Consider the following 60,948-nt stretch of genomic DNA (forward strand, 5'->3'; position numbering starts at 1 on the left):
CGGTGTATGGCATTCAAATCATTCTAACATTTGAAGAGTCCACTGCAAGAATGATGGATGTCACTTTCTTGTTGAAAATGAACCAAGACTGTCAATACATAGCTTCAGACATATAGAATGTACATAGAGAGTTATGTGACATTAACACTGATAGTCATCGTCCAGTAATGATCGGAAAATCACAGTTAAGCTTTGAGCGCTAAGCATTTCAAACTTTCAATTGCTTCTCCTGCAAAATGCATTCCAAATGACATCCATCATTCTTGCAGTGGACTCTTCATTTCTGATGATACTATTATCCCTTGCTTAATGCAAATGAGCACAAACGCTACTTAAATGTAAATTTTTCTGACGTTTTGTTTATTCGATCCCCTAACCGTTTCAAATGTAAATCATTTTACCTTTTAGGTGTGTTTCCATATTACGCTTTGTCAAATCTGGCAACCTTTTCATAAGGGGAGCTTAATTTATTATTATAAATTTTAGGATCTATTGTATTACATCCTTCAGACGAGCTCCCACATTCACTGGTGCAGACGCCCACGGAACCTGTACCTCTGAATCAATGTTGCCAACTTGACACAGAATATAGTCCTTCATTTTGAATCTTGCGTACACTACTTTTAACACTTGAATATAAGTAATTGATTAACTAGCGGACTTACTCGTATTAATTATGTACGTTTGTGCGGCTTACATAATAGACAACATCATAAGAAAGACAAAACAAAAACTTAACAAACACAAAAACACGCAAAACACAACACAAACACAAGAACACAAGAAATACATCACACTAACATATGAAAACAAAAGCACACGTAAGATCGCATCTTCATTCAGAAAGCAGAAATACAACATAGCATACAGAACAGAAAACACACTACAAAGACATCTCAACACACAAAAAACACAAACAAATAAATATGACCAAACAGGTGTATACAAACTCACATGTAATAGTTGCGACAAGTTCTACATTGGACAGACAGGCAGATCATTCCAAACACGCTACAAAGAACACATTAAAGCAATAACCAGAGGACACAATACATCTACATACGCCGATCACATAACCAATGCTAACCATACATACAATAACATAAATACGGACATGGAAATCCTACACATACAACCCAAGAACCAAAAACTCAACACACTAGAACAATACGAAATATACAAACACACTAAAACACAACCTGATCAAATTCTCAACACACAGATCAATTTCAGCACACACACACTATTTGACTCCACCATTCAACAATCAAACGCACGCACATAACAGGCAGAGAAGTTCGAGATGACGCCGAGATCTAGTAGGCTCTGAGGATGGTGATGAAACACCGAAACAGCTGTAAGCCGCACAAACTTACATAATTAACACGAGTAAGTCCGCTAGTTAATCAATTATTTATAGTCCTTCAAATCTTTAATATTACTCACAAGGGAACGGTCAACACCGGAAGGTTGCGTAGGACCTTCAAATTTTGCACACTCACACTTCTTATGAGTATAAGATGTGCTAGGTACCCGTATTAAAACAATGTTCCTAATATTGCTGTGAATCTGGTAGTTGCAGAGCCTTTTGGGTGTAATGTCTGGCAGAGATGAAGGAGGAACAAGGCTGTAACTGAACGTTAAATAGGATCTATCATTATGAATAAGATATGAACTGATTTCATGAATTAAACAAACTCATACCAGATTAAATCGGTAAAGTATGTTTAATGGTCTGACAAATTAAAACTACAGAGCGTTCGCCTACGGGTGAGGCCAGGAAAGCGGCATGTACTGATACGCCGCTTTGTGCGCGCAGTTGTTGAGACACGCTCGACAATCAAGGACATCAAGGTCGACAGGTTATCAGTTGTGAGCCAGATGTTGCAGTATTTAACACGTACAGTGCAGTTTCTTGACACAGTTGCTTAAATATTCAGCGTTGTGTAAAATTTGTTAACAATGCAAAACGCAAAATTCACGCTTGAACAAAGAGTTTTTATGTACGATGCATATGTGAAAACAGAGTCATGTAGAGAGGTGCGTAGGCAATTTGAAGTGAAATATCCGGGTGCTCCAATTCAGGGTAGAGAAACTGTTAGACGTCTTGTTAACAAATTAAGGACAACAGGGTCGCTAAATGCTACAATTCCTAAGCGAAAACGAAGAGTATTGCCTGGAGAAAAAATTGATGAAATCAGTGCATCAGTGAAATCAACTGTGGCGAAAATGTGACTCGCGAGCACATTGTGGCTAGCAATGATAGCTATGCATGTCTCTTGCTCTCCTAATAAACCTCTAAGAAGTGTTTCACAGGAAGTTAATGTTTCAAAAACATCAGTCTTTACTGCTGCTAAACTTTTAAAATTAAAACCCTACAGAGTATAGTATAGAAAGCAGAAGCTTACGGATAGACGATTCCTTCAAGCAACACCGCAGGCAGGCCGCTTTCCTGGCCCCACCCGTAGGCGAACGCTCTGTATAACAACATATTTTACAATAAGTACACAAATACAAGGTGCGGCATAGGAATCGGACGATTTTCAAATGCAAACAACTCAGTAGTTATGTCTATTAGAACAAATCTATTACTGCCAAAAAGTCTAGAGAGAGAATAGAAAAATTGTTTACTAATTTCGACCATGAAAATCATAAAATTATTTCATTTATTTATACTTGAGCAGAATATCGTCCAAGGCCACCGACATAGCTCAGTCGGCAGAGGGGTTTGACTACAGATCCGAAGCTGCGTGTGGGTGTGGGTTCGATTCCCGCTTGGGCTGATTACTTGATTGGGTTTTTCCGAGGTTTTCTCCAGTCGTAAAGCGAATTTCATGTAAACTATGGCGAATCCTCGGCCTCATCTCGCCAAATACCATCTCGCCATCTCCAATTCCATCGACACTAGATAACGTAGTAGTTGATATAGCGTCATGAAATAACCTACTTGAAAAATATCGTTCATCATATCACAGGTACCTAGTGGTTATGTATTCTATCTACATTTTCAGATCTTGAATTCATTTATACAAGATCTATGCCAACCACGAGGAAAGGAAACGTAAGTTTAGGATTATGTATTTCATTAAACATTATATGGTTTGTGTGATGTTTAAATATGTAATTTAGTCTAAGATTGTAATTTTATTATAATTATTATTATTAGGCCCACTACTACTATTATTATTATTATTATTATTATTATTATTATTATTATTATTATTATTATTATTATTATTATTATTATATAGATGACATATGTAAAAGAATAAGTTCAAACTACCTGTTATTTGCTGATGATCTCAAAATCTTTCGCTCAATAAATAGTTCTGCCGATTGCCAAACTCTTCAAAATGATATTAACTCTATTGAACTTTGGTCTGACAATAATGGAATGAAAATTAATTAAACAAAAACTTTTGTCATTTCGTTTTCACGAAAAACTACTTCCATAAAATTTAATTATTCTCTTAATAACGTCTGTATTATTAGGAAAAATTCTATTAAAGATTTTGGTGTATTACTCGATTCTAAATTATACTTTCACGATCATGTTCAATATATTTATAATCATTCAATAAGAATGCTTGGTTTAATAAGGTCTATAACTTATTCTTTTTCTACTCCAGAGTCACTATTAATTCTATACTTTACTTTGGTTCGATCTAAACATGAATATGCATCTTTAGCCTGGAATTCCATTACTTCAACTGATTCGGTTAAATTGGAAAATATTCAAAGAAAATTTATTTCCTTATGTGCTTTTCGATTTATACCCAATTCCTCTGACTTTAACTATGAGATTACCTGTAAATATTTTAACTGTTGTCGCCTTTATTCTAGACGTCAAAATCTTGATTATCAATTTTTTTGCAGAGTTATCAAGGGTGATATTGATTGTGAGTCTATCATAAACAATATCATCCTTCGTATTCCTACAAAAGGTTTAAGATTTCAAAACTTTTTTATAACAGAAATTCAAAATCACTTTCTCCAGTCTGTAGATGCATAAAATATGCCAATTTGCATGGGCACAATTTAGATCCTTTTAAGGAATAGTTTCGTTTTGATTATTAGTATTTACTGCTCTTGTTCTCAATTTTATTTATGTATGTTTTTGTTTATTTAAGATATTATTTATTTTGTTTTTGCACTTTTTTATCTTCTGTTTGTGTATTGTGCTGAACTATAATTGGCCTCTGGCTGTTGTTCAGCACACAAATATTAATAATAAATAAATAAATAAATTATTATTATTATTATTATTATTATTTCCTTCTCACGAAAAACTACTTCCCTAAAATTTAATTATACTCTTAGTAATGTCATAAATACTAAGAAAGATTGTATTATAGATCTTGGTGTCTTACTTGATTCTAAATTATATTCCCATGATCATGTGCAATATATTTATACCCGTTCATTAAGAATGCTTGGTCTAATTAGATCTATAACTTATTCTTTTTCTACTATACATTGGTCAGATCCAAACTTGAATATGCATCTGTTGTATGGAATTCCATTACTTCTACTGACTCGGTTAAATTGGAGAATATTCAAAGAAAATTTATTTCCTTGTGTTCTTATAGATTTTTACCAAATTCCGATTATAAATATGAGATTAATTGCAAATATTTCAATTGCGGTAGTTTGTTTACCAGACGTCAGGATCTTGATTATTTATTTTTTTGTAAAGTCATTAAGGGTGATATTTATTGTGAATCATTCATAAGCAATATCAGTCTTAGTATTCGTGCTAAGGGTTTAAGATTTCATAAAATGTTTTGTAATAGGAATTCTAAATCTGTCTCTCCGATCTGCAGATGTATAAAATATGCTAATTTGCAAGGATTCAACTTGGATCCATTTAATGTGTAATATATACTTTTTGAGTTTTATGTCAGTTTTATTAATTTATACCATTTGTTTTAGATATGTATCATAATATTTTCGTCATTTGAATATCTTTCAAATACTACTTATATGATTCTAGTCTTCATTTATTATTTCATTAATTCATTTGTAATTCATTTTATTTAATTGCCATTATTTTAATTATCTTATTGTACTAATTTTAATAATTATTTGTATGCAATGTTTTTTGTTATCTACATTTTTTCATTATTGTTTATTGTATTTGTCTATCTTGTGCTAACTTTTATCTTGTGCTGAACTGTTATTGGCCCTAGGCTGTTGTACAGCACAATAAATATTAGTAAATAAAAATTATTATTATTATTATTATTATTATTATTATTATTATTATTATTATTATTATTATTGGGGATTATCAGTGTGGTTTTAGGCGTGATAAGACTTTACCGTTATTCATAGCTCATTTCATTCCGTTCAGACATACTTAAATCTTACAGCAAATTGTGCCTGATTATTTATTCTAATTCCTGTATAGACGTTTCCCGTAATCATGAGGATTTCTTCAAATCCGCTAACAGTATTAAGATTAATAATTTGTGACATAGAAAAAACATTTGCCAGAATTATTGTGGAATGATTAACGTATCCCTATCCGTTTCAGCAACAGAAAAAAACATACACTTAAAATTTCTCTAGCATGCTAATAATAAGTTATAAAATAATAAATAAAAATACATCATCATTATCATCATTATTATTACTTATTTGTTTCTAAGAGCCTGATCTCTTGCAGTATTTATATTTTCAATACTTTTTGCAGTGCACCATAGGATGCATGTTTCAAGAAATGGGCTATGTAAGTAAAGACTTTATTAGAATTCTTTAATATTGTTCTCCTAATTAATTTTACACCATATATTACATAGGAAATGTTATGAAGTGCACATCAGAAATAGAAATTGTGTACAAGAAAGGAACCAAAAATGCTATACATTTCATCTTGTGTATTTTAAAATTCGTTTAAATGTACTTAATAAGCTTACAACTTTGTGGACATGTAAGTGATAAAAACGAAATTTTAATTGAGAGAAAATTCAAATAAATCAAACATATAATAATAAAACTAATAAAACAACTTTATGTGAGTTTTAACGTATCATACTGTCAAAAACAACACCCAAGCATTAAGCTATATAGATTTCAAAGAATATCCAACAATATAACAACATTTAGACCAGGCCTGCACAAGGTTTGCGCTCTCCGAGCCGGCTCACAGCTCATGAGCGGAATGCAGATATTAGCTGCGCTCTGTATAAGGGTGGACTGGAAGAAGGGGTGATCTCGTACAAAATATACACAAAAGGAAGTACTATCACGAGTGTTTATGAAATGAATTCCCGTTCAATGTTTGCAAAACTATCTTGGACTATTATTAATTAATAAGGAAATATTTATCTTACAGAAGTAATAGAAATTCTATACTACTTAAATGTACAATATCATTTTGTTATATTTTTATTTATCAGTACATCAACACGAGGTTTTATGCTGTTGGCAGCTGAAAGGAACAGTAGCCTACTGATCGTAATGAAACATCAGTTACAGATGTTCGATGCCTGCCTTTATTAAAGTTGATTATAGAAAACAGTTGCTTACAAATATAAATGTTGAGCCAAACATAGCAATCATTTTCACAGCCAGCCTCTGCAGTCGTGGATATTATTGCTAATGTTTAGTCTTGTAAAACTCAACCAGGCTAGTAGTATTATTCAAACGGTCTTTAGCCCTTAGGTCACATTGAAGATCAATAAGTTCGAGCTGTAAACCGTTAAATGTTAAATGTTATGTTCCGTCGTTTAGATTCCTCCATACTGTACTGTAGCAGTAGGTAAGCAACGTGAAACAGTTACTGAGAATAGGCCTACACACTGCACTCCACTAGATAACTGAGTGGTCGTTTCCCCCTCCTCTACCTACCTCAAGTCTATGTCATTCTGACGTATCTTTCTCTCCGTTTCGGCGAGCGGTAAATATGGCTCTCCCGCTCTGAAGGAGCGCGCGCGCTCGTTGAGCGCTGTTTGTGCAGGTATGATTTAGACAAAAGGAAATAATAAGAACCGAATTTGAACCCCAAATGATGGCAGAACTTGTGTTGGGGTATGTATTTGAGGTTCTTAAGTCCCCTTGCGGTTTATATGCCAATGGATCGAAGGAGGAAGAATTTTATAGGAAAGGAAGGAAAGAAGAAGGGAACTGGACATACTTCATGTTAAAAAAATGTTTTCAAAATCATCAAATAAACTGGTGTGAACTTACGAAGGATGCCAGAATCGAGAATTTCCACAGTGGTTTATAGTTACGAGTAGAGTTTTGCGTTTGGTTACCAGTATTTAGAGCAGGCCTGCACAAGGTTTGCGCTCTCCGAACCGGCTCACAGCTCATGAGCGGAACGCAGATATTAGCTGCGCTCTGGATAAGGGTGGACTGGAAGAAGGGCTGCTAATGCTTAATGCTATCGACCAGAGGTCTCCAAAAAGCGTATCGTCTTTCGTGCTCTCGATGCTGCCCGCCGAACACAGTGTGCTGTAAGGCTAGAGAAGGGGAAGAGACTCGTACCTCAACAGATGGGAGCGATCAGTGGAGGATCGCGGCAACGGTCTGCTTATGTTTACAAATAATAACATCAAAAGAATAAGAAATATCATACGATTGTATATTATTTTTAAATACTATGAAGCTGGAGCCCCGTCTGTTGCTATTGACACAAGCCATTGCAAATTCAACCTCTTCTGTTCTATGGTGCCTTTCAGTGCCTGGAAAAGATCTTCTCCAGTTGTATTTTGTAATTGCATCTAGAAGACATTCAGACACAGTAAAATGTTCATTAACTCCTCGGATGAAAATGGCTAGGTGAGCTTTGTCATGTCTATCTGTGCTTTCGTCCAATGCAAGTGAGTAAGCTACAAGCTGATTAATTGTGGTTTCGACTTCAGACTCAATTACATTTACAATCTTGTAATTCCTTCTCTGAACTGTAATTGGAAACAATTTAATTTTATTAAACTTTGACTTTGTTCTGGACACAGTATTTTACTAGCGTTCTGTATGCACTATTTTACAAATGATGCTTCTGTAAAGGGCTTCATTGATTTTCCAATATTCCAAGCTAGAACATCGCTAGCAAGAAGCTTTTATTGTTTAAGACTGAGGACACGTGTGTGACTTGTGTTTGTATTTTCTTGTTTTATATTTACTCGTATGAAAATATTTGTAGGCCTTTGCACTTCAACTAAAATTAAAAGAAAAACTATATGTTAGTCATGCGGAACTGAGTGTAAACGCATTTTAATATACTGATTATTATGTATAACCAACAGTTATACAGATAACCCCAAAATAAATTATTTTCACATGCCCAACATGCCTGTAATTGTATTATATTCTTTGTGAAGAGTCGAGTATTGTCGTCGCATGTTGAATTTTAACACACCCTTAAAATTTTTCGAACAAATTAAGCATTTCACATTCTCCCTACTAACACAAAAATATTTCTCTTCCTATTCATCCTTGAATGTACTACGTCCATGATTAGAAGACATGGTGAAAAGGTGGAACACGCCGACCAACACAATGATAATGGCAGTCCACCACTGCTCTTCGTTTGCGCATAAACATTGTGTACAGTACAGGTGGGGATGGGTGAGGCGGATCGCGCTCATTACGTACTGGCTTCGATTCCGTTCAGGGGCTTACTCGCGAGTACGGAGACGTCTGCTATCGACTGTAACTACTGCTCTGGATCCATGGTTTAGTTTTAATGTTGAGTATTTTCCATAAAAACGCAAATATTCGCAAATTTTTTGGGTGGGCCTGGGCACACCTGGCCCACCCGCTGACTACGCCACTGGTGTTATCTGTCCACACTATTCAACACAAAACCTATCCACTATTTCCTCGGCAGTCGTGCTGAATCTACTCGTATTATTTTAAGACAATCTTCGGAGGACCTGGGAAACATCCTTTTGATATGAGTCTTTAAATTGGTATCTAAATTATTACTGTTGTAATTTATACAAGAATCCATTGGAACTTACGAGTACTTTCAATATCATTTAACTAAATGCTGTAACAACAAAATAGGAACTAGAGAATTTTTCCGAACATATGCTTAGAATTAGCATTTGTAGTAACGTAAAGCCTCGTCTCCACTATTAAACATTTAATAACAACATGTTAAATATAACATGTTGAATTTAACATGTATATGGACATTTGAAGTCTCAATTGACTTAACATGTTAACTGAGTATGTTGAAGTTAACACTTTTAATATGTTGGCGTGCTTTCTAGCAGAAATGGAAAACATGTCAAGTCAATTCATTTGCTCGTGCAATGTCGGTACAATTCGGCAAAGTTCGTACAGTTTCCATAGCAACTAACTTTAGATTTTGTGGCGCTTAACTAGGAGCATCTCTTGATAATATTTTTATACGATCCTTGGTGTTCGCTGTAAGTTGTTCGAAGTAATGGAGTGGACGAAAGAAAATACCGTTAGAACAGGGGCGGCCCGTCCTTATGTGCTACAGTACAATGATAATTTTGGCTCAAATAATGTATTTGTAATACCACCATAGTATCTGATCTGTCATTTGACAATTTCCCGTGGTTATATTCATGACGCGTTATAAAGTGTTTAGTCTTCGCGCCTTCTTTGGTGCCTCAGGGGGTTCGTTGTGCTACTCAAAGCTCCACATGAAAAATGTAGACAGTTATGCGCATGTGCGAAGCTGAAATCACTGCTCTGATTGGCTATTTTTACGCGGGAAAGTGCTGTAGTTAGCTTCAGTACAACACAGCTTGGAGATTGCAAAAGTAAAGCGTAACGAAAGAATGCTTGTTTGTGGAAGAATTCGGAACTATGTACAATGTATTTGGTAATTCAAGTGTCCGACTGCTGCTGCCATCTACCAGTTAAAGTTGCTGTCAACAGCTATACTATACTGAACAAAAGAGTGTTCCGGATACAAGTTGGATTTCTATACGGAAAACCTGACTTCCGAAATATAGATGGCTGTTCAATTGTCACAATACATAGCATCCAACAATTTACAGGATCCATTCTGTGAAGTATCGAAGTTAAATATTTTTGTTGCAACATCAATGACCACTGCTGAGCCAGAAATATGTTTTTCTTCCTTGAAACGCGTAGAAATGTTTTTAAGGAACACTAGGTCCCAGGATCGTCTCACTGCTCTTGCAATACTGTCAATAGAAAAGTGTATGATGTCCAAGATGGAGGGGTTTAACACCAAATGAAAAGTTCTGCAGTACGAAAGAACGTCGTATGGACTTCATATTTCATCACTAGACGAGACTCCAAATTAAGATAAATACATAAGTGTAGGCCTCTACAGTAGGCCGATATAGAGATTGTAGCACACTCATTATTTTGACCACCAGCCGCTACTGCGTTAGAATAAAATTGATTAATACACTGATGGAAAAGCCTTGTTTGTGGGATGTGCCTGCAAAATAATACAGAGACAAACCAAAGAAGGCAGACTGTTTTAGAGAACTGAAAATATTATTAAATATTCTCGAGAATACAATAGAGAGTTTTCGCATCCTCGTGGTACACTAAACGTTAATGCTATGTTGACGTCAGTAATGGTCGTATTTGGTGACGTATGTTAACATTCATAAAACTTCGGAAAGAATCATACGATATTAGCCGCTCCTTTAAAATGTATCATGTCATAGCTCCTATGACAGTCAATCAATCGTGCTGTAATTTTTTTAAATGAGGTGAAATGGCTGCTCTTAATTGTGTGTCTTCCTTTGATGTGACAGGAAATATTTTTGCAGCACTACATTAAAATCGTGTTCTGACATTCTCAGAAACTTTTGAATCCAAATCGATCTTGAACTTTAAGCTCGTTTAGAATGTCTTCTGCATTGTGTCTTTTACTAAGACATTGCCGCATCCACATTGTCATTTCTTCCTTTTCAAGGGCTTGTAACAAGCAATAGAGGCAATTACAAAAGCCAAATCATCATCTGAGTCCATTGTACAAGGTTTGAAAATAAGACACTACCTACATTAAAATCTCATAGGCTGTTAGTGGTGGACTACGTAAAGAAAGTCATGTTTAACAGTATGGACAAAGTGTTAAATGAAATTAGCATTAACCTGTTCATTTAACATGTTGGGATGTTAACAGTAAACAGTTTAACATTTAAAACATGTTGTTGTTAAATGTTTATTAGTGGAGACGAGCCTTAAGACAATTTTAAGAACACATTTTTCAACAGTAACGTTTTTCAGCTCAAGAACTGCGATTTCACACTAGAGGTTTGTTACGAATTAGCTGAACGAATGGGATATATAAGAGCAACCGCAGAAGAACTGTATGAAAATTGTCGTTCATGTGGTGAGTATAAGAGCCACAGTTACAAGTGCCGTAACTTCCCAATTACATGTGATACAGAATTAAACTTACTGGTAAGTAGACAGTGGATGCGGGATGACTTAGGGGAAAAGTACAGACGTGGACAAATTATTATCAAAATTGACGATTTTTATGATAATTCTGTTTACAAAATTTGACTTTTCAATTTAGACTACAGTTGACAATTTTGTATATTTCCATCATTATAGTAGACACAAATTTGCAAAAATGTCAACTGTAGTTTAAATTGAAGAGCCAAATTTTGTAAAAAAAAAAATACATAATAAAAATCTTTAATTTTGCTAAAAATTTATAAATATGCAAAAATGTCAACTGCAATCAAAATTGAAGAGTCAAATTTTGTAAAAATATAAAATAAAAATCTTCAGTTTTGCTAATAATTAGGAAATATCCAAAATGTGAACTGCAGTCTAAATTGAAGAGTTGAATTTTGTAAAAATATGTAATAAAAATCTTCAGTTTTGCTAATAATTTGTAAATATGCAAAAATATCAAATGTAGTCCAAATTGAAGAGTCAAATTTTCTAAAAATATACAATACAAATCTTCAATTTTGCTAATAATTTGGAACTACGCAAAAATGTCAACTGTAGTCTGAATTGAAGAATCATATTTTGTAAAAATATATAATAAAGATCTTCAATTTTGCTAATAATTTGTCCACGTCTGTAGAGTTGTTTCGTATCGGAGTATATGGCACGTGCCGCGCCGTCCGTCTTTTGTGTACCTGGCGAGTACAGCAGCGTACAAAACGAAGGAACCCCGATCTGTGCAGTTGTGTTATCCTATTCAAGTATTTATTACGCGTTGAGTATGTTGTGCTGATCCATTCACAATGGCAAAACGTTAAATTCGCTCAGAGATACGAAATGCAATTAAGAAGTATGAGAGTGACATTTTATGTATTAACGAAGACAATATCGTGTGTAATGTATGTAAAATTGAAATAAAAACAGAACAACTCAGGCTATAGAGAAACATTGCAACAGTATATCGCACAGGAAATGCGTTGAAATGAAAGTTGAGGAACCATCTACATCATCATCATCATCATCATCATCATCATCATCATCATCATCATTTAGTTGTGCGGGTCTAACGACACGTGCAACATGATGCTCAGTACAAATATTCCTCTAAAGAAATTGAGTGATCCCCATTTTAGAGGTTTTCTTCAGAAATTCTCTCGGTACAAAAACTGTTTAAGCGATAGGCGAAGACGATTCAGCTTCGACAACTTACGAGAATATATCGTCGTTTACTGCAACGCTGGTAATTGCATCAATGATGACGAGGACTGAACCTTGCAAGGTATGTACTACAGTGCGTTATTTTTCTTTTCTTTCTGACGGAAGGTAGCGGTACGGAGATACAGTAGCATGTTGACGTCATCTGTTTACGTTTAAAACCTGTTCAGCCAATGGTCTGAATGAAAAAAATGTAATATATAGCAAATGTGCACCTATATTCAACGATAAGTCATCCCGCATCCATTGTCTAATGATAAGTATATTAATATGGATATTTATTATTATATTATAGTTCACAGACAAAAGTACATACATATTAGTACATTATGCAACGAGCCTATAATGGTAGTAATTAAGACGCGAGTATGTTTATGAAACGAGCGCAAGCGAGCGGAAGTGACCTTGTGCAATATCTCGTAAATTGTGAGATGTGCACAGACGCGAAAGTATTGATTTTTCCGAGGAACAAATGCCATTTACCTTGATATAATCTAGAGTAAAATGAACATTAATCTTGATATAACCTGGAAATTGACTTAGACATTGAAAAACGAGATGACAAATTGAATTTATTTGAATATTATTTACAATTAACGCTAATTATTATAGTAACAGAACATAACCTTCTGCGACAGTATTGGATTTCCAGCCTCCGTGGCATTTCGCTAGTTGTCTTTCGATTGCATAACCGAGAATAATTTACACTTGCGCTTTCATAATGCTACAATGGTGATTTCTGATTGGTTGAACACCTGAACTTTAATGAATAGGTGTACTTTAATGAGGTCCAGTCAAGGGCTGCTACCAGGTGTATAATTACTACATTTCGGCATGGTCGAGCATAAAATTACTTAAAACCTTACATTACACACTTTATAATTTTACATATAGATATACTATTTTAAATACAATTTCTACAATTTAAATATTTAATATAGGCCTCAGATTTTTTTTCCTTGTTTTTATCTTGCACTTGCGGTTATTTTTGTGCAAGACTCAACTCATTTTAGTATGTTGTTACAATAAGTATATTAATAGAGTTGGGATGTAACAACATTTTGCTGTCACAGCTCCGAAAAAATCGCTGTGACAGATAATAGCGATTTTGTCACAGTGTGATTTCTATGTTCAGATGATTCTTGTCAACTCTGGGGCTTCATTTGGATTTTCAAGTCGTCTAGAACTCAATATCACTTCAATCTACTCATCTCTGAATAGAGTTGTCATACGTCCTGTAAAAAGTGGGATTTTCCTTCATTTTAACATATGCAGATGTTCCCATCCGATTTTCAACAAATCGGAAAATGTCATGAACAGGGAACGGATTTATATGGACTAAAAATATATGAAATATGTAAATATATATGTAGTTATTTTTACCAAAATATGGAATTAAATATGGATTTTTACCAAAATATGGAATTAAATATGGACTTAAAATTATAAAAAAATGACTATGTACGTTAAATATTGGTACATTTTAATCAAACTAAACAAAAAATATAATGGACGTACCTTATCTTCCAATGTAGTTTCAACAAAACACAATTTTTATTGTCTGTTACCATAACAATAGGTTACAAACATTTCTTTCAAGTGCTGAAAAGTGAATCTTCTTCTATTGTCTCTGAGGATAGATTTATACTGACTAAAAGAGCGTTCGACGTCACAAGAAGTAACTGGTACATAATTCAATTTCACAATGTCTGCTGGGGATAAGTCCAAGTTAATCTTCACTGTTGATTCACCACTCATCACAGCAACAACCTTTTGTAGGTCTTCATATCCAGGGTTTTTTGAAAGTACAGTGTCCACCTTAGCTCTTACTGCATCTGCAACTTTACCTCTACCACGATTCAGTTGTTCCACAGTACTATTTATAATTTCAAAACTTTCAGATAGTGAAAGGTGCCTATTTTGGAGACTTTTGAGCGTTTTTATGATGCATGAAAATGTATGCTGAATGTGAGCTAAGTCATTCTTCACACTTATGTCACAGGTAACTGTTTTCGCAGTATCAATTGAGACTGCATCTTCAGAGTCCAATGCAAGGAGAACATTGTTAATAGAGTCTATATGTTCGGCATAATATTCAACTGCTTCTAGCCATGTACCCCATCTAGTTAAAATTGGCTTTGGTGGCAATGGAATTTCAGGGTACATTTCTTTCAACACGTTAACTCTACTGGGAGCTTTGAGAAATACTTTTTTCACTGATGAAATCAACAAATCTACTTTAGGGAAATTGTCTCTGACCACTTCTGCCACACGATGAAATGCATGCGCCACACAAGTAAAATGAGTCAATTTAGGATATACAACAGATAATGCTTGTCCAGCTTTGACCATATAAGGGGCAGCATCGCTAATAAAGAATAACACATTATCGTACATAATACCCTTTGGCCACAGGATACCCATAGCTTCGTTGAACAGTTTAACTATAGTTTTGTTATTGCACTTTTCTAGAACATCACAATGTAAAAGAATTCGTTCAGAATATTGTTCACTTAACAAACCGATAACTACATTACCAACAAGTCTACCTTCTTTGTCGGGAGTCTCATCAATGGAAACCCAAATTGAACTATCTTTAATTTCATCTCTTATCTTCTGTATTGTCTCATCGTAGATGGATGGAGCATACGTCTTCCTAAGTGTTGACTCATCCGGGATTGTATGTTGAGTATATTTTTCAAGGAATTCCCTGAAGACCTTATTCTTTAGTTTGTAGAGAGGAATATCAGCAGAGATGAGAGAACGGCACAGGTCGATGTTAAACTCAGATCTTACATTCGATGTTGTTGGTTGTGTTAAAAACAATTGTCTCTGCTTGGAATTTAGTTGTTTGTTGGCCTGATGTTTACTAGTTGTAATGTGTTGTTGCACCAGGAACTTTTGTGTAGATGATACTGCACACTGACACAAATTACAAAATAATATTTTATTGTCAGTTGATAAACCATCTTCTTTAAATTCTGAAATGTAACTTGTTAGTTTTGATTTTAAATTGACTGAATGACGTACTTTTGGCATATTTACCGTCTTTATAGTATGATTTACAAAACTGAACCTATGTGTACTCTGACTGGCATTTAACTGTTGAGCTGCACAACTGAAGTCTGTTAAAAATTTTAAATTAAATTAATACAGTTTTGTAACTTACTTTCCCATTGTTGATAGGACTGCTAATTTTCAAATAACTCTGATGTTAAAGGGATTACTGAACATGTGTTTAAATCTCTATTGTTGAAATGTATTTTTAAAAGTTAATGGAATTTTGTTTTGTTTTATTGTTAAACCTAATATAATATGGACTGTTTATATGAAATATGGAAAATATATGGAAATTAACGAAAATATGTACTAAACTCTAAAATATGGGAAAATATGGAAAATAAAAGTAGGATTTTTCAACCCTACACATTGTGAAACATAAAGATAATGCAAAATATAAATTATATTAGCTTTATAAGTAAATATGTATTTACATATAAATCCTTTCCCTGGTCATGAATTTTAAGATTGATTTAAAACCTTCACTGTAGGGTCTTCAGGAAGCATGCACAAATGAAGTTTTTTACATTTCCTCTGTTAAAGACGCTACAAGCTGTCCTACGGTCATACTCGGTTTGGTTGTCTCCGCTGGTCTGTTATTATTACATTTTACCGCTAAATATTATAATCATTACTACGCCTTGTACAAACTCGTTGGCTAGCGCTCAACACTGTTACTTTGTTTTCTTGATTTAACGCCGTTTTTAACTGTAGATAACACTTAAATTCCTTCCTTTTCCTGTCCTCTTGTTGTTGTATAGGCCAGCCTTACTTTTTAAAGGTGCTATTCATAGACATTTCGCAGCACGCGCTACGAGCGTACTAAGCTAGCCCCGGCTATCCACTGGTTACTAGTACAGAATTCAAATCATATCCTATCGCTAACACTGGTTTAGGAATACGAAAAACGCTGATCATCCACCGGAAACCCGCGCTAAAAATGTCTATGAATACGGCCCATAAGAGTTTAAATTACGTTCACAGTCTTAATGTTCCTTCTACTCATCATCTTTCAGCATATCTATTCCACGCCTCTGGAACTCTCTCCCTGACCATGTCAGAGACTGTCGGACAATATCAAAATTCAAATTTAAATTTAAAAATCACATTCTAGTTCATAGAATTGGTTGTTGAACACCTGTCAGGTTGCGCAACTTCGGCTTAACCCATGACATATGGTGAATATTGTAACTATGCTGTTGCAAAATTTACAATTAATATGTAATGTATTTATTATTGTTATTATTATTATTATTATTATTATCATCATTGCTATCTCTGTTTTTTTTCTCTTGTACCAGCTCGATGAGAGCTGTATAGTGTTCTTTTGACTCTGTTGACCCTCTATAGGGCTTTAACTTAATCTGTATTATTTTCATCAGTGTTTGTATTCCTTTTTTGTATTTATATGTGCTATCTGGTAGGATGGAAGAGAAGGCCTTATGGCCTTAATCCTGTCAGATTAAATAAATAAAAATATATTATGAATTTGTGTTCATGAAATTACGTATACACAGTACACATTTGGCACTATATTAACTGTAATAATTATTATATTCTAGCATCTATTATGTATCTTTCTTTCTTTCTTTCTTTCTTTCTTTCTTTCGTTTGAATGTTTGTTCTGTTTTCTCCTTTTATGTATTTTGTATATAAATTGTATCAATGTAAGCCACCTGTAATTGGAAGCTTGCTTCTGTTGGTAAAGAAATTTAAATAAATAAATAATGAGAAGTAAATCAATGTCTTTCCAAAACACAGTATGAAGTGCTTCATATAAAACAATTTTTATCTCGAAAAGGAAGCAGAAACGAGCAAAACTGTATTAAACTTTTTTGTTTGAAATATCTCAAAGAATAACCCCCTGAAATTAATGACATTACTTACGGTTCACCCTGTATATTTTAAACAGTTCACTTACAGGAACTGACTGAATGACGAGAATGTCGGTGTTGATTATACTGTATAATACATTTCAGCAATGAAATATTAATTTTATAAATAATTTATTAAATAGCGATCTTACTCGTGTTAATTATGTAACCATGTGCGGCTTACAGCTGTTTCGGTGCTATTCGACACCATCCTCAGAGCCTACTAGATCTCGGCGCTATCTCAACTTCGCTGCCTGTTGTGAGGGTGCGTTCGTGTGATGAAGAGTTGTGTCAAATAGTGTGTGTGTTCTGAAATTGATCTGTGTGTTGAGAATTTGACTGGGGTGTGTTTTAGTGTGTCTGTATATTTGATATTGTTCTAGTGTGTTGAGTTTTTGGTTTCTGGGTTGTAAGTGCACTTTTACTAGGTTATTTTACGACGCTTTATCAACAGCTTCGGTTATTTAGCGTCTGAATGAGATGAAGGTGATAATGCCGGTGAAATGATTCCGGGGTCCAGCACCGAAAGTTACCCAGCATTTGCTCATATTGGGTTGAGGGAAAATCCCTGAAAAAACCTCAACCAGGTAACTTATCCCGACCGGGAATAGAACCCGGGTCACCTGGTTTCGCGGCCAGACGCGCTGACCGTTACTCCACAGGTGTGGACTTGTATGTGTAGGATTTCCATGTCTGTATTTATGTTATTGTATGTGTGGTTAGTAAGATCGCCATTTAATCAATTATTTATATTCAAGTGTTAAAAGTAGTGTACGAAAGATTCAACATGGATTAATTTTGTATCTAACATTACAGTAAAATGTAATTGAATGTGTTTTAGTAAAAAATGGAGATGGCTGTTGTGACAATGGATCTAGACTCTGGAAGTGCTTGGGAAAGCACTCGGGTCACTAATATGCGATATGTAAGTCTGCCTTTTGCTTTCTCCTGCAACTCAGAGTTAAATAAGTTTTATTGTATCTTACCTTTTAATAGTATAAGTAGTATCAGTCATGAGGCATGTTTTATATTTGTGTATAATAGTTGCGGACCAAACCAGAAAATATATTCTACTTATGTATTCGCACTAATTATAGAACATCTGAGTTGCGCCCTTTTAAATCACATATTTCCTTCCTCACTTAAAGGAAGAGGATGGTATTTTTTGGTGAAAAATGAGTGAATTTTCAAAAAAAAAAAAACTTCTTTAAAATACTCTGTGATATGTGTGGAATGCATAGCATAACATTTTGTGGGTATTTGTGCCCTTATCGGATGTTGAGTCGCCATTTTTAAACTTCCTGCGTTATGAATTTTTAAATCAATCGCCCACTTTTATTGTTGTTTTCCGTAAATTAAATTTTCAAAAAAAAAATGTCTTCAAAATACTCTTTGATATATGTGGAATGCATTGCATAACATTTTGTGGGTATTTGTGTCCTTATCGGATGTTGAGACGTCATTTTTAAACTTCCTGCGCTATGGATTTTTAAATAAAACGCCCACTTTTATCGGTTTCCAGTAACTTCATTTCCTTTTTGCTACATTACGAGACAAAAATGGGTATAATTTCTGAACTATTAAAGATACATGCATGAAATTTAGACACACATTCTTTAGACTATTAGGAAAAGTTTCTCTGTAACAGAATTTTATTAATTGATTTCATTTTAAAAATACGTCCGTTTGTTTGCAAGAAAGGAAATCAGAAAATTGTTATTAAATTTTAATTGTTTATTTTATAAACGTAGGGACTAATATCAAAATTTTGTTACAGACAGTTTGTAGAACATGCTTTTGCAAATACGTTGCAAAAAAAATGTGAATCTATCTTTAAAAACAGCTTAGATATATCGGTTTTAGTACAATCCTACATTGGGTATATATTTTTTTTCAAATTTGGGCCCCAAATATTTTTTTTTTCAAAATATTTATATTTGGTTGAGTTCCTACAGCTATGAGCTCTCTACATACAAAAAATTAATATTTTACACCAAATAGGAAAAAAGTTTTAAAAAATACCACCCTCTCCCCTTAACCAGACTTTGGACTGACCACCAAGTTTAATACTACTTAATGGATGTGGTTAAAAATGTGTGACTTATAGTTAAACATTTACAACATAAATCTGTAAGATCATGGATGGGCAACTCGTGCTCACAAAGTGCTAAAAAATCTTGAAAGAGAGAAAGACAGACGGAGCCAGTCGCAGCCGTTACAAGTTGTTTGTAGTTTAGCTGCAAAAGCAGTTCACTGCCACGGTGCGCTCTGGCGGCTCATGCAGGTGATCGTAATATCTACTCCATGATTTGAATTTCAGAATGACGCATAGTACAATAATTATAGTAATTTTAGACAGACTGTACCTAAACACACATAACAAAATTATATTATTTCCTAGCTTTGTAAATTAGTTTAGTACTGGAAACACAAACTGAATACAACATTTTCAAGATACAACAAATATAGCTGCAACACATATTTATTATTACACTATTTGTTAATATTCTTATTATAAGTCTTATTTGAAATATAGAACGCGAGAATTTACAAATGTATATACATTAAAGAGTATTCCTCTTTTCTCAGAAAGGTAATAGTCTGTATTCGCAAACAAGAAAGTATTTTTTAATTGTCACGGCAAAAGAAATAAACTTCTTTCTAAGCTCTTTCTGTATACATTTACACTTCTTATACTTCTTTCTTGTATTAAACTCTGATTCAAGCACATACAGTACATATGGAAGCAAAGAGTATATTTGGAAATTCTGACTTACGAACAGTTCGATTCCTGATTTCGCTGGAATCTGAGTGGTATCAATTCACAAGACAGACATAACAAATCATGTTGGTATTTTATACTTTATAATTATTTTAATCAATAATACATAATACATTTGTTATAAAATGTATTTTAAACATGTTGTACTGTATTGTAATGAATAATTATGTATCAGATATTGTAACACCAAAATGTATGCTGTATGACACCTGATGATGCCGAAGGCGAAAACCTTTGTCAATATGAATACAGTTCTGTTGACATACTATCAACGTAAGTTTTCTTATCGCCTTTCTTGATAAATTATTAAGATTGAAATATTCTTATAATAACTTTGATAGTATTTTTTTTATTTTAGTATGTTATTTTACGATGCTTTATCAACATCTTTGGTTATTTAGCGTCTGAATGAGATGAAGGTGATAATGCCGGTGAAATGAGTCCGGGGTCCAGCACCGAAAGTTACCCAGCATTTGTTCATATTGGGTTGAGGGAGAACCCCGGAAAAATCCTCAACCAGGTAACTTGCCCCGACCGGGAATCGAACCCGGGCCACCTGGTCTTTGATAGTATCCTTATCATTAGACGTATCGGATTTATGATTTGCAAAAGTGTAGTAAAGAATGTTATAGAGAGGGAAAGCCAAGGTCTCAAAGATCGCCACCTTTCGGTCGTTTACCCAACTAGTATGGAACTGTTTTCTCCGTTATTAATAGATAGTATGTTTACGTTTAACAGAGTATCCGCAACTCGGATGTTTATTGCATACAGTAGGTCCATCCGCAAATAGTATGCAGTCTTTTACATAAGTGAAAACCAAGTATTTATGTGATAAAATTAGTAATTCAAATTAATATCATAATTATTAAATATACTTTAAGTGTAAATACACATTCAAACGTAAAACTGATGCAATCATTACTAACTTTTATTTTTGGTTTAAATTTCAGATTGAGCTGAGATACACTTGCTGGATATGAAATGAAATTATCAGTGCAGCTTACAATAAAAAAAAGTGTGTTTTTAGCGCATATGTGTCATTATTGCAATGTATGGCGGTTAATTGTTACTTTGTAATTAAATAAATGAGTAAAACTAATATATAAGTTTTTGTTTATATATTCTTAAAACTAATTTCACTGCTATACGAATATATAGTTTGAGTAACCCAACTGGCAAAGATGTTTCTGAGATTTCTCTTCATAATTTATTTTATGCTCGACCATGCCGAAATGTAGTAATTATACACCTGGTAGTAGTCCTTTAATGCATGACATTAAAGTACACCTATTCATTAAAGTTCAGGTTTTCGATTATTCTCGGATATGCAATCGAAAGACAACGAGGGAAACGTAACGGAGGCTGGAAATCCAATACTGTCGCAGAAGGTTATGTTCTGTTACTATAATAATTAGCGTTAATTGTAAATATTATTCAAATAAATTCAATTTGTCATCTCGTTTTTCAATTCTAAATCAATTTCCAGGTTATATCAAAATTAGTTCATGTTATTCTCTAAATTATATCAAGGTCAATGACATTATTGTTCCTCGGAAAAAATCAATACTTTCGCGTCTGCGCACATCTCACAATTAACGAGCTATGCACAAGGTCACTTCCGATCTTCTGTCAGATGCGAATAAAATGAATACTTCTGAATAATTTCAAGTTAGAAATATGGTCGAGCATAAAAAGTCGTATGAAACTTGCCTATAATGGTAATTAAGACGCTCGTATGAAAATTATGAAACTCGCTTGCGCTCATTTCATAAACAAACATACTCGCGTCTTAATTACTATCATTATAGGCTCGTTGCATAATGTACTATTACGTTCTAGGATAAATACAATTAAAGTGAAGGAAAATGGTTAAGTATTTTTGGATATTATGTTGTGCATACAATTTTTTCTAATTGTATGATAATGGTTTAGAAACTTAATCAACCATAAGTTTATCGATCATTGCAATTAAACGTTTAAAATTTCGACTAGATTTCATTCTAATGATACATGCAAACGAAATGATACTAAATGTGAGGAATGTTATTACAGGTGTGTATGTATTATGTGACTGGTTAAGTTAGGTTTGATTAGGTGTGTAGTATGAGAGAGGTTAGATTAAGATTGATTAGGTGTGTAGTAGTATTAATACTACGTTGGCGACACTGAAATCCACTGTTACATTAACGAAATAATATGGTCGTATTCTTCATTTAATGCATGACAATTTTCGTATGTAAGTAAGGTACGCATTTAGGACTTGTTGGGTGGGCTTACAGCTCTCCCAATCTTTACTAATCAATACTATAAATCCAAGGCATTTTCAAGGTATTTTATCAAGTTCTTATAGTGAGTGGGACATAAGTAATATTCACCATCACTAATATTACAAACTCCAAATTTAAAAAATGGCTAAAAATTGGCAATTTCTAAGAAAAAATACAACATAACTTAATTTTCACAAATGTAGCACAACTATACCTATATATATGTACCTATCTATCAAAAAGCGTAGGCCTATAATTTATTATGCAAGACATACTGAAAGCCTGAATAAACCAAAGCTAACCTGTCACTGATTCTCAAGCTTATAAAAATCCGCTATCTACTAATATTTACCTATTTACCAATAAAAGTACGTCAAAGGCATATTAAAAACCTGAACAAACCTAACCCAACCTGTCACTGAACCTCAAACTTACAAAAGCTCGCTTATTTAAAAAATTTGCACACACATTTTATCTGATAATGCGCCGTATCTTAATCGAAAATTATCTAAATTCTTCAATATTCAACAATAGCCTCTTTGAATATCCCAAAGTCGTCCACTCAATTAATTACATATTCGCAAATCTGACGTTAAAATTGGTACCCATAGACCAATTGGACTTCGAAAAATAGACTGAGAAAAAGCAGAATCATTCATTGACAACCGTCGCACAAACCACGTCTACTACAAAACAGGTAAAAAAATCAAATAAACACAAAAACAGCCTTTGTATTGCTTGACCGCCACTTAACAATAAATACATACTCTCAAATCGGCATTAACTTCTAAAATATATTTCTATGTTTTAGCGGCATTGTCAAGACGAGTAAGATAATGGAAAAACTAGCGCTGAGTTTGTTCAGATGATTTCGGAATGGAAAATCTGCCATTACACTATCTTATTATAGACATCCGAAAACAAAAAATCGCCAGTCTTTGCCCATCGTATATGCAAGGCATAATAAAAGCCTAACCTAACTTGTCACAGATTCGTATATGCAAGCCAAAACAAAAGCCTAAACTGACTAACCTATCACAGATTCGTATATGCAAGGCAAAACAAAAGCCTAAACTAACCTAACCTATCACAGATTCGTATATGCAAGACAAAGTAAAAGCCTAAACTGACCTGTCACAGATTCGTATATGCAAGGCAAAGCAAAAGCCTAAACAAACCTAACCTGTCATAGATTCAAATATGCAATGCAAAAGAAAAGCCTGAACTAACCTAATCTGTCACAGATTCGTGTATGCAAGACAAAACAAAAGCCTGAACTAACCTAACCTGTCACAGATTCGTATGTGCAAGGCAAAGCAAAAGCCTAAACAAACCTAACCTGTCACAATTTCTTATATGCAATGCAAAACAAAAGCCTGAACTAACCTAATCTGTCACAGATTCGTGTATGCAAGGCAAAACAAAAGCCTAAACAAACCTAAGCTGTCACAGTTTCTTATATGCAATGCAAAACAAAAGCCTAAACAAACCTAACCTGTCACAGATTCATATATGCAATGCAAAACAAAAACCTGAACTAACCTAACCTGTCATATATTCGTATATGCAAGGCAAAGCAAAAGCCTAAACTTTACCAATCTAATCTGTCACAGATTCAGGTATGCAAGGCAAAACAAAAGTCTAAACTAACCCACCTGTAACATATTCGTATATGCAATTTAAAACAAAAGCCTGAACTAACCTAATCTGTCACAGATTCGTATATACAAGACAAAACAAAAGCCTGAACTAACCTAACCTGTCATATATTCGTATATGCAAGGCAAAGCAAAAGCCTAAACTTTACCAATCTAATCTGTCACAGATTCATGTATGCAAGGCAAAAGAAAAGTCTAAACTAACCCAACCTGTAACAGATTCGTATATGCAATGTAAAACAAAAGCCTGAACTAACCTAACCTGTCATATATTCGTATATGCAAGGCAAAGCAAAAGCCTAAACTTTACCAATCTAATCTGTCACAGATTCATGTATGCAAGACAAAACAAAAGCCTGAACTAACCTAATCTGTCACAGATTCGTGTATGCAAGACAAAACAAAAGCCTAAACTGACCTAAACTGGCATATATTCGTATATGCAAGGCAAAACAAAAACCTAAACTAACCAAACCTGTCACAGATTTGTATATGCAACACAAAACAAAAGCCTGAACTAACCTAACCTGTCATATATTCGTATATGGGAGGCACAGCAAAATCCTAAACTAACCTAATCTAAACTGTCAGTTTCGTATATGCAAGGCACAGCGTGAATGTACACTAGCGTGATACTTTTATAATGTCACCAAAGTTATGTTGATGTGACTAACAAGACAGCTGAAGGTGTGGAAGCTGAGTACGAGGATCAAACTCAGCGCTAGTTTAGTCAACATAATTACCAAATTTCACTATTCTTCATAAATTTTCTTTCCATACAATTGCTAAATACTTGCCTGTTGATGTGTGCACCTGAGTCGTGGTCGTGGCTGAATTCACTGATATTCACAATCTCACGTTTCTCACTGAAGTTTCGTATCTTGCATTCACACTTATCACTGATACACTTCCGAATCTTACTCTCTAGTTTATATGGACTTAAACGCTTATCACAAGAGAAATTCCCTGTTTTAATCTAACTTCTCATACACTTCCGCGACGGTCCTAATACACGCATGCCATCAGACGGTTGACATACAGAAGCAGTGTTGTCACTAATCAAAAATAAAATATACCAGATCTCAAGCAAATTGTACTAAATTGTAGTAACCTGTACTTTTTTGTTTACTTAATATATCAAATTTACCAATCTCTTGCACCCGGCCAATAAATTATAAATTACGTGAAAAGGAATTAATACGTAACATAAAACTAATATTTTTGTTGTTGTCCCTGAGGAGGTGGATGCGAAAAAAAAATCCATCTATGAGCCGTACATTCCGTACTATAAAAATGCCTATCATCTTAGCGATATAGAAGATATTGGTCTGTTTACTGGTCCAAGAGAAACCATCACCACTCGTCTCCTTTCTTCCTGCAAACGCTTTCAAATACAAACTATATGGTCATTAAAGATAGTTTACGAAGAATTTTAAAAATTAGATGGCCAGATATAATCACAAACTCAGAACTATGGAAGATAAAAAATCAGAAAGAAATTCACAATAGAAATCAAAAGACGAAAGTGGAATTGGATAGGGCACACAATCAGGAAAGAAGATGGAGCAGTAGAAAGAATGGCTTTGGATTGGAACCCCCAGGGTAGTAGAACAAGAGGAAGGCCAAAAAATACATGGAAGAGAAGAGTTTTGGAGGAAATTGCTAGGGAGGGGAAAACATGGAGCGAAGTGAAGAAGTTGGCACTTTGGAGGCACATTGTGAATGCCCTCATGAGGAGATACAGGAGTTTGATTGATTGGTTGGTTGGTTGGTTGCTTGCTTGCTTGCTTGCTTGATTGATTGATTGATTGATTGATTGATTGATTGATTGATTGATTGATCATTAAAGACTTAGCTATTGAGTCATTGAAGCTGTCAACTTACATCCTACGTCATCATTTTATTTCACGTCCTGAGCTACCTTTCTACACTTTTTTTATCCTTTTACCACATTAAATTCTATATTGATCACTATATTATAAAATTCCTTATTTCTTATCATGTTTTATTAGATTTTAATTTTATTTCCATTATTTTTTGTCATATGGCAACCTCACAAGTTGGGAAAGACAAACATTTCACAAACATTTTAATAATACTTTTTTTTGCACATACCCACTGATGTCCCATGGTGACTTCGATTAATTATAGTCTACTATCGTATCAACAATAGAAACATATTTTCAAGAAAAAATCCAATATGAGAATAGCTGCCCTTAAAGGGTTAACAAAATGATACAGCTTACTATTTAGTCCATTATAATTTTTTTTTTAATTTTAGCCCTCGTAGAATAAACCAATACATGAAATATTATTATGATATAAAATTTATATAATCCAATATACATTGTATTACATATATATATAAAACTAAACAGAAATATTTACACACAGAATAATAAATTTTACAGGAGAAAGAGTTCGTCCAAAGGGCTGGATTCGGGAAGAGTACCTAAAACACTCATTGCATTTCCGCGTTGAATAGCAATACTTAAGCGTTGACGCAAAAAATAGTGCAACGACGATCACCAGTAATGGAGATCAAAATTTGGCCGATTTGAGATACCAAAACTTCAGCATCGTGACTCCAAGGACCGAAGGTCTTCACAGCAAAGGGGACAAAAATATAATTGTCTAAAAGATGAGCATATTTATTGACTTTCTTCTTCACAGCTAATTCAGCAGCAGATGCTGGGCCTCTGGAGGTATTCGGCAAGTGAGATGGAGCTAGAGTGACAATTATAAAGGATAATAATCAAAATACTGTAAGAATAATTACAATATTACTAAAGATTAAATAAGCAGTGAGTAGTTTAACATGGATATGAATATGGCAGGTATCTCATGTGAACATATGTTTTACTTTTTATTTAGAGTAAGGGAGGGTATTGTCGGATACCATTTTGATGTTTCAAAATAAAGGTAATTGAAAAAAGTTAGAACTGGAATTACTTAGTATTATAATAACCTCTTGGGGTTCCTGCAGTTTGTACATAAGTATTAGGTAATTTACATAATATGTATTTGCTGTATACCTTGCAAAGAGAAAACAGAAATAATATCATCACTGACAGAATGGGAAGCTAATGTCGGATACATTAGACATTATTATGTAAGAGGTATGATAATGCATTTAAAATAATATATTGCATATCAGAAACTATTACAATAGTGTTCTGTTTAGCCAACTGATATGCAAGCCTTTTAACATCATTTCTGGTTCATCCAAAATATTTTCTCTCCATCATTAACACTAGCTTCTCTTCAAGTGAAGCTGGGAGTATTGATTTTCGTCCAAGTTTCGATTTAACGGTTTTGGTGGGCTCAGAGTTGGACCGTACATAATCAAATAATGTTGATCGAGGTACATTGAATCTTTTGGAAGCAGCAAGATAGCCCATTCTTTTCTCCCGTACTGCGACAATGGCATTTACCATATCTTCAGACTTACATTTTTTTAGACTGAATCTCTTTTTTCTTTTACTTTAGGTGTCTAAAAATATCAGAGGAAGAAAAAATTCGTTACTTCATAATATTCGACTAATTAGAAAATTAATTACTTACATTAATTAAAAATACCCATGAGTAAAAATGTAGTGGTTTGTTATAGAAAACATATAAATGGGTTTAAGGCAGCTTTTATGTAGCGAGCAGCATTGAAAGACAGCCGACAATGCCCTCGGCTAGTATCCGACATTGCCCTCAGCTAGTATCCGACATTGGCCGACTCTTCACAAACAGTAAAACAAGCCAGCTGCATGAAACATGTCGTCGATAGAATTTCTGCAATTAGAGAATTAAGAAGCCTTATCTATGGTATATCAAACAGTGCATACCATGTTGTGTAAATATAAGAATAACTTGTAACGAATAAATCACATTACTTACCCTCACAAAGTTTTTTTTTTTTTTTTGCAGAAACGTTGAAAACACGCTATTCACACACAGTGAAGCACTCATCAGTAATGGCTATTCATGCAGATGTTCGTCTACCTGTAGAGAACGTAATGCGTTATTTTCACATCAGATTGCACCATTCGATGGAAAAGAAATATGTTATCCGAGATTATCCGACATTACCAGACCTATCCGACAATCCCCTCCCTTACTCTACAAATGGTTTAGTTGGAAGACCGGAGGGGAAAAGACCTTTGGGGAGACCGAGATGTAGATGGGAGGATAATATTAAAATTGATTTGAGAGAGGTGAGATATTATTTTAGAGACTGGATTAATCTTGCTCAGAATAGGGACTGGTGGCGGGCGTATGTGAGGGCGACAATGAACCTGCGGGTTCCTTAAAAGCCAGTGAGTAAGTATAGAAATGGTTATGCAGAATGAGCAACGAATCACATATAATTTGACGATCAATGTCTTGTAGCACACTAAGTTTGAATCCAAATCTTTTAAACACGTTCACTTTAAATCTTGTGATTGCACACCGAGCATCAAAAAGGAGACCCAAGACTTCCCAGTTATCAACACTATATTTTTGATGAAATACATAAAAGGTGATATGTTACAATTGTATGAACACTAATAAATACAATAAGATACCTTTAACAATCTTATTGTATTTATTAGTGTTCATACAACTGTAACATGTCACCTTTAATGTATTTTATCAAATATCTTTAACAATCTTATTGTACGTATTAGTGTTCATACAACTGCAACTTATCACCTTCAATGTATTTTATCAAATGTCTTTAACAATCTTATTGTACGTATTAGTGTTCATACAACTGTAACATATCACCTTCAATGTATTTTATCAAATGTCTTTAACAATCTTATTGTATGTATTAGTGTTCATACAACTGTAACATGTCACCTTTAATGTATTTTATCAAATATCTTTAACAATCTTATTGTATTTATTAGTGTTCATACAACTGTAACATATCACCTTTAATGTATTTCATCAAATATCTTTAACAATCTTATTGTATTTATTAGTTTTCATACAACTATAACATATCACCTTTAATATATTTTATCAAATATCTTTAACAATCTTATTGTACTTATTAATGTTCATACAACTGTAATATATCACCTTTAATGTATTTTATCAAATATCTTTAACAATCTTATTTTACTTATTAGTGTTCATACAACTGTAACATATCACCTTTAATGTATTTTATCAAATACCTTAACAATCTTATTGTACTTATTAGTGTTCATACAACTGCAACATATCACCTTTAATTTATTTTATCAAATATCTTTAACAATCTTATTGTATTTATTAGTGTTCATACAACTGTAACATATCACCTTCAGTGTATTTTATCAAATATCTTTAACAATCTTATTGTACTTATTAGTGTTCATACAACAGTAACATATCACCTTCAATGTATTTTATCAAATGTCTTTAACAATCTTATTGTACGTATTAGTGTTCATACAACTGTAACATATCACCTTCAATGTATTTTATCAAATATCTTAACAATCTTATTGTACTTATTAGTGTTCACACAACTGTAACATATCACCTTTAATGTATTTTATTAAATATCTTTAACAATCTAATTGTACTTATTAGTGTTCATACAACTGTAACATATCACCTTCAATGTATTTTATTAAATATCTTTAACAATCTTATTTTATTTATTAGTGTCATACAACTGTAACATATCACCTTTAATGTATTTTATCAAATCTATGAACACTGTATTATTGACCTAACATGTGTGTTTTATCTTTAAATACTATATTTTTGCTTCATATAAAAGTAAAGAAGGTAAACTTGCGAATTCTAAATGAGGCAGCAGAACAAGTGGACAGCTTCAGACACTTCAGGTGTACTATAAGCAGTAACATGAGCTGCTGCCAAGAAGTTAGGGTCACCACATTCATATCGATAAAAAAAAGACACAAAGCTTCAAAAAGGAGGACATTGTTCGAAAAAAGAGGACTCAAAATACGTATTTAGATTTAGACTTAAGCCTATATTATACTTCAAATTACGTCAATATCTATTTTATTACAAAATGTTTACAGTACAGGTTTAGATTTATATCATACTTAAAAGTATGTTAATATATATTTTATTACAAAATAATTATGAAAACAAGTAATAATAATCATTTTACAGTTAGCTGCATAATGAATGTCAAGGGAACTATATTAAAGAGGACAGAAATATCTATTTAGATTTACATTTGCATCGCGATCTCTCGATTTACTAGCTACCTGTGAGCAACGACCATAACAGGGGAGAGGAAAGAGAGTTATTATGATCGCTGGCAAAGAGTATATTCCGTCGATGCTGCTGCCACCTACAGGCAAGTTAATTGAAAAGGCGTCAAATCAGGTAATTTCAAAATATCAGGCATACAAGTTACGAAAAGGAGGACATTTCTTGATTTTTAATAAAATCCGCCCGGACCCCGGACAAAGGCATATAAAGGAGGGCATGTCCGGTTGAAAGATGACGTCTGGTCACCCTACAAGAAGTCAAAAGGAGGATAGCAATGGCAAAGGAAGCTTTTAATAGAAAAAGGAGCTTCTTCTGTGGACCTCTGGAAAAAGAACTAAGGAAGTGAAGTGCTTTGTATGGAGTGTGGCATTGTATGGAACAGAAACATGGACATTACGAGAAATGAGAAATGACTAGAAGCATTTGAAGTGTGGATATGGAAAAGAATGGAACGTGTGAAATGGACAGACAGAATAAGAAATGAAGCTGTGTTGGAAGGAGAGGGTGAAAGAATGACGCTGAAACTGATCAGAAAGAGGAAAATGAATTGGCTGGGTCACTGGTTGAGAAGAAACTGCCTTCTGAAGGATGCACTGGAAGGAATGGTGAACGGATGAACAGAGTGGGGGGAGAAGAAGATATCAGATGATAGACGACATTAAGATATATGGATCATACTATGAGGAGTCAAAGAGGAAGACAGAAAATAGGAAAGACTGGAGAATGCTGGGTTTGCAGTGAAAGACCTGTCCTTGGGCAGATCACTATGAATGAATGAATCCCACCTATGGTTCAAAGTGTTGCTTCTTTTCTTTATCAACCTGAAGAATTTGAACTGGAGACTTTTCAAAACGTATTGTGGGATGAAAATTGTAACCTTCATTTTTTTTTCTCGTTCGATGACCACAGTGTCTCCTCTTTTAGATAATCCAGTGATAGAAGTGCAGGAGAGCATTGAAGGAGGAGAAAAAAATTAATTTTAAAAACAATTACAGTAGAATCTCAATAATCCGAACCAATTTGGACGGGGATAGTTAGGATTATCAAATCGTTCGGATTATCAGACATGGAAATACTCTACCTGAACTCCAAAAAACGCATTGTACAGTACTCCTACTTTAAATATGAAAAGGTTGTAGAAATCTATGTATGAAGTTCAATATTTCTGTCGTTGATTTGTAAAAGGGGACACATCCAAAATGACAGTGTCAGAAATCGCAAAAAAAAATATAACAGACTTAAAAAATTAAAATGTTCATGGATCCTGAATGTATGTATTCATAGTGTTCTAATTAGAAAAAAAAATATGTGAATATTTTAATTTGTTAACTTTCGCGATTTTCCAATACTTTGTTATTTTGGACATGTCTCCTTTTGCAAATGGACGACAGATTTAAAGAAACTGCTAAAAAATACAGAACAATAGAAACAAAAAAACAATAATACTGCATTTAACTAAACAATACAAACACTTAAACAGCTCTACTTATATACCTTCAGTACAGGAAGGTTTAACGAAAAATATGACCCACCTTCTTTTGCAATCTCTTCTAGTTTTCTATCCTCTCCAGTATTGTACACTGGCGTTCAGCTACTAATCGATAGTGGTCGATAATTTGTTTGTGTTTTTTTTTTTTTTCAATGACTCTTTCTTCATAAGTACCAGGTCGAATTTGACCCTTTCCTTTTGAAAGAATTGTAGGAGATCATATGATAAGTTATAACCTAAAATATTTCAAGGCAACGTTATCTACCAATGGTAGAGTGAGCAAATTGATACGGTCATGTATGAGAAACCGGTATATTTTTACTTATTAGTGGATTTGGATGGTTGTGGAGGGATGCTAGAAATTTTGTACGAAGAGGTTTGATATAATTTGAAAAGTATAGTATCCCAAGATCATCATACAGTTGGCTATTTCCGATGAGATAGTCCGCTCCAGTGATGGTTCTACAGATGGCTCGTTGAAGTCCGTCTAGTCGTTTAAGATGTCGTGTATGTGCTTGAGCCCATATTTCACAGCAGTATGTCATGTAGGATCGAATTAATACAATGTTTGTGTAAGTGTGCCTTCTTTAGTTATTACTTCTATGACTAGATGACTGAGTTGATAGCCAGTGTTGCCAATAGTACAAAAATATACTCACATTATTATTATTATTATTATTATTATTATTATTATTATTATTATTATTATTATTATCATTATTATTGTATCTCCAATGGGAGTTAGCCCTATTTTACATATGTATGTTAGGGCTATAGTTTTACACAAAAAAGTAATTAATTAAAGAATTCAAAATGTCATCCCGCTCTAATGATTGCAAAATACACTAGGTTTAGCCGGAAACCGCTGATACTATTAGGTTATGAGAATAATTTGCACTTAATCTTTATCATCATTTTCTCAACACATTTTACCATTTACCATTTACCATTTTGTTGCTGCTCCTGCTGCTGCTGTTGTTGTTGTTGTTGTTGTTGTTTAGTCAACTGTCCGAAGACAGATCTGAACCTCATAAGTGGTCAACTAGGCCAGGAGATAATGGAGTATGGTGGCCAGTTCATTTCCCCCTCCATTGCATACATCGCCGATTAGCTACATGTTACACTAATCAAACTTCAGATGCAAATGAACAATTCTTCCTCTGACACATTTCGTCAAGTAAGATGTACTGCCTGACAATAGATGTACATATCAGCCAGAACCTCAATCAGACTATTGCCAATAATCAACAACACTGTACTTAATATTCTAAATAATGTTTTATCAATGTAGGCCTACACTCTTCATTATAGTGTAAATATAAAAATAGCGTATTCTAGTGTACATAGTGCAAATAATTTAAATTTCAAATATCAGTGTAATGTTAAAGTGGTTCATGTTTTGTTCTGCACCATAATATAGCCTACATAAAATTCCACACTGACGAAATAAATTATGCAATAACTAAAATTAATGACGATCTCAATTCAATTTGGAAATGAACACAGAAATTCCGACTTAAACTAAATCCAGAAAAATCACAGTCAATAACTGTGGACCATTCACGTTTGTTAAGCACTATTACCATACCAAATTTGCCCCTGATTAAAATATACGGCACCGAAATTCCGTTCAGTGAATGAGCAAAGAACCTAGGTATTTACATGGATAAAAGTTTAAATTGGAACATTCAAGTTGCGGAAACCTGCAAAAAAGTATTCTCGTTAATCCACTCGTTTAGGCGATTGAAGAATTTTCTACCCCTTTCCATGAAAAAAATGTTAGTGCAAACACTCGTGATGCCCCACTCCGATTTCTGTGATAGTCTGTTTACTGATCTAAGCGTTACTTCGGCGCAGAGACTACAACGTGTTCATAATATGTGCGTCCGTTTCGTCTGCTGATCACTTAACACCATCCCTCGAAATGTTGTCCTGGCTCCGTCTAGAAGATCGTAGGAAAATCCACTGTCTTTCCCTTCTCTTTCACATATTGCATTTCTCCACTCCTGTCTATCTTGCGTCTCGTTTTCATAATTTATCCACCCACCATAACCAAGACACACGATCACAACACTCCTCAATATTATCCATTCCCTCCCATCGAACATCCTCATATTCATCTTCTTTCACTGTGGCTGTTCCTCGACTTTGGAATTCCCTCCCGAGTAATGTCAGGGACTGTCAGACATCAATCCAATTTAAGAATAGACGAAGGAAATATTTTTCTAACAATTCTTGTTAACAATAATAGCTGTTTCAGGTTTCTCATATATATATATATATATATATATATATATATATATATATATATATATATATATATATATATATATATAAAACACTTAACACACATAGATTTAAGAAACAAATCAGATTAATTATTTAGTTGTTTAAGCTAATTGAGTTAAAAATTGATACTCTAACATTTATGTACTTTTGTATTTTCTATTTGTATATAGACCCTATTATTACATGCTGTATTATTTTACCATTTATTAATGTTATTGTGCTCAATGAACTCTCTTAATTTTGTGATATATTTTGTATAACTGACCTGAACTGCGCCCGAGCACGAGCTTCTGCTCTTTCGGGCTGCAATGCCTAATGTAGCTCAAGTGTAAAGTATTAAATATATATATATATATATATATATATATATATCACAGAATAAATATTTAAATTATCTCATTACCACTACCACTACCACTACCACTACCACTACTACTACTACTACTACTACTACTACTACTACTACTAACCAATGTTTATTATTGTCACACTAACATTACTTATCCAACTTTCATTATTTACTTTCATTTCGTTTTATGGTCTAGATATTAATGTAATAACTATGTAACCAATTGTATTCAATTAGCTGGCTGGGCGGAAGAGAAGGTCTACTGGCCTTAGCTCTGCCAGATTAAATAAATAAATAATTTTATTATTATTATTATTATTATTATTATTATTATTATTATTATTATTATTATTATTTTACGAAAGAAGCGTAGCGAGAGGCATTGATCAAGTACAGTAGTGACAAAAAAACCGGACCGACCCTTGTAGCTGATTTCAGTGCCTTGTTCACTCCAGAGCACGATAGACTGGTAACTAAGACTTTCGTGGTTCGAATCCTGCCTGGGAAGGAAACTTGTTTTTGTTCCTTATTCAAATTTATTCCCGATACTTTTCGATTGCTGGTAAAATTCATGTTCTGGGAATAATAAGTTAATTAAGTAATAAAATATCGCTGCAATCGAAAAGTATTAAGAATAAATTTGAATAAGGAACAAAAAAAAAGTTTCCTTCCCAGGCAGGGTTTGCATCACGAAAGTCTTAGTTACCAATCTATCGTGTTCTGGAGTGAACAAGGCTCTGAAATCAGCTACAAGGGTCGGTCCGGTTTTTTTGCCACTAGTGTACTTTGCTTGCCTAGACGCAAACACATCCTTCACTTAAAACTCCAGTAATATTTAACATTGTAGTCTCCTGGGACAATATACGGTCCCTAGTGATCACCATCACATCGAATGGTCCGAGACAGAATGTCCGATGCAGTATGCTGCCGGCGTTATACATTACTAGAGACCGACGCTAACCCCTGCGGTAGCTGAGTGGTCTGACCTTCGGCCTGTCAGGCCTGTCACGCAGGCGATCCGGGTTCTAGTCCCGGTCAAGTCTGGGATTTTTCAGTGCTGAGTCTTAGTGCCCCCCTCGCGTAAATTGCATTCCATTCCATAAAATAATCATAAAATATCGTGTTTTTGCTAAGAGTGTCGACATGTCTCGAAAATAACGATACTAACGATCAGTGGCGTAGCGTCAATGTAAGCTAAAAAGCTCAGCTTCCCCAGTTAATAATAATTTCATAATAAACCTGCAGTTTATGAACAAAATTATTTATTAGTTTTAATAGAGTTTATATTTATGCGTTAAATATTGTGATGCGGCAGCTCAGGATGATTTGTGATGCAGCAGTAAACAAGAAGCCTGCACACACCAGCTTCCAAGCAGACTGGTTTCTTTCACTCATTCTTCTGTGTAACCCACCCCGCAGATTTTCCATCCCTTTCTAACTAAACTACCCTGGTCGCAAGGCTCTCAAGAAGCTAGCTTTTACATTGAAAGTTTCCGAGTTATCCCTTTCGTGAGTTGTGTTCAGTTGAAGTGTTAGTATGCATTGCGGCAGATATAATAAATAATGAGTGAAATAACAGTTCCTAACACCAATTTACTTGAATCATTAGGACAATTCTATTATCAAGACTGACTTACGAACAAAAGTGCGATTTAAAAAACAAATGACCGTGTCTATTTGTTAGAGATATGTGTAAACCATGAAATCATATTTTACTACGTACCATTTGAGGTCATGCCTTATTGGTGTTACTTACGAGGTTCCAACCAATCTTCGGACTGCCGACTTGACATTGACTACTATTTATTTTAAGACTATATTTTTGTAATACGTTTTCTCATATGTACATGAAAGACAACATGAGTTAGCTTCCCCTGCTCAAACTTTCATGCTACGCCACTGCTAACGATAATGATTATCAGCTTTATATGAAAAAACATCAGAGTGATTGCAAGTCATCAAGTACCGACATACACCTGGCGAACATTACACAATATTTGACGCACATTTCCATTAAATGGATTTTTAATAGCTGTTTTAGAAGTACCGGTGCATGAAATGTGATTTAGATGGAAAAGTGTGTAATTTCCTTCAATTATCCCACATTAAATGCTAAATTCTATCGCTTTAAAAAGCTTTATTGAAGTGAATATATCACAATGAAAGCATAAAACGCTTGCAAATTAATGTAATAAGTTCCTATTTAGTACCGGCATACATCGACATGTGATATGAACTTTTTCCTTCTTCAACATTGTATAATATATGGATGACCAGAATCTGAACGTCAATATGCAACATGAAGCAAGTTTTGATTTTCACAATTCTGGCTATAGTTAAGTCTACTGATGTTTCAGAGGTAAGTTCAATATCATAAAATTTATTCTAAAGGACTTTGTGGCGGTAGGAAATAAATTATACAGGCATTTCATTTCAAAACTTCCCAGTCTAAATAACTAATTATTTAAATTGAATTCAATTTAAGCAAAAAACATGTCAATTTAGATACTGAAGGGGAAGTCTGAACCCAGGCATACTTGCATTTTAGATTTCACCCCCACCCTCCAGCCGCCCCACTTTGAAATTACAAATGACACTTCTATACAGGGTGTTCCGAAACTATTCGTTCAAATTAATACAGAAGGTAGAGAACATGAAAACAAATATATTTCGATAAGGAATATATGGTCTCTGAAGTCAACTTGTAATGTTATGGAACATTATGTTAGTGGTGCTGACGTAAGCTGTTGTGACGGTGGTGCTGACTGGGAATGTGTACTGATATTCAAAACTGCTGTGTGTACAGTTGGTTGGCTCTGAGGTCTGCTTGGAAACATACCGATTCATTCGAAAGCAGTACCGCCTAGTGACAACAACGGTGACTTCCTTGTAAACATACCGATTCAGTCGCAATCATTAACGGCTTGTGACAACAGCAGTGCACATGGAGCGGTTTACTCATGCTGAAATGGCTGACATGCATTTCAGCATTGCTGTGAGGAATCATCTGAGAGCCACCTTTGGGAATCGATGGATCGGCCGAGGTGGCCCCGTGGCCTGGCCACCCAGGTCACCTGACTTCACGTGTCTGGATTTCTTCCTCTGGGGGCATATGAAGCAGCTGGTGTATGAAACCGTTGTGGAAACAGAAGAAGACCTCGTCGCTAGAATTACTGTCGCTGCTGATGCCATTGCGGACATGCCAGGTATCTTCGAGCGGACACGACAATTAATGGTCCGACGATGTACTGGGTGCATACAGGCTAATGGTCGCGCATTCGAGCAGTTCCTGTGAATGCCACTGATGTAATTAGCATGCTAAACTACCTTCTGTGTAAATCGTCCCTAGGGTCAGAAATTGCCTTCAGGGACCATATGTACCATTACAAAATATATTTGTTTTGATGTTCTCTACCGCCTGTATTATTTTGAACGAATAGTTGCGGAACACCCTGTATGTTTATACTTAAATACGAAAGAGCATTCAAATGTTTATACGTTTATACACCTCATTCATTTGTTTTCGCATCTTTTGTTTTCTATCGTCGCCTGGCAACCTGGGTTGTTGTTATTGTTGATTAGAGCTGAAGAGAATAAAGCTACAAAAACTTATTGAGCATTTCATGTAATAGTTCAACTTCACATTGGGATATAGGCCTAATCACTTTTGCATTCAATAATTTTCCATTTTGTACGATTTTAACCTAACCACTGAAACACAAAGAAATGCAACTCGCAAATATAACAGTGCCCAAAGGCAAACAAATGCAACGCGAAAATACAGAACACGTTCATTTCGATGTATAACGGAGTAGGCCTAAGTGCAGTTGTTTTTAGATGTTGACTATTATCTCTGCTTTCTTTTACTCATTTTGTAGAAACAGTGTACCATCATAGACTTTACGCTGCTTAAATGAGGGTCAGCTAACCATGTTTAAGTAATCGGTGGTTATAAATGGTGCACAGAAATTACATTTTAACCACGGGCTACTGTTTAACCGTCATTTCGTAATCTATGATTACTGCGTTTTTAACCGAGGTTGATGCACTTCGTCATTAGATAAATTTAGTTATAGGAGATCGGTAATTTCTTGTGTCGAAGAGTGTACAGTTGTACACCCTTTAACACGGAAATTGGTCGCTCTTTAGAGACTAAGTTCCACCTCGGAATAACTCGGGAATCATCGTGTGCGCTGTGTTCACACGCGTGCGTTTTACATAAAGAGATTCGAAGTCCGGTCTTTGTAACGAGAAGAAAGAAATCTACTGCTAAGCCATAAAGGCTTCATAGGGAAAATGTCGTTTTGTGACATACAGATACGTCGCTCTTAATGATTTGATTTCATCTTCGGACTTCGATGCTTAATATTTCCTCGTGTGAACGTCGCGTTAACACGACATAGACAAATTCACGCTACAAGAGTGCGACCATTTTCCGTGTCAAAGGGTGCATATTGCATCAGTGTAAATTAAATAACCCTCATATTCATTCCTCTATGTTCGGTGGGATGCAAGATATTATACATCATGTGATATACACATTTTAAATTACAGATTTAAAAATGTTGTGCTATTAGGAAATAGACTACTAGAAAACAAATACGTAAAATTTATAGAATTACTCATCGTCATCCCACATGTGTAATAGTGTGAAATCGGGAATAATATCAGTCCTTGAAATTGTGAGCTGATCCTTCAAATTCTCGTCTGTGAGTCTGGATCTCGATTTTGGTTTAGTCAGCTTCATCTGCGAAAAAAATTCAATGGAAGAGCTGGAGATAGTGAACAAGAACATGTTTTACGCGAAATTCTATTTCTGTGGGACAAGAGGCAAGACATTTTCAGCATCTAGGGTAGAGTAGCATAAATCGCACCGCTTCCTAAATGGCACCACTGCTATTTTAAAGCCAATTACTGAAGTAGTGTAGCATCTAGTGGTATTGTCACAATCTACCATATGAACTTCCACCATGTCACTTAATTTCTGCCACTTCTTTGTATTAGTATTAGTATTTATTTATTTAACCTGGTAGAGATAAGGCCGTCAGGCCTTCTCTGCCCCTCTACCAGGGGATTACAACTATAACATGAACAATAAGATTACAATTAATATTAAATTTACAATTACAATTACAATAAAAATTAAAGTACGACAAGAATACCTGATTAATGAAAGCTAGACATTTTATCATAGAAGTTAAGAACAAAGAATATTTTTGTATTTACTAAATTACAAATTAAACCTACAATAACAAAATTCTACAGTGATGAAATTACCGGATATTGAAATATTTTGTGATAGATTAAGAGAACTATTTACAAGAAACCAAGTCTGAACGAGTCTCAATTACTGACCAAGTGCCTAGTAAGTTTGCGTTTGAATTGAATTTTATTTCGACAGTCCCTGATGCTAGCAGGTAACGAATTCCAGCAGCGTGGTGATAATGTATCTAATATAATCGCTCAGGTAGATGCACATTTAGCTAACATTTTGTAACTAAATAACGGATTTGTATGCAAAGGAATCCATAATCTTAAGATGTTATTGGTTTAAAGAAATATTAAAGAACATTTAACTTTATACGATTTTCGAACATGTGGTGATTATAGGCTAGAATGAAGGAAATAATAACTTATGACGTAGTTTCTTAATTCGCACCACTTTGTAGGTGCCTAATTGGCACCGGTGCGATATGAACAACTGTAGCAATTCTAGTCGTATAAAAGAAGTCCCCAAAAATTTTAGGTGAACGAGAAATGTATCAGGTGGGTGCGTATGTATCAGTGGTGAAAAGAGCGTTAGTACGACCTATTCCAAAAATTTAGAAGTTAGATTATCTCGGGAAAATGGTGTGCTCCTGTTTCAGCTTCCTCGTCATAATACTCATAGGCCAAGCCTTTAGATGTTTCTATGTTCAAACCATTTCAGACAGCTATATCAGCAGTTCTTAGGTGGCTTCGAGATAATCGTGGAGAAAAGGTGACGCAGTTTACAGTTTGAACTGCCTGGCGAAGCACATGGCAAATGTGTAACAATAAAAAACGCATTCAAGAAGTTTAAATGTTACGTAATTTATGCTCTATTTTTTTTTCAATTTCTGTGAAGATGCGTTACTTTCTCATTAATTTCAATAAACTTGTAATTTGCATTTATTACATTATTCATATTAAATACTGTTCAATATGTTGAATATTAAAAGCTTTCCTTCATCCTGTTCCCTGCAGATAAAGAGGTCCGATTTAAGAAACCGCAGGTGCTATTTAGGAAACTACAGGGACATCATTTTATTTTTACCTCAATTTTTATTGTACCTGAGTTTTTTAATGTACTTAACTCCCACCCCTTCTACTATTGAAGTTCAACCGTCCTCCACACAGATCCAAGACCGCATATACAGTCATAGTAGCCTTACGGTCATAGTAAACAATACGTTCCAAAAATATATTCGCGTTTTCCAGTGACGAAAGAGCTTTCAATATTGCATCATTGTCGCACAGGTACTGTCGTCCATTTGCCTACGTCATATCCCGGTTTCCCCCACCTGCTTTTATTCGCCAGCTAGTGGCTGGGCTGTCTTAGCTCTATTCTGAGAACATTAATTTCTGTTAGGAATTGGACGTCTACGTAATATTATACAACTGTTTAAAATAATTTAAATAAAAGGGCCTCGTTAAGTAACTAACTTTCACGTGATTTCCTCCCTTTCTACAACCCCACGACATAACCATTTGGACGGACAGTAGATAGTATGTCTGAGTAATTTTATCTTTTCGGATCGGACAGAAGTGAAGATTGAATTTACAGTATATAAGGTACTCTTTTATAGAGTAGGTACAGAATTATTTCAACATGAGTTACTAGTACGAAGGACAAAACTAGTAATTGGGATTAGGTACGATACTCTATAATGCGATAATATGCACATTAGAACTGAAGTCTGTATCGAAATGAACGGCCACCATTTTCATAAATGTGTTTAAATATCCATATTATGATTACAGTATTTTAAAATTTAACTTCATTCTCTATATTGTACGCTAATGTGCTGTAGACAATATAATATACACTGCATAATGAATACGTCCACATGGACAGCACAGTTGGTGAGTAAAAACACTCATTATTAATACTGTACTGTATTTTGATTAAACAAAAACCTAATGAAAATGATCAAACTCAAAAGCGCGATATTTCCTAGTTTACGTAAATGGATGAACTACTTTTCTTCCCTCCTATACCTAGTAAAGTGATTTGTTTGTATATTACGCCAGTATCATCGAACTCCAGTCGTGGAAGGGGAAAACAAACGGCATTTATCCAACAGTATAGCCAGGTTAATATTAAAAATGTTAGTAAAAATAAAATGACGTCCCTGTAGTTGTCTAAATGGCACCACTGATAAGTGTTTCGAAAATGTTATTCCAATTAAAAAATATTAAATCAAATTCAAGGATTCTTTTTTACATGAAAAGTAAATGTTCTGGGAAAGTACCTCTGTAAAGGAATGCAGAAAATAAAAACTGTATTGTTTAATAAAAATTATAAATGCTAAAGTGGTGCGACATAGGCAACCTTACCCTATTATAAGGTAAGCTTGTTGTTGTAGTTTAATAGCGCTGTAACGACACTAATTCTGGCGGCAGGAACCGCAGTCCTTGCCGAGGACCCGAGCGTCCCTGTATCGGTAAACCAAACCGATAACAACTCTGTAGTAGCTACTAGTGTCCTGCAATGTTCGAACATGAGAGCGGCAACCAAGACTTTACAAACTTAGTCTTATTTCATATGAAAATCTAATCGCAAGATATGTACTAGAATCTTTAAGCGGTTAAAACACGAAGGGGTGGGTGTGAAGGACAGCGAATATTTTATAACAAAGTAGAATAAACACGACAGATCTTCTTCTGCAGAGCGAACATCGGTGAATACCGAACATCGCCATACTCGACAAATTGAACTGATACCTGTAAAGGCTGGTTCACAATAAACCGGAAAGGAGAATCGGAACGAAAACGAAAACGGTAAAATTGTTAAAATGTGCACATTTAAATGTGAGCATTCACAATTAACGAAAAGCTTGCCGGAGCCCGGGATCGGGAACGGAGAGTTGGCGAAGTTTCAACTTTGGCGTTCACGTTTCCGATCACAGCCCACTAGATTCATTCTATTGCAATCTAAAAGCTATTTTGTCGTCGTATATTTTGTAGCAAGAAGACCGTGACATAACCTATGCATTATTTTGTTCTGTGCTGTGCATCATGGAGCAAGTTTTATTTGATGAGATTCTAATATTGAGTGTTGAGGAAAATCCTTACGTTTACGATAAACGGCGCGCCTCGTATAAAGATGAGAAAATGGAGGAGAATACGTGGCTTTCAATAGCTGTATCTTTGAACACCGATCGGAAGCGAATCATATTTTATTACTGTATTGGTTGTATTACACACTACATATTCATGCTTCAATTCAATAACTACTGTTGTGTTCATTTTTTGTTCTATTACAAATGTTTCTTCTCCAATTATTTTACGTTATGGTAGATTTAAAATAGGTTCTGATAATAAAGATGCAGGGGTATATTTATAGTACCGTACCTAATGAAATGTTTCAGTTGAAATTTCGAAGTTTGTTAACCTGTGTTTATATTGGCTGCCTTGTACTCATGAGAGAACGCCATTGGGTCCATTATACACAAATAACATCAGAATGCGTAATATCGACTTTACATATCGTCATTGATATGCATATCGATATGCATAGTCGTCTACGTTCTCGGTTTACTGTGAATCAAAAGTTTTCATATTCACGTCCTCTGCTTCTCGTTTTCATTCTGGTTCTCGTTCCCGGTTTATTGTGAACCAGCCTTAATGCACGACACTGGTAGCTACGAGACCAGAAATAGCAAAGCTGATAAAAAGAGTATTAACAGTAAAAACGTCAACAATAATAATATAATCATAATATTTGTTTTATTGCAACAGGAGCCAGGTCCTATTGTCCAGAAAATGAAAAAGATTTTCGAACGCTGTGCTGCAGAAAATGGAATAATATCAGGAGGTAAAATATATATTCCTCTTCAATATACAATTTGAGAAATATTAACTTCTTATTAAATTACGAACATACAATTTGCTTTCTTACTTTCTTACATTAGAAGAATCGTTAAAAATTAAATATTCTTGAAGTAGTTTTCTCGTGATCCTTCAAAGCAAAATTTAAATAAATATTAATGTAATTAACATGATACATACTTTCTGATTCTGCTTCATAAAAAGTATGTCCATTCATCATGATTGCAAATGGAATCACTATTCATGGCACCTTGAAATATCACTTATGGGGTTAAGTACAGCTTACAGCAGTAAAAGTTTTGAAATATTCAACTTTTTTTTTTTGTATCTTGTGCAATAATGAAAATTAGTATGTGTAAAACACTGTCCTACTGCTATATGAAAAAAATATTGTTACGATTTAAAAAAAAACTATTTACATTTTTTTTCAAAATTCAATTCACTGTGTAGTTATGAAGCTTTTCCCACATAGCTCAAAAACTACTCAACATTCCGTAATGAATTCTTTTGTGTTTATTTATGCATGTCATATCTACAATATAATGCAAAATCACTTCTCTATCTTTGATAGTTGTCTGATAAAAAATAAATTCATTTAAAAATGATCAAATACCAGTATTTTCTTTTAGCAGAAAATAAAAGAAATATTATTTATTAAGGAATGTACTCGTAGTTGAAAGAGCATGATATTTTAAACATGAGTTTCATCAATAAAATAAAAGAGAAATAACATGAAAAAGTTAACAAGTTTATGAGTTATGAGGGAAACGCTTCATCACTGCACAGTGAACTGCCAACATTTTGAATTTAAAAAAAAATATATATATATATTTTTTTTTTTTTTTTTTTTTTTGAAATCGTAAAAATATTTTTTCATATAGCAGGAGGACAGTGTTTTACACATGCCAGTTTTCATTATTGTACAAAATACAGTAATGGAGGAAAAAAAATGTTGAATATTTCCGAAAATTTTACTGCTATAAACTGTACCTAACCCTTAAAATACATACAAAAATTAACACATTTACTATGAACTAAAATTAGATTGTGAATTTTCTTTTCTTGGATTGTTGACAATAAGATATTTTTATAATAAAAAGTGAGATATTTAATTGCTTAATTTATAAATTGCAACTGTTCAAAGTATATGTTAAATAAATCCTATGACACGCCAAATTGCCCCACAGTGGCGAGAGGTTAGGGCTCCCACCTTTACAGATAATCGGCATTTAATGGCAGTAGGGATGTTATTCTCACATGTCCGTCGCCTTTATCCCCAAGGAAATGCCTCTGGTGCTCATTTTTGTTAGAGGCTGAGTATACCCGAGGGCGATAGTGCGGCTGAAAGGATTATATCAATGGAAAAATCCATGACTCCATCAATAATCGAACCAGCGACCTTCCGGCTTGCAGTGTTACACATTAACCGAGACGCTACTGCGAGTCCCTATAACTATTTAAGTATATGCAATTATTTTTTTTTTTAATTCCAACGGTATAGGTCTTCATAATTAGGTAATTGTATTCGCTTCTAATATCACTTTACTTTTTAAGGAATCACTATTCAAAACTCAAAGAAATATGAAACGGGAGAGGGAGATTGTGTTATTTTGAAGAACAAAATTTTCACTTTGTCTGTCTGTCTGTCTGTCCGTCTGTTTGTTCATTTATCTATTTATTTATTTATTTATTTATTTATTCATTTATTTATTCATTCACTCACTCATTTAATTAGTTAATTAATTAATTATTTATTTATTCATTCATTTTTTATTCATTCACTTATTTATTTATTTATTTATTTATGTATTTACTTACTTATTTACTTACTTATTTACTTATTTACTTACTTATTTACTTATTTACTTACTTATTTACTTATTTATTTACTTACTTATTTATTTACTTACTTATTTACTTACTTTTTTATTTACTTACTTTTTTATTTACTTACTTTTTTATTTACTTACTTATTTACTTACTTATTTACTTATTTATTTACTTACTTATTTATTTACTTATTTATTTACTTACTTATTTATTTACTTACTTATTTACTTATTTATTTACTTATTTATTTACTTACTTATTTACTTATTTATTTACTTACTTATTTATTTACTTACTTACGTGCTTACTTACTTATTTATTTACTTACTTGCTTACTTACTTGCTTATTTATTTACTTACTTGCTTACTTACTTGCTTATTTATTTACTTACTTGCTTACTTACTTGCTTATTTATTTACTTACTTGCTTATTTATTTATTTATTTATTTATTTATTTATTTATTTATTTATTTATTTATTTATTTATTTATTTATTTATTTATTTATTTATTTATTTATTTATTTATTTATTTATTTATTTATTTATTTATTTATTTATTTTGCTAATAATTGTAATATAAAATATAATATATACAGAAAGAGTAGAACTCGTGCTCAGAGACGGATTCCTGAATTGAAATTAAGAAATTAAATTAAGAGCCAACCTGAAGATGTAAATAGGGAAAAAACGACATCTATGTACGTACCGTTCCATATTTCATGGAGAAATACGGTCTACAACAAATTGAAGTAATAGGCCTTATGGTTGGAGCGCGCGGAACTGTTCCCGGTTTCTTCTTCCAGACCTGGCAACGTTTCGGCCTACAGAGGAAGGCAATTGATGACATCGTTCTTGCAGCTCTGAGAGGATCAATATTTATACTCCGCAACCATCTCTACGGTCAACAATTATCTTCAACTAATTAATTAGTAGCTACTTATTTATTCAGTCATTTCTTGTCGTTGTTGTAAGACTCCCTTCAACTTAAACATATGCATATTATTTATACTTCCAACTGCCTATTGCACAATATGCTCTGTCTTTGTGGCAGCCTGTTAATACAGGGAGCTGTTATCGTTTAGATAAATAAATAAAAAATACAAATTGTCTTATATCTACTATACAATTAGAATATATAAATTTAAATTTACAATTTTTCAATTTTTATAAATCCATACTTAACTTTTTAAATTTAATAGTAGAACTATTAGAATTGACAAGATTAGGATATTTAAATATAAATTTGTTATATATTCTTGGGCCTAAATTACTACTATTATTAAATACTGTAGCAGTGTTGCATTTTGGTTCAAACAATCTTAAAGAATGCATACCTTTTGTTTCATAACTATGAGAATACAATTCAAAATTATTTCGATTTTTATGTTTGAATTTTATGAATTGAAGGTACATTTCTAGAGTCATTATTTAGGTTTAGCGGAAATACGTCCATTTTGCTCTATTTCCTCAATTAGAATACACACTGTATTTTAAGTACTGTACCAACATTTCTGTTTAAAGAATATTAAGATTCGTGATATTGTTTTATAAGCAATACGAAATTAATTTCGCAGGTACTACAATTTTTTGCACATACTGACTGCATAATTTCAGTTCTACTTTATATTATGTGAAAAGAATAAAAATTGTACTCGTAAATTAAAATTGTTAGGGCCGATTTCGAACGATCGCTATTATCTGTTTTTCATTAAAATAAAGACTAATTTATTTTTTACTAAAATTATTATAAACGTGTTTACAATATTCAAGCACCTTCCTATTAGTATGTTCAAGTTTTCCTTCCCCACTCTTCTCTATTTTCCTAGCCTCTTTCTTCTAAACATTTTTGTTTTTTCTTTACTACTTTATTTCCTTCATCCCTTTGACCCATGGTCTTCCCCTTTTCTCCTTTCCAGTAGGTATCCATTTCGATATCTTCTTCGGTAATTTGTTCTTCATCCTAGAAAAGTTGCCATGTCAATTAATTATTTACTATGGACATATTTAATTATAGAATTTTGACAGTCCACCTTTTTCCTAACTTCCTCATTTCTTATTCTGTTTAATTTTGAACATCGCGCAGACTTTCTGAGGAAGTCATCTCTAAAGATTCTAGTTCATATTTAACTTTCGAATTTAATATCCACAATTCTGCTCCATAAATTGCCACATTCCTAACTAATTTAACTTATGACGATATGTTCTATACATCACATTACAAAGAACACATCACAGCCATAACAAAATTACAAAACACTTCCACATACGCAGAACACATTACAAATACCAACCACACCTACAGCGACATAAACACAGACATGGAAATTCTACATATTCAACCGAAAAGCCAGAAACTAAACACACTAGAACAATACCAAATGTACAGACACACAAAAACACATCCACATAAAATTCTCAACACACAACTCAATTTCAGAGCACGCACATTTTTTGACTCCACATTACATTACACAAACACACCCCCATAGGAAATGCAAACAAAATGCGCGAAGACGAACACCAACTAGTTCTGACGATAGCCCATAACAGGCTGAAACTAGTCAACAAGGTACTGTACCTAGTATTTAACGCGTGAAAGTAATATAATACAAATTCCAAAGGAATATTAATTCAATATTAAGTATTAAATTTTGTGCGAGATCTTGCGTATTTGCTTGTTTTCCGCACAGAACCAATACGCGGTAAGTGTGAAATACCACATTCAGTATTCCCAACGTAACACACATAACAACTTCCCTCTTCTTACCGCTTAAGCGCGACATTCATTTTACTGCTTTAGGCTTTTAACATATTATTTTTAGAGACGTTTAACATAGTAATAATTATAAATTGGAAACTTACCACTGCAATTTCACCTAAATATTTGCAAAAATTAAGTAAAGTCTACTACTCCACGAAACTTATTGCATTCCTGATACAAGTAACATTAAGGAAGCCGTGAAAAAATCAACAAGATTCCAGATGCCGATGTTATTACTTGCAATATGTTATATACAGTAAATAATATTGTTAAAATATTAAAATGAAAAATAAATCATTACATAACCTTACCGTTTGTTTTAAGTTCGCATTTATAGACTGGGAAAAAAAAAGAGTGCTGGAGTATAGTAAACACAGAAAACATTTTATAGCAACAATGTTGAAGAAAGATATTTTGGTTTTCCGAAGTTGCCGTCATTAAACAGAAACCAACATGGAGATTTCATTGCAACTAATTAGAAATTCGTCTTTCAGGTATGTAATAAACGATCTTCGCACAAAATAATGTACGATACACGAGCGGTATGTTTGTTTTCATGTTCTCGGAAATTAAAAGAGCTCAACTACGTTTCGCTTTTTCAATCTTTTCCTCGAATATGAAAATGTCAACATACCGCTCTTGTAACTTATATTACTAATACGGTAGCAATCCGTGTGGTTTCAAAGAATTCAGTTGGATAAAATACAGTCTGCTCACTATCTAAACTGCATCGAGAAATTCATAATACGGTCCTGCACTGCATAAAGATACTTATTGCATGAATGATCTAGTTTTAGCTTTCATTATGTGCGTCACCAATGTTATTTAATTTCGTATTATAATTTCCATGGCCTCGTGAAAGTCGATGTTGAATACAACAGACAATAATAAAGAACAATTTGACTACAGAAGATTGCATTTTAATATTATACAGGAATGTTTGATCGTACTTATTTTTACTTTTTTATTTTTTAATTAATTTAACGTCTATTTACACAATTTTAATGTGGCGTATGTTTTTCTCCTGGTAATGAAGATTAAATGTGCAAACTTTGACACATATCGTTCAAAGCGTATAGATTTATATAGAAAACATACAAACATACATATATACATACCCACATTCAATTTTATATATTTTACATTTACGTTTAATTTTAATTGTGAATAGGCCTTTATATTTACGCCAGCGCAAAATCAACGCAGGAGTACCAACAGTGTCTCTTATCGAAATTTCTACAGTTCAATCTAACAGAGCAAAATTTAAATCTACATCATAGATAGTGTTTGTTTTATACAACATTTAAAGTGTCTATTGTTGTAATAACTCTGTATAAAATGATAAAATAATTTAAATCTGTGCATAATTAATACAACAGCAAATATAAATGCATGAGTGACAATAATTATTTTATTATGCATTTTCACAGATGAACTCATGTTTCTCAAAATGGATACTCCACCACTCACCACACAAGCAAAAGTAAGTTTTCTAAAATAGGGTACTTTGCAACTTACATTAGGAATATAATTATCTCTTTGTATGATAATTCACTTAAATTATAATTCCAGAGAAATGTGTTCGTAAACACCTACATTACAACTTAATACATTCTGTATCCTTTTGTCTTCTCATATCTTGTAACATATCTCAGGAATATATCATCGTCACATGAAATGCTAGGTAAAAATTCGTTACAAATCCTAAAATCCCGGATAATAGAACTACGGTGTGAGCGGATTATCTGTGAAACGTGAACACGGCTAAACTTCAGTGGAAGCTTATCTTGGTCTTAGCCAACATTTCGCGTAGAGGGGAACCCTACTTAACAAGATATACGATGCGATGTGTGGGTACTAAACGCACGTGTTTGTTGGTGATAACATACTGTCTGCTACAAAGTATGGGCGTACGCAAGGGGGGGTACCGGGTTTGAACCCTCCCCCCTTGAACTTAAAAAAACACACATATTTCAATATATTTGTTTGTTTCCAAGGATTTTCCTTTATGTAAAGTGTCTTACCTATCATATACAAACAACTGTTGACAAAAAAATATATATATATATAATTATTGTGTAAATGTAATAATGACACAAGTATTTTTTATTATACAAAATTTGTTAAAATTTGTTAAAAATTGGATGACTGTGAAACAATTACGTTTCATAGATTTTATAACCATATTCATGAATATGTTATATTAAACATAGTATAATGTTAATAAATATAACATAACACAATAATAATACTGTAATAATAATAATAATAATAATAATAATAATAATAATAATACACAAAATTTAAATTAGAGATAATGTAAATTGTAAACCATTTTAATAATGACGCCTCCCTTGACAAAATTCTGAGTACACCACTGTACCAAAGGAAAGGTGAATAAATAATAAATAGGCCTAATTATACTAATGCTCAACGAGTGTTCATTTCTGATTCATATTGTTTATTATTGTTTATTGTTAGTAAAATAACATATACAAAAATACAGCCTTAATTCTTCCCTGAAAGAGTAAAAACTCGTGTTCAGGGAGTTATCTAAACACATACTTAACACAAACAAAGATAATTATTTGACACAAAGTGGGTCAAGGAAAAAAAATTATAGGAATGAATTAACTTTAGTTAAAGCCGAAGATAAAACCAGATTCCGAAATTTTGCCATTTGTTTTTCACCGCCAACAATAAAAAGTCCAATCAACACTTTATCTAAATTAACCCATTTATTTTAATGTCTACCGTCTGAAATTTTTAAACTTAAATATTTATAAAATATGTTATTAACTTGACATGGTATATGTTTTCATTTCTTTTCAGTGCTTCATGGGATGTTATCTTGAAGGAATGGGTTTGGTACGTAAACATTGCATATGATCATTTCATTACAATAAAAATTATGAGTAACAAAAAATAAGTGAAGTAAAAAAATCGCATTACAAATTACACATATTATTGTTAGTATGAAGTAGGTTATTTTACGACGCTTTATCAACAGCTTAGGTTATTTAGCGTCTGAATGAGATGAAGGTGATAATGCCGGTGAAATGAGTCCGAGGTCCAACACCGAAAGTTACCCAGGATTTGCTCATATTGGGTTGAAGGAAAACCCCGGAAAAAATCTCAACCAGGTAACTTGCCCCGACCGGGAATCGAACCCGGGCCACCTGGTTTCGCGGCTAGACGTTCGAACCGTTACTCCACAGGTGTGGACGTTAGTATGAATGATTTCCGTTGTATGCTATATGCATCAGAGAAATTGTACTCGTACTTAATCATTATACTTATGAAAAATTTCATAGCATTTTTCAGAAGACGAATCCAAATTATTCTGCTGAAAATTCAGGCAGTTGACTGGCGTTGTCATATTTATCTCCCTAATCTAAACAAGGAAATTTCTAGTGCTCCCGTAATAGAAAGTCTAAAATGAGTACGGCCTCTTGCCGTCATTACGATTCTCTCTTTACATTCAGCACATATTGGACACATTGCTTTGGCTGAGATATGAGACCTAAATAGTTCCAAAATTTGTGTCTCATCCCGAAAAATCGAAAATTCAGATAAGTGCACTACTGCATTCAATACACAATATACTATCACAAAATGATGTCAAAAAAGTTCTTTCTCACTCAATTCAACTATGGTTGATGTTTCAAAATGTGTCTTATCCTCCAAAAGTATGTTCCATAACTTGCCTACTCCATACTCCAAAGAAGTGTTATCAAAATGAGCCATAACATTTTTGATATTGAGCCACAAGTTTTTCGCAAAAGGAACATCATTAAAACACCAAAATTAAATTATGTTAACAACCATCTAACAAAACATTTCGGCGATGGATGGAAAAATCAGGTCGGATTATCTTTCTACATGAACATTCTGAATGCAAATTGTGCTGATGAAGCCTAGAATGTTGAATCAGATGTTGACTGTTGCAGTGAACCAGCCTCTGAATCAGTTCATTGTAGTTAAGAACATTTGAAAACGTTTTCATTATGAGAGTGTTTTGAATTGTTTAGTAAACTGTCAGTTTTTCTACTAATCACTGACCTTTTTATTTTTCATTAAAGACATCAGCTCAAAGAATTTGAGTGACCACAAGCGTCCTGAATAAATAAACATGTACAATATAATGTGATTTGAAACATTAAAGAAAAAAGAAAGTTAGTTGTTGAAGGCAAACATAAGTGGATTAATCGAAATGGAGATGATGATGTAATATTTGAAGAGAATCCTTGATAATATTTATAAGAATAGACATTACATAATTAAAAAGGATGTGAAGTTCCTTAAGAAAATTCCATGTGAGTTTTGTAATAGAACCTCTACTGCCAAACAGCAAACCAATGACAGACCATTGTTTAAGAGGGACGTTGTACTTTTGAGAAAGATAAGGCAGACAAGGTTCATGTATAGACTTCTTCTCAATATCAACTTTGGTAGCCTGATTTAGGTTCCTTTCGAAAAGTTATGTTTTATTTAACGACGCTCGCAACTGCAGAGGTTATATCAGCGTCGCCGGATGTGCCGGAATTTTGTCCCGCAGGAGTTCTTTTACATGCCAGTAAATCTACTGACATGAGCCTGTCGCATTTAAGCACACTTAAATGCCATCGACCTGGCCCGGGATCGAACCCGCAACCTTGGGCATAGAAGGCCAGCTCTATACCAACTTGCCAACCAGGTCGACGTTCCTTTCGAAACGGATAGTATGGTCAAGAACAAGATGCCGTTTTAAGCGTCCGTTAATAGCAATACTGTCTGCCCGTCTGAAAGAACCATCTGATGATACACAATGTACTTCCTCATGAATCTCCCAATTTAAAGTTTTTAACGATGTCGCCAAAGCATGTCGTACACGATGATGTCTAGCATTGATCAGCAGCTCGCCTTTAGGGCATTGTCCAAGCACGTGTCCAAGTGTTTCAAGCTCACTACAGTCTGGATGACGGCAGCGGGTTGTGCTTAGAGTTCTGCCCGGTATTGCGCGAACCGCCGAAATATTGCTTGACATTTTTAAAGCATTGGTCCATTCTGAGAAAGATAGGCCCTTTTGATTGCTTAACCATTCTTTCTGCTTACTTCATTTACAATATATAACTTTTGATTTGAAGTCTTGTAATACAAAATTTAATTTACATTGAAGATTTTTGTGTTTTTTCCAAATCATGCCTTATCGAACTATGTTATTTCCAAAACTTGCCTTCTCCTAGGTATAGTTCCAAAACTTGCTTTCTCTAGTTTTAACATCTAAATAAAAAATCTTACCGAACGACCTAATGAGCTTCTATTCCTGACCTATATACTATAAAACATTTATTTTAAAGGGTGAAAAAATTCTTATTTTAACATAACAAATGTGCAAAAAGTGATTTGTGAAAAAAAACATAAAAAGTGGATAAAACACGTTTTGGAACTATAGGACTCATATGACATTTGAGTATTTTCATGTTGATGTAAATATTTTGAAGAAGAGATACAATTTTTCTTAAAATAATTTTTTCAATCTGTCTGAGATATTTTGAAAGAAATTTCCATTGCAATTGATTGTCCAAATTAAGGATACACCGAGATGAAATGTTATCATTTTTCGTCAAAAAATCACTTTTTTTAGCACTAAAAAATTTTTATGGTCTAAGGAAGCTCTGGATCAATTTTCATTGAGTTATGCCCCTCCAATTGTATGTTACGGCTGCCATTTTTAAAAGGCTACGCGCTCTGAGTAGGTATTTAAAATTTAAAACCAATTTTTCTCGGTTTTTAATTTTTGCACATTTTGCTTTACTAAAAATGCTATTTCTCCTACAAATTTTGTGCTACATGCATTATTTTTGTGAGAGTTTTTGAATATGTGTGTAACAAATCTTACTATCAGTATTTTCTTTAAGTGACAGTTATTAAAAATGAATTTGTTTTTGCAACAGTTGCTAATTTTTTTACTGTTTTTAAGATTGACGATACAATTTTTTTAATTATTTTTAGATGAAACTAATAAAAAATGTGGATAGTAAGTTTTATTTGGAAGAGTTTAAAAGTTACAAAAATGGAATTTCAGGTGAAAATTTTAAAATTTGTAGGAGAAATAGTGCTTTTATTTTACAAAAATGTTAATAACTCACATATTTTTAAACCAAATTTTCAAATTTTATCAAATTTGATATGCACACTATTTATATGCAGCATAATAACTATGCAAAATTTGACATTTTTAGTTTGATTAGTTTAAAAATTGAAATTTCCCCTCGGAGTACCCTTAAGGGAGTCAATTCAGTGATAACTGAATTAATTATTCGTATTTTGGAGCATAAAATAGTTAGATATTTGAATTTTTAATAAACTTATAAGAACCTGAAAAATATCTCTTGGAAATATTAGTTTAATACTGATACAATATTTATTTCTAAAATGATTCATTGTATTTGTAAAAAAAAAAATGAAATTATGCATATATACGTACATATATTCAGTGAAATAATAGGTTTTTACAATATGGATAGTTATGTTCAAAAATTAAAATTTTCACGAGTATTCCACGAGTAACGTTTGAGTTCTAAATAAAAATGTTTTATGTTTTAGTTTCAGAAAAGAGTCTTTTTTATTCCAGATAAAAGATGGCAAATTCACTGAAGAAAACTGCTTGTCATGGGCAGGCAATGCGAAACTAGCCATAGAAACTGGGCAGGAGTTGTGGGACAAATGCCGTTCACGTGGTAAGTTTATGTGGCACTTTTAAAAAACATGAACTTACAAGTAAAAACATACTTTATTTTTTGTATCAGAAAAACTAATTAAAAGACTTTAAAAAGTTATCAAGTATTACTTTTATAGTGGGGGATGGAAATGATCGCTGTGAAACTGGCTCTAATCTCTGGATGTGCATAAGATCCTTGACGAAGAAGAAGAAAAATTGATTTGTGTCAAGTAAGTTTTTTGTTCGAGATATTAGGTATTAGATAAGTTACTTATGTAAGATTATTTTAGTGTTCTCTATTACAATCAGTACTCAGTTCCCTTCATTACGTGAAATATTTCTAAAAATCAATATCTTTCTTACGTGAACATGTAACATTTGTAAAATAAATACAGGGTGGAAATGAAATAATCCTGCAGATTGAAAGAGACGATAGGCTACACTTAAATGAATAGAAAGCCTAATATGACCTTTTGTGATTAAATTCACGGTTAATTAGAAAAATGATTTGGAAGTTTCAGCAGTCCGGCAACATCGCCGCTAACACAATCCTCTTTCTTCTCTTAATACAGATGTAAGAGTTCAACGAACTCAGGTCTGTCTGCCATAGTAAACTACCACCCATCTCCCTTTCTGGCTACAATGTTGCAAGCTGTTCGCATCGACCAGTGGCTTCAAATTAGTCGTTTTTAAATTAAATTTACACGAAAACTGTCCACGCTATTGAAATACGCCAGAGGAGTAAATGATCTAAATGATTCTTTGTTATATTTTGTCTCGATAGGGACAAAAATCACGATCCTACTCGCAACAGTTACTGAATACGAAGGCGTTAACATTTGGGGAAAAAAATCTCATAAAACTATGGACTTTCCACCGATATCATAACAATTTTTTGTTACATATAATATAAGCCAGTGGTTCCTAAACTTTTATCATCGCGGATTCCTTTCCACTCAAAAAAAGATTCACGGATTCTCAAATTAAATTAAACTAATTTAATCGTTAGATTGCCATAGGCTTAGATAATAATAATATATTTATATACAGTATTTGCTGTAGGCCTACAACAGCCTATTGATAATAATTTATTAAATTTATAATGTGAAAAATAGTACTTATGTATTTATTTATTTATTTTTTTATTTATATATTTATTTATTTATTAATCTATTTATTAATATATTAATTAATCTATTTATTTATTTACTCATTCACTCATTTATTTATTTATTTACTTAATTATTTATTTATTTATCTATTAAATAATCTATTTATTAATCTATTAATTAATCTATTTATTTACTTACTCACTTATTTATTTATTTATTTATTTATTTATTTATTTATTTATTTATTTATTTATTTATTTATTTATTTATTTATTTATTTATTTATTTATTTATTTATTTATTTATTTATTGATTTATTTATTTACTTATTTATTTATTTATTTACTTATTTATTTATGTATTTATTTATTTATTTATCTATTTATTAATCTATTAATTAATCAATTTATTTATTCACTCACTCATTTATTTATTTATTTATTTATTTATTTATTTATTTATTTATTTATTTATTTATTTATTTATTTATTTATTTATTTATTTATTTATTTATTTACCTATTTACCTATTTACCTATTTACCTATTTACCTACTTACCTACTTACCTACTTACCTACTTACCTACTTACCTACTTACCTATTTATTTATTTATTTATTTATTTATTTATTTATTTATTTATTTATTTATTTATTTATTTATTTATGGCTCGTGTACGGTGTGGTTTTAGTCAATAATATAACATAAAATTTAGAAGGACAGTTTACTAAATACAGTAAGTAACTTAATTCAAACCAATAAATACAACTGTTTCCTGTATAACTATTGCTTCCTCGTCTCAGAACTCACCTCGTATGACGCCTCTGTAGCATTTTCATTGTCGGTTTTCGCACTTTTCACTAACATATTCTGACACTATTTTATTAATCCTTCAAGTTTACGTGGAAAAAAAAAATGTATGTTCTTGTGCTTACATTCGAGGTGGTTTCTTTCCAAAACATCTATGCAGCTTTGCCGCCAATAAAGAATAGTTACTTAACACGTTATTACATAGCACACATAGGCCGTCCGGAGCAATTTCATTGCCCATACAGGGTGATTCACGAGGAAAGGTAAAAAATTTAGGATACGATATCTTAGGTAATTTTGAGTGAAAAAGTTCATATGAACATAGGTCCGTTTTCGAACGATGGCGGAGCTAGATGCACTTTTTTTGGTAAAACGTCTCGCCCCAATGTGAATCAGACGTTACCATATGCTGCTGACGTGAAACAAGGTCATCGATGAATGACGTAACATTGGAATCTGCATTGTGAGCAATGTAGATAAGAGAAGAGAAACAAACCGGGTGGTGGGGCATTACAAATGTCACAACAAATACGCTATCACTTATCAGTTCACAGCAGTTCAGTCAGCTACCTACAGTATAGTAGTTATACAGGTACAGTTATCGGAAGTGTAAAGTTGTGTTTTTCAAGATGCCTTATAAATTTTTGACTGCAAAATACGCCGATATTGTGTATGTTTATGGTTTATGCGATGGAAGTTCCTTGCGTGCCGTCGCTGAATATGAACAACGCTTTCCGAACAGAAGGGTACCATATCGAAGAGTATTTACTGTCTACGGGGTTGGATGAAAGACTTGGTATAGCAAAGGAACGGGGAAACGAGAGAGCCGCTAATTGACCTATTTTGGATGCGGCATAAAGACAGCCACGTGCAACTCTCCCGAGCGATGAGCGCGATTCACGCCCGAGCGCAACAGTGATTTGAAGCAGAAGGAGGTACCTTTAAAAATGTGCGAAAACATCGACCCCGACGTCTAGAGCATTAGGTATGTATGCATATGTGAATATAAACTTTAAATTTCTCCGTTATCTGTCTCTAAATGCGAGTTAGTACAATGGAATCTCAGAAGTTTTTGTGAAATCAAAGAGCCATATCTCCGTAACCGTTCAAAAACGGACCTATATTCATATGAACTTTTTTCACTCAGAATGACTTCAGAATTCACATCCTAAATTTTTTACCTTTCCTCGTGAATCACCCTGTATACGTAAATCCAAGAGCCAAATATGGTTCATCATATTTTCGTTTTTTATTTGATTCGCCCGTTTTTAAATTAGCAGCACTGGGATGTTATACATCACAAGGTGATCGACTGGTTTCTCAATTTGTAGAACTGTAATTTTATTGTATTTTATTAGCCACCGATCCATTGAGACGACACTGTATAATATGAAAATTAAAAAACTTCGTAATATTAAATTAATATTATTATATTCGGAATCAAAGACACGTGGTTATTAACACACAGTTCAACACGAATACCTCACATTAAGCTTGTTCGTACTGAATGAATAAAAACTGACTTCTAGTGATGGGTCGTTCGCGAACAAACTGACCCTTTTGAATGACTCTCTCCTTCGAGCTAGTAACGAGCTAGCTCGCTCGTTGAGAGCTGGTCGTTCGCGAGGCACTTCCAACTTCTTCAGCTCGCGACTCTCAACCAGCTCACTGCTCGTCTCACGACTCCCGCTCTCGAATAACCAATGGCATTCAATGCATGATCACGTGACATCTGTAGTTACTTTGAGAAAGACAGAGAAGGTGAGTCCGCGCCATACGCCAGTAGCGGACGGATGTGGAACTAATATTACGCGGCTTTCTATCAGCTGATGTGTGTGTAGAAAAATATACGTATAACATTGTATAACGTTTATGTTGCAGGCTTTGTTTTTTCATCTATTTTGTTTAACATAATACGATTGTCCCTGTTATCCTTTTGATTCCTAATGTCATAGATTACACTATTATTGACAGTTTCGATATGTTACGCAACCAGCTCTTTGAACGATGTCGTTCGCGAGCTGTCTATACTTGTTTTTTTGAAAGATGGGACATGAGAGGAGCGTTGCGATCAGAAAAAAACTGAATATCACATAGCGTGGTAGGCTTGTTGCTATGGTAACAACGGTTGAGTTGCCAAACTTACAGATCCCACATGGCGAGTGCTTAATAGCTCTCTTGGAAACATTTATTGTGCACACAATGTTAGCATTGGTACGTTTCGTCTTTGATTCTCTGTCGATTTTTGTATTGTTTTCTTACCTTCGCGTCAATTGTCAATGAATGTTTTAACGTCAGCCATCTTAACGACAATTGCTAGCTTCCATCAGCTGGCAGCTGGTAGTCCATATTGGCAACATAGCACTGTAGTTCCAAGCTCAGCCGCTTAACTGCCATGTCCCATCTTTCAAAAAAACAAGTATAGCCTCTCGTGAACGAACGAGCTGGCAGCCAGCTCGCGAACGAAGGAGCTATCAACCAGCTCGTGAACGAACTGACTCTTTTGAACGACTCTCTCTTGGGAGCGCGAGGCAACGAGCTAGCTCGCGCCTAAGAGCCGGTTGGACCCATCACTACTGACTTCACCATAGCAGAAGCACAACGCGTGCACAACAATGGACGAAATTCGTTTCTCTTTAAAAATACGTGTCAAAATTTATTGCTGACTAAATTACATTGTCATTCAAATTTATTTTACAATTAAGACATTATGGGTGCTAGTCATAGACATTTCGCAGCACGCGCTCCGAGCGTGCTAAGCTAGCCCCGGCTATCCACTGGTTACTAGTACAGAATTCAAATCATATCCTACCGCTAACACTGGTTTATGAATACGAAAAACGCTGATCATCCACTGAAGTCTCCGAGCACATTTACAAAAACTTATTCTTACACTGTTGGTCTCGAGAGAAAAAAGTGCAAACATTTACACACAAAAAGCAGACAAAAACTAACTAATAACTCGCCACCCTCCCCAAGCAGACAAAAATTTTCAATAAAATTGTCTACCGTAAATGAAAAAGAAAGCCGTGTTTTTTTTAAAACAGCTCGAAGGCCAGATCACGCAAGGGTGAGATCTAGTCATCTACCCTTGTCGATATACTAACTTTGACAAGTACAGTCGCGTACAGTACTGTACAATCGCGTCGAGAAAAACAGTAGTATTATACGTTCATCATCATCATCATCATCATCATCATCATCATCATCATCATCATCAACAATATGATTTAGGCCCATTGACCTGTTTCGTCTTCATAGCAGTATTAAAATTGGTCTTTCCAGCGTTTTCTAGAGCGTCGATTCCGTCGTCAATGTATAAATTAAATAAAACAGGTGATAAAGAAGACCCTTGTCGAACATCTCGTGTTATTTCTTTGCTTTCTTTGCTTATTCCATTCTTTACTTTAATTCTAATTTTAGTGTTACTATATAAGCCTTGTATTACCCTTATTAGATGTTCTGGTACTCCTTTAGATCTCAATACTTCCCATAATTTTTTACGATTAACAATGTCAAAAGCTTTATTATAATCAATAAAGGCAATATAAGTTGGGATATTGTATTCTCTATTATACGTTATTTATTTCAAAATATCTATTACCAATCACGGAACCCCAGAGATCCACGGAGCGCACTTTGGGAACCACTGACATAAGCTATTCGCTCGAAAATCTGCAGAATTCTTTCATTTCCACCCTGTATCACATTGATATTTTATTTCATTTCAGGTGGAGAGAACTTCTTTGAATTATTAATTCACTCCAAATTGAAACAAGTGCAAGTAGCTAAATATAATTTTCTGTCAATCTGTTAATATCCAGTATTACTGAAAAATATATCCCCAAAAATAAAAGAAAAAAACATTATATCTGTGTACTCTATGAGAGTGTGTATGTGATCGTGTTTTTGTATTATGTTAAACAGAAGTGTCATAATTCAGGTCATAATTATTGTTTCTCTGTCGTATGAGATAATTTATTATCCTTATGACTAGACAGTGGATGCGGGATGACTTATCGTTGAATGTAGGTGCACATTTACTATATGTTACATTTTTTTTTTCATTCAGACCATTGGCTCA

General features: G+C 33.6%; 2 protein-coding genes across 2 annotated transcripts in view; both read left to right on the top strand.

Moving 5' to 3' along the window:
- The window catches only part of LOC138702745 (uncharacterized), a 28,756-nt gene extending 7,367 nt beyond the window's left edge, over positions 1-21,389 (top strand). The window contains exons 3-7 of the mRNA XM_069830044.1: positions 3,012-3,061; positions 5,696-5,731; positions 11,200-11,305; positions 18,367-18,450; positions 21,258-21,389. Coding sequence (XP_069686145.1) covers positions 3,012-3,061; positions 5,696-5,731; positions 11,200-11,305; positions 18,367-18,440 — 266 coding nt within the window. The 3' untranslated portion in view covers positions 18,441-18,450; positions 21,258-21,389. The remainder of the gene's footprint in view (positions 1-3,011; positions 3,062-5,695; positions 5,732-11,199; positions 11,306-18,366; positions 18,451-21,257) is intronic.
- Positions 21,390-36,874: 15,485 nt separating this feature from the next.
- Positions 36,875-60,687, top strand: LOC138702806 (general odorant-binding protein 56a-like). Its single transcript, XM_069830102.1, has 7 exons — positions 36,875-36,934; positions 43,558-43,633; positions 49,671-49,723; positions 51,073-51,108; positions 54,857-54,962; positions 55,081-55,173; positions 60,596-60,687. The coding sequence occupies exons 1-6, from the start codon at positions 36,875-36,877 to the stop codon at positions 55,161-55,163; spliced, it is 414 nt and encodes a 137-aa protein (XP_069686203.1). The 3' UTR covers positions 55,164-55,173; positions 60,596-60,687.
- The last annotated feature ends 261 nt before the right edge of the window (positions 60,688-60,948 follow it).

The sequence above is a fragment of the Periplaneta americana genome, chromosome 7 (assembly GCF_040183065.1).
Source record: "Periplaneta americana isolate PAMFEO1 chromosome 7, P.americana_PAMFEO1_priV1, whole genome shotgun sequence".
Lineage (NCBI taxonomy): Eukaryota > Metazoa > Arthropoda > Insecta > Blattodea > Blattidae > Periplaneta > Periplaneta americana.

Bases quoted from the DNA above. Each gene is read 5' to 3' on its own strand.
- LOC138702806 (XM_069830102.1), top strand. From the start codon at position 36,875: ATGAAGCAAGTTTTGATTTTCACAATTCTGGCTATAGTTAAGTCTACT. The intron at 43,634-49,670 runs GTAAAATATATA...GCATTTTCACAG, and splicing joins AAATGGAATAATATCAGGAG to ATGAACTCATGTTTCTCAAA. The intron at 54,963-55,080 runs GTAAGTTTATGT...TTACTTTTATAG, and splicing joins GGACAAATGCCGTTCACGTG to TGGGGGATGGAAATGATCGC.